The sequence below is a fragment of the Podarcis melisellensis genome, assembly GCF_964234715.1.
Source record: "Podarcis melisellensis genome assembly, chromosome: 3".
Classification (NCBI taxonomy): domain Eukaryota; kingdom Metazoa; phylum Chordata; class Lepidosauria; order Squamata; family Lacertidae; genus Podarcis; species Podarcis melisellensis.
In genome coordinates this window covers 103260631-103314200 of record NC_138530.1, presented here as the reverse complement: position 1 = coordinate 103314200, position 53570 = coordinate 103260631, and the positions used below count along the sequence as shown (strand labels likewise).

At 44.1% G+C, this 53570-nt stretch overlaps 1 protein-coding gene across 1 annotated transcript; it reads right to left on the bottom strand.

Moving 5' to 3' along the window:
- Window positions 1-14249: 14249 nt before the first annotated feature.
- LOC309367263 (uncharacterized protein) lies at window positions 14250-50199 on the bottom strand. The gene is made up of 5 exons (XM_081906677.1): window positions 50102-50199; window positions 41868-41903; window positions 36866-36982; window positions 35681-35778; window positions 14250-14475 (listed from the first exon to the last, which is right to left on the bottom strand). Exons 1-5 carry the CDS (start codon window positions 50138-50140, stop codon window positions 14430-14432), a joined length of 336 nt encoding a protein of 111 aa, XP_081762803.1. The 5' UTR covers window positions 50141-50199; the 3' UTR covers window positions 14250-14429.
- Window positions 50200-53570: the final 3371 nt, after the last annotated feature.

The following is a 53570-nucleotide window of genomic DNA, read 5'->3' as shown; positions in this document are numbered from 1 at the left end:
GTTACCTGGGCAGAAGGCCCTTCCAACTTCAAGTTCCAAGGCGGCATTCACTGTGAGGGAATCCTCTTTGCAGTAGATCCCCAGCTCCTCTGAGGTCTATGAATTTGTGAGTGATGCCGTGCCCTGGGTTTACTATTGAGCAAGGATGGGCTACAATATTCAGACCACATGCACAAGATTAATTGAAAGCTTGGAGCAGGAATGTAGTGGCGAATTCTCTCCAGTCTCTCTGTATTAGGTGTGTGGAACCTGTGCGTCTACAGATGGTGTGAACTCCAGTTCACATTAGCTCTAACCAGTTTGGCCAATGGTTGGTAATGATGGGAGCTCGAGTCCTCAACGTCTGGAGGGCCAGAGGTTCTCCACCCCTGATCTATGTGGCCCCTGGGCATATACAAACTGCATGCTCACAGAATCATACAAGCAGCCAGGGACCATGCTTTCTATACTGTTCCCATCAGCATGTGCAGGCATACAGTCTGCACATGCCCAGGGACTATACAGATGATCAAGCAAATGTGAATAGGTCAAGGTGGGGTTTCTCACTCCCCTCTAACATGCGCATCACACAAGTAAAACTTCTGTTAATTCCGTTAGCCACAATTCCACCGCTAAACCTCCCCCTCTGGAAAAAAAAATCACCGATAAACATCCTAGCAGCCTTTAATGACTCATCACCAAAGTTTTTCTCTTGGCAGGAATGCATACAATCATTAATTCAGCATAAAAACAAGGCTAATCAGTGCAATGACAGTATTTATGTGCTGGATTCATTCTTTGAACAGAGGAAAAAAAGAATAACTTTATCCTGCTTCCCTCACCATTAGAGAGGAGTACCTAATTACGTTGCTTTTCCTCATCAGATTGTTCCGTGAGGAAAAAATCCACAATGCCAGGGCAAAATTAATCTTTCTGCCCCTGCAGGACCTCTTCGAGGGGAGAAAGTAACTCTTACCTCACTAACTCTATGATTCTAGAGTTGTCAGAGATGCCCAGAATACTCCTATGTTAACTATCAACATTAGATTTGTACCCTTCACTTCCACCAACTAGCTTAGAACCACATTCTAGCTTCCCTAGGTCCCCATAGCCACATCATAGTTTCCATTTTTTAGTACTCTTTTATCTTAGAACTATGGACATTGTCGTTCCCCAGTGCCTGGATCCCTTGAATTTATCTTTTGAGGTATGTCAGTGGATCTTGCTTTTCTTGGTCCATTAAAATACAAATGGATTGACCCCAATCCAAAGATCCTCATGCACAGTGCTCAGTGCATACATGCTGCTATGTATGATGTTCAGCACATAGGTGCCCATCAAGTAAGGGCTACACAGCCCACCTGTTTGGGAAAGTGGCAGAGAAAAAAAAAAGGGAAAGTGGCAGGAATCAGGGCTTGGATCGCGTGCCTCTAACATGTGCCACAACATAGGTAAATTGCGTTGTCAAAGTTGACTATGCCAAACATTTATTGGGACAGGGGTGTGGAACTTGTAGTTCTCCCATAGTCATTCGACTTAAACTCCTATAATCCCTTGTGGCCATTGGCCATGGTAGCTGGAGGTGATGGGAATTAAGAACCCCTTGGCCTGAAAGTGGAGATGAGCACCACACCCCATAGTTGAATTTGACTGGACTTAACCGTCCAGGGGTCCTTTACCTTTTACCTCAGGCATAGGCAAACTCGGCCCTCCAGATGTTTTGGGGCTACAACTCCCATCATCCCTAGCTAACAGGACCAGTGGTCAGGGATGATGGGAGCTGAAGTCCCAAAACATCTGGAGGGCCAAGTTTGGCCATGCCTGTTTTACCTTTTACACAATGGTTGAGCTATACAAATCAACAAGTGTACACTCTTTCAGACAAACACTTGCAGATGTGTAGAGACACCATGTACCTGTGCTCAGTATAATGTGTAAAGAAGCTTTATAGTCCATTCTACCACTGCAGGTCTCTGTCGGATCAGAACCTACCTCATTCTGAGACCTATGTAAACCAGGCCTTTGCTGTGAGACATTGAGGGTTGAGTAACAATGTACATGTATGTGAGAACTGCCCTCCTTCGATACCTCCTCACACACACGATCATACAAAATGTTGCACTGGGCCTATTGTGGGAGAACCAACCCAGCAGCTTGAACAATTTGCCTTGGGCCCTGCGGATCAGTTTCAGCAGCATCTGCAATCCCTTCTTTTGTGTATACGATTGTGGGCTCTGGATACACTGGAACAGCGAATACGATTCCGCCAATTAGAGCCATTTGGACACATCTTAAATCTGACAGCACAAACCCCTTTTGTGGCCCTGTCAGCTCATGGCAAAGTTTTCAACAGTGTCTTGAGCCTCAAGCAACAGGTGAGAGGTGGCAGCATTGCTTTTGACAGGGAAGTTGCCGAGTTGCCATCCCACGAAACAGTTAAACCCAGGAAGAAGTCAAAAATGGGAGAAAAATGTACCGTAATCCCAGCTTGATGCAATTACTTTGACATGAATTTAAAATAAAATTAAAGTTAACAGTTTAAACTGATGTTTGAGGGTTTTAAAAAGATTTAGTTTCCCTTGGAAGCCCAGCGTTATTTGATCCAGTATAATCTCAGTGTGCGCTGCTCATAACTTTTCTTCCCCAGTGCCGTAAGCACTAGATTACGCCCATCGGGCTAAGTTACAAACGTCTAAAAAATCATAAAATTATTCAACCTAGATTAAAGCATTCAGAGAATATAGTGTTATTTTAGTCTCCTGCCATATCCTACATTCACTATAAAATGGCTCTGTTGGCATTTGGAGAAAATGTCATAAAGCAAGTATGTAAGGAGGTGTTTTTGGTTTGTTTCAGGGCAAAGCGAGCCAAGTTAACATGGCAACCAAAATGTGTAACAGAAACACTTAAATGTTTTTTTCATAAACTGGAAGCCTTGTAAGTCCATGAGTACATGTTGGCTTCTGGGCAGAGAGTTAAGTGGAGATTATGTGTGCGTGCTCTGCTACTTCATCCCACGTTATATGTATAAAAAATTAACTCTCTGGAGTGGGAAGGAACGTATTTTGGAGGCTGCATTCAAGGAGGCTTACTCACGTTGCATAGCAACCCATTCCCACTTGTGTCATGTGTTGATTTCGGCATTTGTCATGAACTACACTCAGGGAGAAGCCAACTAGATAAAGGAACTCCTCTGATCTCATTGGTGACGCTGTAGAGCAGTGATGGCCAAACCTCAGGTTGGGTGGAGGGCTGATCTGACCCTCGCAATGAATTGAGCAGCCCAGTCCCATCTCATGGGCACTCAGTCATAGGTCGGTTATATTCTGTTTTGTTAATTTAAAAAAAAATGCACAGAGAAGCCCACATTTAAATTGCACATACCCCTTTTGTGTGAAATGTACTTATTTATTTCCCTGTGAAATGTGAATTTTGTATGCACTCTAAAAATGAAATATGTACTTTGGCACGCGATTTTAGGGAACTGAAAAGGCATTGCAAAATCCAGGTAAATGCAAAATCCGACTTTGGTTCCAATCTAGACACGTTCAGCAGAACTGGAATCGGTTGGTTTGCTGCAAAAGGGGAACTGAACAAATTTCTTCCATATCCCTATACAACCCCTTCCCCCAATTTTGTTCCCCACAAGACCCCCACCCCTGTTTTAGTGGTAGTGACAAAACCAAACCTGAGGACTGGGGTGGATAAGGATGCAAACTGCCCCTTTCCTAGTAACCAGATCGACCAAATCAACTCAAATATTTAATAAACAAGAAATTGGAATAGTGAGGTAGGAGAGCTGGAAAAAAAATCACTGCTGGCAACAAATGCACCCCTTTGGGTTCAGATAATACATGGCTAAAAGGTAAAGGTAAAGGGATCCCTGACCATTAGGTCCAGTCGTGACCAACTCTCGGGTTGTGGCGCTCATCTTGCTTTATTGGCCGAGGGTGCCGGCGTATAGCTTCCGGGTCATGTGGCTAGCATGACTAAGCCGCTTCTGGTGAACCAGAGCAGCACACAAAAACGACCGTTTACCTTCCTGCTGGAGTGGTACCTATTTATCTACTTGCACTTGACATGCTTTTGAACTACTAGGTTGGCAGGAGCAGGGACCGAGCAATGGGAGCTCACCCCGTCACAGGGATTCAAACCGCCGACCTTCTGATCGGTTTAACCCACAGCACCACCTGCGTCCCTATAATACATTGCTAGACAAGTCTAAAAAGCCTGGGACACAAATTTTCATGGCCATCTAGGACTACGGTGGCTCATTTACCAGAAGTAATGTATTTAGTGTCAACCCTGGAAGTGTATACTTGATTCTGATCAAACTAAGCCTGAGCTCTCTCACAAACTTGGTGAAATAGCAGCCTAACAAGCAATAAGGAAAATTGAAACATAACTATGCACGTGTGCTAGTGCATGAAGTGGTTAAGTCCACAGAGTTGTTTTGCAAGACTCAAATCACACTCGCTGACTTCTGGTGAGGGAGGAAGTGACGCTTCTTCTCTTTTCTTTCCTCCATCCTTCTTTGCACCGTGTAATCAACAAGGAAGGCTGTGCATGTTTGAAACCATCTTTCTTTATTTTGTACCCAAGAGTATTCTACGTGTGTTCCTGCTGTTGCATGGAATAACACATGACTCAGACCTTTGGATCTTTGTAAGTAAAGCATTTTAAACTTACTCAATAGTGTGTGTGCTATATTCATCGCCAGAGGTGTACTGCTGTTTAACTTTGTAACTGGGGGCTCTCTCCTGTTTGGATCCCGGGCATCCAGCTGGTTCTTTTACTAAGTCCCCACACGTGGGGTCACAGATCTTATTTTCCTTCCACAGAAGGTCCTAGGTTCAATCCCCAGCATTTTCTAGGCAGGGCTGGAAAAGACTTGTTTCCAGGACAGCTGCTGCTAGTCTGTATATTCAATACTATAGCTGGAACAATGATCTAATTCATTATAATGCAGATTCCAGTGGATTATATCAAGTGGTGTCCTTCTTGTGGACTAAAGGCTCTTTGATGCAGTGGAGGCTTCTGTCAGTGGAGGGAGAATCAGCAGAAATTGCCTTCTTCCCTGTTCCACTGATGGAAACCATCATTGGATCAAAGAGCCTTCCACTGGCATGAGGGACACCATTAAGTAAAAAAAACCCAAAACCCCATTGGACTCTCTGTTTACACCATTAGTTTCTATATCCCACATTATTCAATGCTCAAAATAAAATCTAAGTAGATTTCAAAAAATGGAATTATTAACTGACTAAAGAGATATTCTGTCCTTCTGTAAAAGAAATATCCATTCTCTGCTTGGCTTCGAGTAACTAAAAAGGGGGCAATAATGTATCATATCACACCTCGTGGGTTCCAATTTCCCAGAGGCATAGGCTGGCTCCCAACTGGTGGTTAATATAATTATCATTATTCTTTTCAAATATTAGTACGATGTGGTTTTAATATTTTTTTTCATTATTTCAGTTTACAACCATATTGCGTATGTTCTACATTAACATTCCAGAGCTACCCAGTAAAAACAGTTTGGATCGAAGCCCATTTGTTAAAAAAAAAGTAAAAGCAAAAAAAAAAAAAGAAGTTTAGCATTTTTTTTTATTAAAAAGAATTCTAATTATAGTTAACTCTTTATAAATAGTTTCGCAGAAGCTGGGGAAAGTGCTAAGTACTGCTTTCTGAGCCCTGCCTTCTTAATAAGTCACTGTAAGGCTGCACCTAACACATTTCAGCTGCCCAAATCCCTCCCAAATCCAATATATATTTGTAATTTCCCTTTTCTTTGTTCTGGAGGTCTTAGAGGCTCCCAACGCACTTTATAAGAGGAAACATCTCTCGTACTTCTTGATCCTGCTGGCAAATTTCCATAACCTCTATGCCCTCCAGCTGCTCCCTCAGAATCTTGTGTCTTCACCTTCACTAAAAGAACCACAGAGTTTTTCATGCATAGGGCAAAAAGTACCAGGACAATTAGAAGAACACATGTGCTTCAACAAGCAAGCAGTTGGAGAACAAGTGACAAGCCTACAGCGATGTGCGTCTCACCTTATCACTCATGATTTCAATACTCAACTCTCATAGCTTTGGGCTCTGCAAAAAGTATTCATGTTGGCTGCTGTTGCTGATGATGCAAGTTTTGTCTGGAACGCCTCACTCACCTCTGCAACTCATCACTGCTCCCAGGGAGGAGCACAAATAGGTCGACCAATTGTAAAATTAAAGGCTAGGTTACAGAATGAAAAGCACCTCCTCCAGACAACGCAGCCAGCTCCAGCCTCAGCTCCCCACTCATAACTGCAAGGGGAATCCTGCGCTGGCCTAAGTTATTTTGCTTCCTGATGTACAAAACAAAATGGCATTCCCACGTCCCCCAGTTCCAAGTACTGAAGCCAACTGGACTGCACTGAGGGCAGCAGGCTAGCTAGGGGGTGCAGGAAAAGCCATCTAGCCATCTTGTTCTGTTCTCCAGTGCCTCACCAAACACACACACACACACACACACCTTTGACTTTGAGCAGCTGGAGATGAGAGCTGAAGTCAAACAACATCTTGAGGGCCACAGGTTCCCTTTTATCGGAGTAAGTAGCAAGAGTCTCCATACATCAGGGAGTAGGAAAAGGATTTGCAGCTCAAAGTAGAATGGTTTCAAAGACAGATGGTCCTTTGCCGTGAAAATGTCGAGGAGAGGAGAAGCACTCATGGGGAGGCAGGCCCAAACCTTTCCTTACCCTGTTCCCAAAACCCCGTCCCACTTTGAAGTGGCCCTTCTTGTAGTTCCAGCCCAAGAGGTTTTGCTGTCTGAAGCAGAACCAATATGCTTCTCTACCCAACTTTAATAGGTTTTGCTGCAGCCTTCAGGTGCCAGTTTCTGGCTTAATGTTGGTCATCTTAGGTTTCAGCAGGCCCCTTCACCCTGCTGCATGGTAAGGCCATCCAGGACTCTCCCCCCCCCCCGTGAGAACTCACCAGAACTCAGTTCTGGCACCTCTCAGGTGGGTACCATAGAGGGAGGTGTTCGTGGTGAGTTCCAGCACCTCTTTTTCTTGAAAACATAGCATTGAGGCTGGCCTTGTCTTCTCCTCGTGTGGCTCCAAATGTGAGAGCCAGTGTGGTGTAGTGGTTAAGAGAGAGTGACTCATAATCTGGGGAACTGGGTTCGCGTCTCCGCTCCTCCACACGCAGCTTCTGGGTGACCTTGGGCTAGTCATACTTCTCTGAAGTCTCTCAGCCCCACTCACCTCACAGAGTGTTTGTTGTGGGGGAGGAAGGGAAAGGAGAATGTTAGCTGCTTTGAGCCTCCTTAGGGTAGTGATAAAGCGGGATATCAAATCCAAACTCTTCTCTTCTTCTGGTCTCTGGAGCTGTTTTCCCAGTTTCAACAGAGCCACCAAGCTACAGTGACACACGCTATCCCACATAACTTGTCTATGGTCTGTGGTTGCACTGATACTCCTCGCTTTGCAGTTTGTCAGCCTGTATCAGGCTCCTTTGTCATTAGGTCCTTTTGTTTTGCTTTTAAAGAAACACCCACCTTTCCAGCTACAGCTCTCGCTGAACATGAAGCTCGCTCTCAGAGCCAGGTACTTCTGCAATTTTAAGACCTTAGTAAGTAACATCTTAACTAAATTCATATGGAATGTAGCAGCCCCGGCCAGATATATGACATCTTTTAACATGTTCCAGTTGCATGAAATACTAATTAAAGGCACTCATTGTGAACCCACTAAATAGACCCCACTTTGCCTGCTATAGGTGTGGGTTGTAAAACAAACAATTATGTGACAGATGATACATGTTAACACAGGGAGATTCTATAATGACATTTCTGTAATTCTGTAACCTCTTCAAGCCGCCATGTGTTCTGCGTTAAAAATTAGCTGGGGTGCTGATTGGAGAAGTGATGTACTCTTCCCGTTTGTGACTTTTCTGCTAAGAAAGAGAAGTGCCTTCAAGCGCCTCGAGCATGATTTACATCGTACGGTTGATTCAGGCCCTGAAATCATTAAATGCACACTTGAGTTTTAACGGTGACGTGGGCTTCCCATTCCATCGGCGGGTGCCAAACAGCAGCAAAATGCGCAGCTGCCCCCACCGATTATGCCCCTATCCTGCCTCAAGAACTGGGCAATTTGAGGCAGAGAACTGACTGCTTTTCTATTTTGCAAGCCCCTTGTCCCATCTGACTGCTGCTTTCTGGTCTTCCCGCACCGAGATTAAAACATCACGGCAAAACAGGAAATAGACTGTGAAGTGTGTGCCTTTCGCAAAGCGTGTCCTCTCGATTGGAGCCTGATCACTGGATAGGAGTAATTCTCTGGCACTTGAAGAAAACACACAGCTTAATTCAATTATACAGACACCGCGGTCCAGCTCATGAGTTTAATGTTTGAAGCAGGTGTCTTCACTGAGAATACATATGTGCACCAGTGTTTATTGGCGAGCGCATCAGCCAGGCTTATATCCCTCTCCTTTCTCCATTCTTCTCATTCAACACACGCAAGGAAAGCTTGCACCGCTGCTTCTTTCAATAGCCAATTTGAGAAGGGGGGCTGTCTTCTTGTTGTTTTCTTTTGGGGACTTATACTCTGGGACTCCGGGACTGTTTCTCTGCAGAAGGGTTTCTGTGTGTTGAACAACTGCTCAGCTGAGACCCAAATCCAACAGGCAAAAAGTCTCAATTACTACCATTCAGTGGCATAGCGTAAGGGGCCCTCAGAGGGGCTGTGGCCCTTGGGCACAAAATTCTGAAGGCACGCAGGCACCAGCTTCCACAGGGATCCCTATCCTGCCCTGGTGAAGGCAGTGGAGCAGCCCATGCCCACATTGAGTGGGTGCAGAGGGGGGCAAAGGATGACCCCAGCATGACCCCGGGCACTCCTCTCTGTGGGCATCGGTGTAATTCGTCTGCCAAGGGTCACACACCTGGCAGGGCTGCCCCCTGCACAGGCAGGCAGGTGGCACAGTGCAGCCCTGCTTCACTCCAGCAGGGAGCACTCAGGTGGCACCAGTGGCTTGCCCTCCCCAGGCACTGGCAACTCACACGATGCAGCTGCTCCCAATTTGTAGTGGTCAGTCCTGTCCCTGTTATAGACTGTAAAGACTTCCCTTGTTTCTGGTAGCGATTCCCCCACTTCAGAACTGATCCCTCTTACACTGGAGAGAGAGAGAGAGAGAGAGAGAGAGAGAGAGAGAGAGAGAGAGAGAGGACTAAGAGATAGGCTCAAAACACGGTGCTGTCTCTATACACTCTTGGTTGGCAACTCATATTCTCATGGTCTGTGATGTGAGAGCTGAAATGGGGATCAAAGCTGATGCAATGATGACAGAGGGAGCAATCCTATAGCAAGATCTGCCAGGATGGTTAGGATCCAGCGGATCAACGGTTGGGCTGTGAGGTTCCCAGAACAGTCCGGCAATGCTAGCTTAACTCCCTCCTCCTCAGCTCAGCCAGAAATAACCAGTGTATATCCTTCATCCTGGTTCAGGCAGGACCCAGGAAAATGACCTGAGCCCAGTGGGTCTTAAGATGGTCTAAACCCTGAAAAAGGAGTGTTTGAGGGGTGGGACCAGAGAGGGATGACTTAGACTGCAACCTAACTCTGTCCTGCTATATCATGTGACCTGGCAACTTGAGGTAAAAACTCATGCACTATTAAAAAATAATTCTTCTCCCTCTTCCAGGTTTAGGCTCAGCCAGCAGAAGCTCTGCTGCCCAACAGAGTTGGGATCTGGTGTAACTCTAGAGTAGTTTCACTTACACCAGCTTGCTTTACACCAGCTTCCTGTGTATAGGATTCCTCCCGAAACCAAAAACATTTGTTCACAATTCTGAGAAGATGAGACCACTTCTAATTCAAACTTTAATTAATTAGTAGCTAAGTATCCAATAAAAGGGATGCGGGTGGCGCTGTGGGTTAAACCACAGAGCCTAGGGCTTGCCGATCAGAAGGTGGTTCGAATCCCCGCGATGGGGTGAGCTCCTGTTGCTCGGTCCCTGCTCCTGCCAACCTAGCAGTTCGAAAGCACGTCAAAGTGCAAGTAGATAAATAGGTACCACTCCAGTGAGAAGGTAAACAGCTTTTCCGTGCACTGCTCTGGTTCGCCAGAAGCAGCTTAGTCATGCTGGCCACATGACCCGGAAGCTGTACATGCTGGCCACATGACCCGGCCAGTAAAGCGAGATAAGTGCTGCAACCCCAGAGTCGGCCACGACTGGACCTAATGGTCAGGGGTCCCTTTACCTAAATATCCAATTGCAAGGGGGAATGATTTGCTCGTAGGAGTCAAGGAGAAGGAAGAAAAGTTGCTACATGTTAGGAGCTTCAGAATTTTGCAACGGTTGAAAATCACATGCCTGGCATTTCAATAATATGAAAAAGGAATACAGTTCTCTGGGTGTCTAATGGTACATGCCCACAATTGTTCATTTCCTGCTCTATGTGGCCAGACAACATTTTGCACATCCCAGCTTGAATCCACTTTTTTTTTTTTAATCTGTTTATGTTTTCGTAGTTCATTTGCAGGGCAAGGACTAGAAAAGAAGAAAGTTTTGCAAGGGAGGGATTTTTTCTTTTTATGGTGGTGTGAACCGAGTGGTATTCGGCTGCTAATTAGCCATTCGAGGTCAAAGGTTCGGGAGCCACCTGTGGAAAGAGTATCCTTTTCGGGATAAAATGGGCATTGGACGAGAGGTGTGTTGAAGTTAATGTTTGTGGGAAGGCTAAAAATAAAAGGGACCATTGCCTGTGAGACATTTGCTTCCTACAGCATGTCAGTAGCCAATCGGCAGCCAGGTGGCTTTTGGCCACAAAGAGGTAAAAGGGCATTGGTCAACTGTATGGAACTTGGCCTTCCTTATGGTTACTGGAGAATTTATTTATAGACTAGGTAACTGAAATTGAAAGGAATTCACCTCTCAGAGTTTTGTTTCCTCTTAAAGTGCAGAGGGCAGGCTAATAAAAAGTACCTGCCATTCAGAAGGGGAAAGGCAAAGGTAAACATTTATCCCTTTTCTGGGTCCACATTCAACAGAGCTGGACACCGAGCCCCATCCATAAATCTCTCACTTCTGTTTTCGAACCTGACATATAAAAAACATGTTGACGACAGCAGAGCAAGTAGCCAACTTACAGAAAAGTGCTTTTACCCTGACCAAGAGTTGAAAGGGTTGTGGAGAATTGCACACTAACAAATAGCAATGTAGGAACTGGGGGCATAGCTGTCAACTTTTCCCTTTTCTTGCAAGGAATCCTATTCGGAATAAGGGGATTTCCCTTAAAAAAAGGGAAACATTGACAGCTATGACTGGGGGTGTGCAGCAGAGTTGAATGAATCCCAAAACAAGTGGCTGCTTCAGACAGATTTAGGATTGGTCTCAGCTAGAAATGCGGAAGACATTCAATCCAGTTCTCAATTAAAGATAAATCTATCAAATTCTCACTTTTTTGAAACAATATAAGAACCAAAACATAGCCATCCTTTCAAATTTGCACTTCTCCAAATGTTGCAAGTGTACAAAAATGTATATACTGGGGTTAAAATGTGCATAAAATGCACGTATTGGTGAAATTAATGTTCAAATATCATTATATTAAGGGAGATTGCAAAAATGTGTATAAGTCAAAACTATATACAGAGGTACCTCAGGTTACATACGCTTCAGGTTACAGACTCCGCTAACCCAGAAATAGTGCTTCAGGTTAAGAACTTTGCTTCAGGATGAAAACAGAAATTGTGCAGTGGCGGCGCAGCGGCAGCAGGAGGCCCCATTAGCTAAAGTGGTGCTTCAGGTTAAGAACAGTTTCAGGTTAAGAACAGACCTCCAGAACGAATTAGGTTCTTAACCCGAAGTACCACTGTATGTATATGAGAAAATTTGCATCAAAACGCTGCTGTATTTTCATGAGGATTTTTTTTTTTAATTGTGAATTGTGCAAATGTGAAGCACTGAATTTAGACTTGAAAAACGAGAAACTTAGAGAACAAAAATGGACAAATGTGTCCCCTTGTCCTGTTTCCTGCTGTTAGACTACATTTCCCAGCAGGCAGTGCTTTGGGTTCTGCGGCTTATAGGACTACTGTATCCCAGAACAAAACAATCAGGCAGCAACTGTCATGCAATGATCCATCTTCCATTTCCTGCTAATCTCCTTGATTTTCTGAACTTCCTGAGAACAAAGCTGGGCATTGCCAGATGAACCATCCGTCTCATTTCTTCTTCTTCATTTTTACACTTAGAGAACGCCTGAACTTTTGCTTCCTTGACTTGGTGGCTCAGCCTGACAAAACCTGACAAACTCTGGGCTTTACCCACCGCTATTGTAAACCAATGTAGCAACCGTACCAACGTATTTATACTAGCTGAGAACCTGACTCTTCCCAGCCTGGCTGCACAGTGTTGCTGTAAGGGATCTTTTGACCCTTCCCCTTGATTTCTTTCCTCCAAAGCACAGTGGAAGAATAGGTAAATTACACCTCCGCTGCCCTGGCAGCACAAATAGCCCGAGGGCTTCTAATATTCTGCCGTTGCATGGTAGGCCCCTTCTGCAAGCCTCTGGGGTTGCTCTGACAATGATCCCAATATATTTTGTTTCAAATGAAAATAAACTTTATTGCAACTTTCTGAAGCAGCAGGACCCAGGAGCCTATATTAGAGAAGCCTAGTGGGCAGCTGTGTAATCATTAGCAATACCACCGAGACCAGGACCTAGGATCAGTTTGGAAGGCTCCTCAGCCCAGCTGGGAGTATTATTTACTATGCCACCATCACAAGACCAACAAGTTAGCATAAGAAAAGCATGTCAGGAGGAGTGATGGTAAAACTAAACCAGCCAAAGCTGCAGTAGAAACTTTTTTTGATGGGGGAGCTCTTAATTAAAAGTTCTGTTATCAAGCATTGCAGCTGCGGAGAACGTCCAACTCATTCATACTCTTAAAGAGTCATTGGGAGAAATTGTGCTTATAGAGGAAGAAGGAGGGAATTCCTCACCCACACAAACCTTAGATTAACCTTTAGTTTAAAGAGTGGCTCATATAGACTTGAAGTTGGAGGAATATTTTTTTCCAGGGACTGTCCAACGACCCCAAAACAAACTTCTTCCCAATCATAGCTCAGTGGTAGAGAATGTGCTTTGCTTGCAGATGGTCTCATGTTCAATCTCTGGAATCTACAATTTAGCCCTCCATGTAATGTGGGGTCACATGCACTCTAATAATAATAATAATAATAATAATAATAATAATAATAATATCTATTTTGGTCCTCTAGGACTTCATGTTCCATTTGGGGCAGGAGGGGAGGCGGGGAGAGCATGGATGTGGAGGTCAGGCCTTGGTGGCTTTCTTCTACCGTGAGGCTAGGCCAGTTCAGGCTGGAGAAACCTGCCCACTGAGCCATTCCTTGCCTACAGGCCAGCCACACATTCACCCCATTTGGCAGGCCAGCTGGAGGCAGAGGCAGAGGCAGGAGGCAGGCAAGAGGTGAGACTGAAACATCTTGCTGGTGCTTTGGAGATGCAGCTTCACCCGTCATACAGCCATGCAGGAACCTCTTGTGATATGTCTGCACCCAGCACTTGTCGTCATGCCTCTCCTCCTGGGCTGTGAAACCTCCACCGCTGGGCTCCATTGGAGCAGCACTGATTCTGCCAGGCGAGCGGTAGGCATCACTGTTTTCCCCACTGAACTGGTCCCAGGGCTAACTTGGTGATGGTCTGGGAGGTGTTGGGGGTCATGCTTCTCCTGCCTTGCCCTGGGTGCTGGCAACCCATGCTATGCCACTGTCAGGAAGGGACACTCAGATGAGGTTACAGCTAGATATGGAGCCACTGATGTATAGCACTCAAGAGTCACCAGCTCAATATACTCAGCTACTTTTCATTATTTGTAGTGGGCAGCAATCTTTAGGGTTTTTTTTTTGAGAGAGATGCATGCTAAAAGAAAAATGAGGCAAGCACCACTGCCAAGAATAATAGAATAAAGGAGACTGTATTATCGTTCTCCCAGTCTGACCAGTCAGCTATGAGCTCTTTGTAAAACCTACACCTCTGTAATTGTTAGGCTGCCAGAGACACATATGGAAACACCTTTTGGGTTAATGAATATTAATTATTGTAGCAAAGTTGGAGGTAAATACTATACACTAACCTTGGCCCAGAAGATGAAGACTCTCCATCATAGTCAGGAGCCCTGCCAGAGACACTCAGAGTGAAGCCACTAGGGACCACAGAGCTCAGCGTATTTGATGGCAGTGGCTAAGGAAAATGGAGATAAAATCTTGATGGAGTCCCACAGTCTTGCCAATCCACTAGGCATGTTAAGCCACCACCCAAAACTTTGGTCGTGGAGGACAATTTCTTTTTTAAGAACTTGGAGGTAGCTGTGTGTAACTGCCTTGGCGATGACAAGTGGTTCAGGTGAAATAATACCCTTGTTGCCCTTGTTCAAAAATCCAGACAGTCCCTTTTCCCTGTTGCCAGTTGAGTCTTCCTTCAAAAGGGAAATGAGGAGTCACACATCAAAATTCCTTTGCTAGAGAGCATCTCATTGCATACCAAGATGTACCAGTGATTGCTGTTTCTTGTATATTTCAGTTCTGAAAACCAAAGTGCTTAACATTTTACCATATGAATAAGCACTTACTCATAGTTAACTATCGAGTGGCTGGTCTTTAAATGTTTAGATACTACCCTTCATCGAAAGACCACAGGGCAGCTTACAACACAGAACCTAATGAACAATGGATGTCAATATATAACATAAGAAGAATATATAAAATGCATTTTTCATGTTTTCTATGGACTGGGTCCCTGAGAAGAGACTTCTGCCCAAGTAATAATTTTTCTTGCTGCAGAATCCGCATGGATTCATAAAGTTCCATCCGTTAAATATGTGTGTTTGTGTGTATTTATACATATATAAGATGTGTTATATAATGCCATTTTTATTGCCATCTGCCTTGAATCAGTCCCCTGTGGGGGAATGACAGCTACCGCCACTAATTCAATTACGTGCAGCACCACCATGTTGGCTGAAACACGCCCTGTTGACTGAAATGTGTTTTTATTTTATTTCTTTTGCTCGGGATCTATAAGGCTGTGGGCTTAAGCGAGTAAAACTGTGACTGGGGCGAGCCTTCCCCGAATAATAATAAATAATAATAATGAAAGAATGCTCAGTGGGTATGTTTACATTATAAAGAAAATTTAAAATTAACACCTTGGAGAAAGCACCTCTGAACCCTGGACAAATGTTGCAATAGAGGTCCAAGGTAGAAAAAACAGGCGAAGGTTAATCCAAACACCAAACCAAATAGAGAAGAATTACAACTGCCTAATAGACTGTTTTCTTGTTTCAACATCTGGAAAGATGTGGGAGGCAAACTTCATTGTTTTTGTACACATTCCTGATGCCTAATTTCACCCACACCTGTATATTTTTAAACCTTTGTCTTGTTCCCATAAAGCCAACTCAGTTGTGCTTAGGTACCAAGGTCTGGATGCCAAAGAATATTAAAAGCTGCAAATTTGCCCATTAATGTGAAATGGCGCCCCATCCCAGAAATCCCAAGGAACTCTCATTACTGTTGCATCTCTTCAAGTAACCAGAAAGTGAAGCATCATGCTTCTGCATTTGTAAGAACTCGATAGTTTAGTGTGGCAGTGCCTAGACTTTGAAACTCCCTGCTTATTGAGATCAAGCAGGCGCCTTCAATGTACTAATTTTGGCACCTGCTAGGAACATTCCGAGCACAATTCAAAGTGTTGGTGCTGACCCTTAAAGCCCTAAACAGCCTCGGTCCTGTATAGCTGAAGAAGCGTTTTCACCCCCATCGTTCAGCCCGGACACTGAGATCCAGCGCCGAGGGCCTTCTGGCGGTTCCCTCATTGTGAGAAGTAAGGTTACAGGGAACCAGGCAGAGGGCCTTCTCGGTAGTGGCGCCTGCCCTGTGGAACGCCCTCCCAGCAGATGTCAACGCATTAAACAACTATTTTACTTTTAAAAGACAACTGAAGGCAGCCCTCTTTAGGGAAGTTTTTAATGTCTGATGCTGTATTGTTTTTAATATTCAGCTGGAAGCAGCCCAGAGTGGCTGGGGAAACCCAGCCAGATGGGCAGGGTATAAATAATAATAATAATAATAATAATAATAATAATAATAATAATAATAATTATTATTATTATTCCTGTTTAGACAAGGCTACCTAGGTGCTTAGAAAGTTGAGGTACTTTTAATCTGTTTTAGTAGTTTAACTTTTATATCTTTTAAAGTAGGCTTGTAATTTTCTCTGGATTTTACTGTTTTATGTAAACTGTTTTGAGATTTCTCGCAATCAAGCTGTATATAAATTTCATTAAGTAAATAAGTAAAGGACATAACCGGCGGAGTATGAATCATAGCCATGGCTTATTTGGCATATGTGTAGATATTCTCTCTGGTAGAGAGCTTTTCCAGTATGAAGCCTGGGAACGAGAGGTGGTAGCAGAATTTTCAGCAGAATTTGGGCCCTCTGACCTACTCGCAAAGAGGACACTGATTTGCATAACATGTGCACCCACATGAATTGTATCATATGCAAATTTGCATCCTCTTTTACAGGCAGAATTCAAACCATCCTGAGCGATGGGCTGCTTCTATAATGGCCTGCCATTGTCTCTAAAGCACTGAGAGTCAGAGGGGAGGCCAAAGTGAGGCCTCCAGAGATTGATGGACTCCCAGCTCCCATCTTCCTCAGGCAGCAAAGCCAATGGTCATGGCTGAAGGGAGTTGTAGTCCTGAATTCAACCAAAGCTCCTGGCGGAATCTTAACCACTTCCCATTACCATCTTGTATTTTCCTGATTCTTTATGGATATCTGGACCATAAAGAAGGCTGATCACCGAAGAATTGATGCTTTTGAATTATGGTGCTGGAGGAGACTCTTTAGAGTCCCATGGACTGCAAGAAGATCAAACCTATCCATTCTTAAGGAAATCAGCCCTGAGTGCTCACTGGAAGGACAGACCCTGAAGCTGAGGCTCCAATACTTTGGCCACCTCATGAGAAGAGAAGATTCCCTGGAAAAGACCCTGATGTTGGGAAAGATGGAAGGCACAAGGAGAAGGGGACGACAGAGGACGAGATGGTTGGACAGTGTTCTTGAAGCTACCAGCATTAGTTTGATCTAACTGCAGGAGGCAGTAGAAGACAGGAGTGCCTGGCGTGCTCTGGTCCATGGGGTCACGAAGAGTCGGACACGACTAAATGACTAAACAACAACATTTTCCTGATTCCTAATCAGAAAAATCATTTAAAACTGCCTTTATCATTTAAAACTGCCTTCTCTAGCTTCAGAAAAGCAAAGTCTTATTAACCGATTCCTGTTGTGCTTGCTGAATGTTGCCTCCTCTGATCACAAGCGCATTGTGGCCTTCCTTTGTTTCTGAACCATCGAATACATCAGCCTCTTTCAAGTTGTCTCTCCACACTGAAAACCTTTTCTCTGCCAGTCTCCTGAAAGCACGGTCTCCAGTTCTCACATTATTCAGCTGCCATTTTCTAATACATTAGATCACCCAGGCTATGCCAGAGCTCTCATTTCCGTGGCGATTGCTTCCTTTCGTATCGTAGAACGACTTTTCCCAGACTATGAAGTATGTTCTGAGTTTCAGGTCCAAATAAAGGCAAAATCCCACAGTGAGGCACACTGGAAAAACGGCCAAGTTTTATCTGGTTTTATGTCAAAATCATGTGAAAATGTGGCACGTAAATCTGCCAGGTTTTACACAATGCTGGGCCCAGGTTCACTCAGAAAGGAGGAGGTTCTAGTGAACCTTTAGATAAACCTGGTCTCAGCTTGTCAGACAAGGAGACAATCAGGTCTCGCATGATGTCGACATACATTAAATACAGGCCACATTGTCCCATTCATATTAACTATTCCTTGTTTGCTTGAAGTACAACTTCCAAGCTCCCATCCCCCCCCCCTATAGTGTTTGGCTACACTATGGGCAACCTCTTCCTTATTTATTCTGTGGAGCCAAGACCTGCTGGAATCTGTTCATCAAACAACTCTAAATCTTGCTAAAACCAGCCTTGTTACATTTTCACTTTCTCATAGCCACCCCCCACCTCACTCCAGTTGCATAGAAAAATCTGACATTTGTTGAATCAAAAATTCTCGGAACTTGTCCTAAAAAACGATTCACAGAAAAATGCTTCTCCTGAACAGTTCAGATTGAATGCTCTCCTGGGTATCTTTTATTTGTCTGAAAAACACTCAGCACACCAGTCTAGGCATGCGCTAGTAGCCCCATGTCAGAGAAATCCATCATTTCAATTGTAAACTCCTAGAGGCAGGGGCCTCTCTTATATCAAGTATATTTCAGAGAGTTTGTGCTCAGTCCCTCCTCAGCCACTGGGCCTCAGTGGCTGGACCACACCCCTGGCACTCAGAAGTGATGAGGCAAATTCCACAGCGTGACTTCTCCATCAACTGGTTAAATATCCATTTCCAGCTGGGTGAACTGGAGGCAAGCTTCTTGGGTGAAAAGAGCCTGTGACATACACCCCCCAACATTTCTCCAGTGAAAATAGGGATGTCCTACTATAGTAAAGGTAAAGGTACCCCTGCCCGTACAGGCCAGTCTTGCCAGACTCTGGGGTTGTGCGCCCATCTCACTCAAGAGGCCAGGGGCCAGCGCTGTCCGAAGACACTTCCGGGTCACGTGGCCAGCGTGACATCGCTGCTCTGGTGAGCCAGAGCTGCACACGGAAACGCCGTTTACCTTCCCGCTAGAAAGCGGTCCCTATTTATCTACTTGCACCCGAGGGTGCTTTCGAACTGCTAGGTTGGCAGGTGCTGGGACCGAGCAGCGGGAGCGCACCCCGCCGCGGGGATTCGAACCGCCGACCTTTCGATCGGCAAGCCCTAGGCGCTGAGGCTTTAACCCACAGCGCCACCCACGTCCCATTGTCCTACTATACCCTCCAACATTTCTCTGATAGAAATAGGGATGTCCTAAGGAAAAGTGGGACATTCCAGGATCAAATCAGAAATAGGAATGGCTTCTGTAAACCCAGGGCTGTCCCTGGAAAATGTGGGATGTAAAACTGCAGCCAAGTACAGTCATACCTTGGTTTACAGATGCTTCAGGTTGAGTTTTATTGGGTTACGGACTGCCGAAACCTGGAAGCACCAGAACGGGTTACTTCCGGGTTTTGGAGGCTACGTATGCACAGAAGCGCTGAATCACAACCTGCAAGTGTGCAGACACACCACTGTGGGTTGCGAACGCTGCGGGTTGTGAACGTGCATCCCACACGGATCACATTCGCAACCCGAGTGTCCACTGTACAACATTCCTACAGTGGACATGTTAGGGGATGTTTTGTACCACTCAGGAGAAGACTTCCTGTTTCCTCCTGAGCTGGGGCAAACTTCCACTACATGTGACTTGAAGAGGTTGTGGTCTGTTGAACTAGCATGGAGGAGCACACGGCCTCCATATTCTGATCAGTGTGTGTTCTCCATTTTGTATGTTGCTGTGTGTTTCGAGAAGTGGCTGCTTAGTCGCAGTCACTTGGGACTAACTTCTTTATGGAATAGTTCTAGTTGTTATGTAACCTAAGCCTGCCTTCAGGGATAGGTCTGTAAACCTGAATGAATCGGTGAGTAAACTACTTTTATATTAACGTTAGTCAGATTCTTGTGTTTATTCTTTTTAAGAGGGATTAGAAGGGATTTTACCAGGAAGGAATCGTTAATAGTAAGACTCAGATGAGTCAGCACCAAGATGATCACTGCATAATTTAAAAAGGGGGATGTTTGGAACTCTGCTAGAATATGGAATTTGCTAGCGCAATTTAGGAAGGATATCATTAAATAATGTATCCTCTCCTGCCTCCCTAATCATCCCCACGGAAAATAGGGACACTCGGAGGGTCTGCTGTGATCCTTAGTCCTAGTGAAATCTGACCAGGGAGACCTTAACCTGGTGCTAGTGCTGGAGCAGATCTCCCTGCTCAGATGCCACTCACTTTTCTAGAGATTAGTTATGCTGTCACATGCACTATAGGGCTGTTTGGAGTCTAGCTTTCCCCCCTGTATTTAGAGCCTGGCTCAAGCCATTTTGATACCTGAAGCAGAGCACCAAATTGGAGAGCACCCTGCTGCTGCCCCCTGAATTGCCAACAGCTGGAAAGAAAGTCGGGGGGTGCCTGCTGCCCAGTCAGACACTCCATGCAAGTACCCAACTGGACCGACTGAAAGCTGAAGCAGCTGACCTAGAAGTTGGGACCCTGAGTCTCAAGAGATTTGGCCAAGTGGGGCTTAGGGAAGGCCTACAGGAGGTCTCTCCCCATACATTCTGGCCTCAATTTGGGGGCAGCTGCAATCACGGAGCTCCAGTAGAATGCTGCTCAGCAACTTCAGATTTCACCTGTGAACATTGCCCATGCTGTCTGTGACTGTTGGGATTTGTCATCCAACAACATCTAGAGGACTTCACATTTGCTACACCTGCTCTAACCATTAAACAACATTGTAGTTCACACAGAGTTGTTACAGAAGACTTTGTGTGGCAAGGCATCCCTCCTGCCCTTCGGACCTCCCCAATACCAAGAATAAGAGGCATGCCAACAAATATTTGGGTGAAATCAAGCCACAACTTGACTTCAGATGTAAGATGTTTGGCATAGGCATTGGGTAGACCCCACCCTTCTGGCCTGCCTGCCTGCTGGAAGAACTTACATTCTGGGGTCAACCAGAAATGAGAGAGTCCCTGACCTACATCAAGGAGTAAGTCCCCCACTGGATTACACCTGGGGAGTGCTGTGGTCCCTCACCCACACATAGGTGTCCAGATAGAAGTATGTCCCCTGGATTCATTTAATGGGATACCCCATTTTGGAGGGGCCAGGCAGAGGCTACTACCTCCCCTCTGTCCAAGACTACATATCCTGGCATGTGGGGGAACTCTGACCCACAATCGCACCCACCAGAGAGGGTAAGCAGACTTTTAAAACAATAGACCAGGCATAGGCGAACCTGGCCCTCCAGATGTTTTGGGACTACAACTCCCATCATCCCTAGCTAACAGGACCAGTGGTCAGGGATGATGGGAGTTGTAGTCCCAAAACATCTGGAGGGCCGGATTTGCCTATGCCTGCAATAGACATACAGATCTGTACTGAGCACATTTCAGAATTGTCCTTGTACTTTACAGGATGATAGGAAGACCTAGCTAAGTCTGGTCATCTTTCTAGGCTCCTGCTCTTAGCTCTCCCTCTGTGAAACGCTGAAGCAATGTGGGAAGTTTTCTGCACAGTAGGTAAACCCTCCGAGAGCCATATTAAGGAAGGAGGCTTGACAGCATCTCATTACATCCAAGTAGAATCAGGGCCCCAAAGAGTGGTTTTTACCTCTCAACGTTTCTTGTATAACTTTAGCCGCTTGCAATCAGAAAGGCCGAAGACTCTGAGAAAGTTCCGATTGATGACGGATTATTTAAACTATGCTGTGAAACACTTTCAGCTTTAAAATGTTCTATGCCCTGAAGGATTTCATGAAGAATGGCTGCATTCCACAGCAGGAACAGTGTTTGGAATGCTTTTCCTTGACTCAGTCTGCAGACAATGATGATAAATTGAATGCATTTACTCCGTATGCGCACATGCATGTGTGCAAAGTTTTTTCTCTTCTCTCTTTTTTTTTGGACAGGTGTTTTTATTTGCTTTCTTTCGTACTGAAAAAGAAAAGAAAAGAAAAGAAAAGCCTCGCTTGTTTTCTACCAGGAACATGAAGATTGATTCCTTCCATATTATTGCCTCTAGGAAACCGAGCAGAGGATATAAAAACACCACAAATCAACGCACATTGCATGCCAGCAGAAACGCTCTCAAGCGTTCCGTGTTGGCTGCATTGGAGACGCCATGTTAAACTATAGTTCCGCATTATGCATGTGGGCATTTAGCATCCTGAGAACAAGGCTGTACTCTCAGTCATTTTGTCTTCCCTCCACTGGTGGCACCAGGAAAAAAATAAGTTCTGAGGGAAGGCACAAAAGGGGCAAAGTATGTGTCAAGGTGAGGGATGCGGGTGGCGCTGTGGGTTAAACCACAGAGCCTAGGACTTGCCTATCAGAAGGTCGGCGGTTCGAATCCCCACAACGGGGTGAGCTCCCATTGCTCAGTCCCAGCTCCTGCCAACCTAGCAGTTCGAAAGCACATCAAAGTGCAAGTAGATAAATAGGTACTACTCCGGCGGTAAGGTAAACGGCGTTTCCATGCGCTGCTCTGGTTCGCCAGAAGTGGCTTAGTCATGCTGGCCACATGACCCGGAAGCTGTACGCTGGCTCCCTCGGCCAATAAAGCGAGATGAGCGCTGCAACCCCAGAGTCTGCCACGACTGGACCTAATGGTCAGGGGTCCCTTTACCTTTACGTGCCAAGGTGGGCGAGCTGTGCCATACACATTAAGATATACGAAAGAAAAATAGCAGTATATGACAGGGATCCAGCAACGGGGGAACCTCCTTGTTTTGGAGATGCCTGCTTCCCTGCCCTCCTTCTTGCCCCTACCACGATTGCCTCTCCTCCACTGGCATGGTCATGATATTGACAGTTTCTGCTTATATTTTTGATTCACCACAGTGTAGCATCTGAACCTTCAAGTGTGGTTAATCAGTAACGTTTTGCTTAAAAGCCAGCTTTCTGAACCCATGGGTTCAAGTTATCTCATTTTAGCAAACCGTAGTTAAGACTAGGGCTGTGTGTGATTCGGCTCAGGACTAGATTTGGTGATGTGCATTGGGGGGCAATTTAGTTTGGATTGATTCAGACCTGGCTTATACCCTGAACCAAAATCAAATATTTGGAAATCTGAATTTTCATTCCTTCCATTGACTTGCATAACTTTCATCCCCTTACATAGGTACATGGACTATGAGGACATGGTAGCTAGCCCCTTAAGAGACAATTAACTTTGCTGAATTTCAGACAGGTAGATTCAGGGTTTTGTGTGCTAGCCATCTTAAAATTTGCTCTTCAAAAAGTAAAATGGCCATAATTTTCTTGTTCCATCACATGCATTTATGTGTATGCAAGTTTGGAGATTTGGTAGCTGTCTCCAGAAGGGATTTAGCCTAACGAATTGCAGACAGGTAAGTCAAGGGCTTTTTGTGGTAGCCTCTTTTAAACCCACCCCAATATTTTTTTTTAAAGACCCTATAGTGTGTTGTGCACCACAATTGCTATCTAGATGCTTCATGCTAGTGCCAAGCATTATCATTTATACATTTGCTGTTCATGTACTATTTATGCATTGACTGTGTACAATATACTCACAAGACACAAACACCCACACAGCAAAGTACTCATGAAGACAGACTCCACTCCAGCTCCCTTTCCCTCATTGCTCCCTCCTTACATAGTGTTGTTTTGCACTTTGGAGACAGGCTGTCTGGTTTTCTTAGAGAGCGCTTTGAGCTCCAGTTCAGCCCCAAGTGCTCTGGATTGATTAGGAGTCGTCCAATGCACTTCAGACCGACTCAGAGATGGGCTTTGGGCCAGGACTACTTTGGACTGAATTGGCCCAGTTCACTTTGGAACTCAGGATTTGCTCAAAGCGGTTGCACAGGCCTACTTAAGACTAACTCTTTATTGGGTTTGGGTCTCTTAGACAGGGGACTCAGCTATACAGCTGCAAATATAACGTTTTATGTGCATTATACCAAAGTGACACTAGATGGGGGTGGTGAGCTAATGGCAAATTGCATATATATTTCAAAACGTTTTTAAAAAGCATTTTCACAGTGGTTATTAAAAAAAATAATGTGTGTATAGATTCAGCCAGAGCATACTCAGTACATCAATAAACTATGACTTCCAAGATTTATTTTAAAGGAAGCAGTGGAAATTAAACTGGTTTAAGTTTGATAGAGAGGAGGGAGGGAACAGCATATACAGTCAAACCGAGGCAATTGCAAGCAGCTCCACACAGCTTCAAGGAGGTCTTGGTTGTGCCTGCCCTCTTAAGTCCTTCTCCCCTCCTCTCAGGCTTCCCCTCAGCTTCTACCTCTGCCTCCTCAACCAGCTGTCCCTCCTCCTTTGCTTCTTCCTCAGCCTCCTCTCCTTCTTCAGTTCCCTTATCCTAATTGTCATCACACTGTAGTTCACAGAGCTAGCACCATCTGCCAGCAGCCACATGAATTACACTGTGATGACAATCATGCACAAATATATATTAGAATGAAATAGCTTGTGCTGGAAAAAAAAAAGAGGAACAGGAAGGTGTAACAGGAAAGTATAGTTTGGCTTCAGTTTCAAAAGTGAGAGGTGCTTTCTTGTCTCTAAAATAATCCGTAGAGGAGCCAAGTTTGGAAAAACTCATTGATCAGCTTTCCTAAGTAAACTACCTTGCGTATCGGCAGCTATTATGAGTCCAAAATGACTGGAAATGTGTGTGTTCATTAGATGTGTGTTCATTCCTTTCCTTTAAATCACATCAAGTATATTTAGTTCAACTTTGGGTCACTTATGTCTCCCCTTTGGCCAGAAATTCCAGATGTCATAACGATCTGAAATGTAATTTGGGAATGATAGCAGCAGGACAGAACCAAATAAGAGATCGCAAGTACTGCACAAACCCCTGAACCCCAGCCAAGCCAATAAATCCAGGGATTGTGCAGGTTGTATTGACATTGCATATTCCAACTGGAATCTCCAAGCTGATTGGTTGGTGGTCACAAAAATGATCATAAATAACACAGTCCTGCACAGCACGAGTAGCCAAGGAATGACGTTAAAATGTTAATCTTTCTCCTGCCCCCTCCCTATTTTCTCCAAGGCCAGCATCATTTACATGCCAAACACCATAAAAAGGATATACTACTGGAAACCAGAACAGCTAGAAAGTGATCACCAGAGATTTGTGCTCCCGCAATCAAATTTTAGTAAACTTGCTTGAAAAAGTTAACAAGCTGCAGCTGAGCAAGGCCCAAACTGAAGCCTAGAGGGGTCCTCCTAACAAAATAATAATTTTAGATGTCCCTGTCAGTCTGGTTTGACTGCTAGGCTTACTCTCTTGCAAAGGGGTCCCTCAGATCTGAGACCAAAATTTAACATACGTATGCAGTCCACAACCATGAATTGTACCACTTAAGAATACAGTGTGGAAGATTCACACCTTTGAATAGTCCTTCACATTAAACACCAGTCAATCAATGTACCCAGAAAAGCAGCACAAGTAAAAGCTAGGTTTTGGTTCCTGAAACACTAGCTTTCTGTGAGGTTTTGATGTTGTTACTATAAAGTTTACATGTTATTAACAACAATAAGACTTTTATTATTTATATGACACCCATCGGACTGGATTGCCCCAGCTACTCTGGGCAGCTCCCAACAAAATATTAAAAACACAATAGAACACCAGCCATTAAAAGGGCTGCCTTCAGATGTCCTCTAAAACTCAAATAGTTGTTTATCTGTTTGACATCTGATGGGAGGGTGTTCCACTGGGTGGGCGCCACTACCAAGAAGGCCCTCTGCCTGATCCCTGTAGCTTCATATCTCACAGTGAGGGAACCACCAAAAGGCCCTCAGAGCTGGACCTCAGTGCCTGTGCTGGACGATGGAGGTGGAGACGCTCCTTCAGGTATACAGAACCGAGGCTGTTTAGGGCTTTAAATGTCAACGCTATGTTCTGTTTAAGGCCTTGGTCTTAACCTATAATGTCCCATTTGGCTTAGGTCATACAAGCTCCCACAGTAACTGAGATTTAGATAAAAGAAACATGCTTAGACTTCCTTCACCACAGGAGGACAGATTTACATGGTCTTTATGGAAGTGGCGCCCGCACTGTAGAACGCCCTCCCATCAGATGTGAAGGAAATAAACAATTACAGTGGACACTTGGGTGGTGAGCGCGATCTGTATGGGATGCACATTTGCAACCCGCACTGTTCGCAACCTGCAGTGGTGTGTCTGCGCATGCGCGGGTTGTGATTTGGCGTTTCTGCACATGAGCGACCCCTGAAACCCAGAAGTAACCCGTTCCGGTACTTCCAGGTTTTGGCGGGTCCATAACCCGAATAAACACAATCTGAAGCATCTGTAACCCCTAGGTATGACTGTATCTGACTTTTAGAAGACATCTGAAGGCAGCCCTGTTTAAGGAAGTTTTTAATGTTTGATCGCTGCATTATTATTATTATTATTATTATTATTATTATTATTATTATTATTATTATTATTATTATGTTGGGAGCCGCCCAGAGTGGCTGGGGAAACCCAGCCAGATGGGTGGGGTATTATTATTATTAATAATAATAAGAAGAAGTGTCCCTTGTGCTTTGGAGTTCAAAGCAGACCTAAACCAAAACCCACCTCTTCCTATTCTTTTTGGAAGAAATGGAAAACCAGATAACCAGATAACCAATTAGGGACATGGCTACTTCCACAGCCTGCACCTTTACCTCTGAATTCCAAGAACTGGGAACAAACAATCAGGGACACCTGCCATGGCTCATCCTGTGTGTAAAGTTCCTTGGGCAATCTGACTGATGGTTGCTGGAAACAGAATATGGATTAGGTGGATCTTGCTCTGCAAGGAAAAATTCTTATGTTTTTTGTATCATTATTTAGACAAGCTTTTAAATGCACACGTCTGGTTTTGTTCTTTTAGAATACTTTGTTCTATTGTTTCGCTTTATTGCCTGTTCTGCACTTTGCTTTTATGATCACCTCCTAGAGTGCTTTGGCAAATTGGTGGGCTAGACACTGTGAAAATAAACAAATGAATTATTCCTTTCTTCAGAACAATTTCTGTTGGGGAAGTGGGCGGGGAAAGCTTTAGTAGGTCAGCTAATGAGTTAATGAATGTATTATTAATAATAATAATGATCTGAATAGGTGACAGAGCAAGGAACTGCTGTCTTGAATTTGCAGCACTGAATGACTTCATAATGTTGGGCAGTGATGAGGGCCATCTACCAACAGCAGCCCTGGTGGGGTGGATTCCAGTAGAACGAAGGAGCCAAGGAACTTCTCCAGCTGGCTTCTACCCTCTGACTTGATCCACAGGGCTTTCTTCCATCGTGGGAAGGGATCTGATGAATGGTTATATTTTTATAGAATCGTAGAAGTTTAGAGTTGGAAGGGACCACAAGAACCATCTACTCCAAACCCCTGCAAATGCAGGAATCTTGCCTAACATGGGCTTTGAACCCACAACCCTGAGATTAAGTGAATCCTGTTCTATTGATTGAACTATCCCAATATAACAACAACAACAACAACAACAACAACAACAACAACAACAACAACAACGCTTTTATTATTTGCCCCACCCAACTGACTGGGTTGCCCCAGATACTCTGGGCAGCTTCCAGCATATACAGGACATAATAAAATATCAAACATTAAAAACGTCCCTATACAGGGCTTCTAAGGTAAAGGACCCCTGGATGGTTAAGTCTAGTCTAAGATGACTACGGGGTTGTGGTGCTCATCTCGCTTTCAGGCCAAGGGACAGACAGCTTTCTGGGTCATGTGGCCAGCATGACTAAACCGCTTCTGGTGCAACAGAACACCGTGATGGAAACCAGAGCACATGGAAATGCTGTTTACCTTCCCGCCACAGTGGTACCTATTTATCTACTTGCACTGATATGCTTTCAAACTGCTCGGTTGGCAGGAGCTGGGACAGAGCAACAGGAACTCGCCCTGTTGTGTGAATTCGAACTGCCAACAGGGCTTCTAAATGATGTCTTATAAAGACTATAGTTACTTATTTCATTGACATCTGATGGCAGGGTGTTCCACAGGATGGGTACCACTACCGAGAAGGCCCTCTGCCTGGTTCCCTGTAGCTTTACTTATCACAGTGAGGGAACCGCCAGAAGGCCCTCAGAGCCGGACCTCAATGTCCAGGCTGAACATTGCGGGTAGAGACGCTCCTTCAAGTACAGTGGTACCTTGGGTTACAGATGTTTCAGGTTACAAATGCTTCAGGTTACAGACTCCGCTAACCCAGAAATAGTATCTTGGGTTAAGTACTTTGCTTCAGGATGAGAACAGAAATTGTGTGGTTGCGGTGCAGTGGCAGCGGGAGGCCCCATTAGCTAAAGTGGTACCTCAGGTTAAGAACAGTTTCAGGTTAAGAACGGACCTCCAGAACGAATTACCGGTAAGTTCTTAACCCAAGGTACCACTGTATACAGGGCCAAGGCTGTTTAGGGCTTTAAAGGTCAGCAACAATACTATGAATTGTGCTCAGAAACATACTGGGAGCCAATGTAGGTCCTTCAGGACTGGTGTTATATGGTCCTGACAGCTGCTCCCAGTCACCAGTCTAGCTGCTGCATTCCGTTTAGTTGTAGTTTCCCAGTCATCTTCAAAGGCAACCCCACATGATTTTACCCCTGTATCTTTATGTACGGTGGAAGCTGTCTTGGAAGGATTTGTACACTGAAAGGCGGGGTACAAATAATTGCAATGATTAAACAAATAGCAGCAGATCAAACTCTTTTGCACACCTTCATCTCTTTCGGAGCTAGCCTTTCTTTGCACATTTGATCCCAGGCATTGGAGTCAGGGAAAGTGGATACCTTCCACAATTCAAATCACCCACTGCTCACTGAAGCAGTGATACTTGTTCCACTGCAAAATGACACATTTAGCAGCCCCAATAGGAGTTAAAAACCAGATTGGAGTCTCACAGGTGAGATCACCTTGATGACTAAAACATAAACTGAGGAGGCTAGTGTGGTCTCCCCCCCCCCCCAACCATTTCACAGCATAAAGTTCCCATTACACAGAATTGCCATACCTCTGGAATTTTCCTGGACATGTCCTGGATTTCAATGGCAAAATTAGCGTCTGGTGGGAATTTTGAAAAATTGTCAAAATGTCCAGGTTTTTGCCAACAGAAGAAGGAAGTATGTGTTTGACTCCTTGCCTATTTTGGTGAATTCCCCCAAATAGCTCAACGATTATGATGCTGATTTTCCCCCAAAAGCTCAACCACTATGATGTTGATGTTTACTTCTTGAAATACGGCAACCCTGCATTAGATCACTGTGTAATAGGATTAACAGGGGATAGCCCAGTTCACAAGGTATGGTGTGAGTTCAACACCAAGAGGGAGAAATTTCACAAGTAGGGTAACTGTGTCATCATCAGCAGATTGCTTGAGTTTTCTTAAACTAAGGCCCAATTTCATTTTACTCCAGAGCATACTGTATCGCTAGAAGCTTCTGTTATTTGAAGGGCTCATACTTCCATGGTAGAGCAAGTGCATTATTTTGAAAAGAAATAATCCAGATTTTGTACTAGAAAGGCCTCTGACTCAGACCTGAGGGCTGCTACAAGTTGTCATTTAATTCTGTGTTTGAGTCCTGCCTGAAGGTTTCCCATAGTCTTCTGGTTGGTGACTGTAAGAACAGGATGCTGGACTACATAGTCCATTGGCCTGATCCAGCAAGCTCTTCTTACTTTCTTATGTACTTTAATGGCAAAGATTGACTTTTGCTCTGAGCTGGAAAATGCATCGTGTTTTGAGGCAGTGAAGCTTGTGGGTAGCTAGGAAGACAATGGGTCCAGTTGACAGTCTGGGGAAGATACCTAGAACTGGGATCAATTAGAGTTCCCTCTGTCTGAGGCATACAGACAGAGATGGGGAGTTGATCTGGGTCTGGAGTTTGGGACAAGCAAGAGGGGCAGAAAAATGCTTGCAAGACCACAGATAGATCAGTAGGTGAAAGGAAAGTATTCAGTTTCCACTCTAACTGATGCCTCAGGGGTTGCCAAAATGGCAGCCTCCAAATATTGTGGACTACAACTCCCATCTTCCCTGTCCAGGCTGTATAGCAGCTGTGAAAGTGGCAAATTCCATGCTTGAGACTGAAAACAAAAACTGCCAATATCATGATGCTGTTATACAAATCTATGGCGCAACCACCCTTGAAATACTGTGTGCGATTCTGGTTGCCTTACCTCTTCTCCCACTTGCTTGCATAGAACTGCACTGCTGATACATTTAATTTAGTGCAGAATGATTTAATGGGCAAACATCACTCTCACCGTTTGAGAGAAAACTGCCAGCTTTACCTTAACTCGTCTAATTTTATTTTGCCCCTCTAGTATATACTTTTCGGTGTGGGGTAATGATGGACTTTCCCCCTCCCTCATGGATTTTAGATATTCTATACCAAGTCTTGGGCTAAAATGAGTTTTCACAGCTGGGTTATAAACCAAATCAATGGAAATGTTGACACAGCATTAGGTATATCAGTCTAAGCAGGTGTCCCTTTAACTGCCCTCATAAAAGAAACACCTCCTGACAGAACTCAAACTGCTTTTCAAGGATTGCGCTGTAAGGAGGAAGCAGATTGAAGCACTTCATTAGCAATTTGCTATGATCCTGTCAAATTGAAGACAAGTTCTTCCATGTCCTGTCAATTACGACTTGATCAGGAGCCACCGTGCTTAACCATGCATAGAAACTGCGGCAGTGTGTTCTCTGGTTTAATAAAGAAAATATTGCTAAAACCAAGAATAGCCCAACTAAACACAATATTATGGAAGTGGCAATCACAGGGAGAGGAAGCTTGCAGGATTGCCACTCGCCTTTCTTTTGGTCAGATAGCATTTGGTAGAGATCATGCTCCAGATCATGAAGTTAATAATACCTTTATTGTCAATGTACAACCTGTGTAGAGGGACGCGGGTGGCGCTGTGGTCTAAACCACAGAGTCTAGGGCTTGCCAATCAGAAGGCTGGTGGTTCGAATCCCCGCGACGGGGTGAGCTCCCATTGCTCGGTCCCTGCTCCTGCCAACCTAGCAGTTCGAAAGCACGTCAAAGTGCAAGTAGATAAATAGGTACCGCTCCAGCAAGAAGGTAAACGGCATTTCCGTGCGCTGCTCTGGTTCACCAGAAGCAGCTTAGTCATGCTGGCCACATGACCCGGAAGCTGTATGCCGGCTCCCTCGGCCAATAAAGCGAGATGAGTGCCGCAACCCCAGAGTAGTCCGTGACTGAACCTAACAGTCAGTGGTCCCTTTACCTTTACAACCTGTGTACAATGAAATTAAATGAGCCCCCCCAAACACTCAATCTCATTGCACACTGTGTGCTTATCGCACAACACACCACCTCGCAAGTCAGTTGCGCTATGTTATTTTCTGTTCAACAGCCTAACAGCCCACAGATAGCAGCTATTTTTTAGCCTGTTGGTACGGCTGATTATACTTCTATATCACCTGCCCAAGGGTAGAAGATTAAAAAGGTGATGGCTGGGGTGTGAGTCATCCCTGAGAATTTTTCTCGCTCTCCTAAGGCAATGATCCCTTATCCCTTGCGATGTCATCTAGTGGATTCAAGGGACAGCCCATGATATCATTATTCGGTATTCACCACCCTATGTAGATCTGCACTAGATGACTTGCTTACATTTCTGTGGACACTGAAAAGCACTGTGTTTAAGAGGATGCAGAGTGACATATGACAATCCTATCTCTGATTGTGTATTCATACCTGCAAGTCACAATTTGCTGCTGTGATCACGAATTGATGAGCAAAATTTGTGAATTAGCCCTTATAGCTATATCCAGCTCTCCCCCCCCCCCCGGGTACGCACAGTGCTTTTTTTCTGGGGGGGACGGGGTATGCAGGGGTATGTATACTCCTAAACATTTTGTGAACCTAGGTTTGCCCTCATTGAGGGGCAGTATTTCGATATGAGTAGGAAAATGAGAGTACCTCTAAACATTTTTTTAGAAATACAGTGGTACCTCAGGTTAAGTACTTAATTTGTTCCGGAGGTCTGTTCCTAACCTGAAACTGTTCTTAACCTGAAGCACCACTTTAGCTAATGGGGCCTCCTGCTGCCACCGCACTGCCGGAGCATGATTTCTGTTCTCATCCTGAAGCAAAGTTCTTAACCTGAAACATTATTTCTGGGATAGTGGAGTCTGTAACCTGAAGCGTATGTAACCTGAAGCGTATGTAACCTGAAGCGTATGTAACCTGAGGTACCACTGTAAAGCACTGGGTATACGCAGTACCACCACCTCTTTTTGTTGTTGTTAAAAAGTGTGGCCCTTACTGTAACAACTTCATGGTGAGTACTGGCTGCTATTTTTCTAGAAAAAAACCACTGGCTATATCCCAGAAGATAAGTTCTACCAGATAGCTACTTGTGACCAACTGTAGACATATTCTTAAGGGACAAATTGCTTATGAACATCAGAACAGTCTTATTGGCCACGAAGTCCCTCACTTGTGTGGTTCCAAGAGTACTTTTGGATTATACAAAATAAACGTCTACAACAGTGTATTGGAGTAGTTTAAAGTCTGCTTAGAGCAGGGGTTGTCAACCTGGTTCCTACCATACACTAGTGGGCGTTTCAGGATTCTATGGCACAAGCTGAATCCTCCTTCCATCGAGTACTGGTGGGCTGTAAGGAAATTTTACCATCAAGAAAGATGCATTAGTGGGCGGTAGGCATAAAAATGTAGACCACCCCTGGTTTAGAGAATCTATGGCAGCGATAAGCAACAGGGTGTCCTTCTGATGTTGTGGACAACAAACCCATCAGCCTCAGCAAGCATGGCCAATGGTCTTGGATGATATGACTTGTACTTCACAACACCACATTGGCCTTTTCTTGATTTATAGCAATTCCTGGGCAAGGATCTGGCAACTTAATGAGACTGCAAGACATCTGCCAACCCAATTTGTCCATACATATTCTCATACAAAGGGTTGGGGGAGAGCTAACTTTTTAAGGAAATACACATTTAAGGTTGCTTTTGTTCTCTGCTGTCTATGGTGCTACTTAGTTTTCCCTCTGGGGATTTTAGCAGATTGGCATATATTTGTATGCGGGGTCTCCCTTCCCCTGCCCCAGTAAGATCCCACACACATTCCAGAAAAGATGTTGGCATCGTTTCATAGCTAAAAATATTATTTATATTATCTTACTGCAAATATAAATATATTAAACACCACTTGACATTCACATTTGTTATTGTCTTGACATCACAAAACCCAAAGGGAAGCCAGTTATATTTCCCTTGTAGTGTTGCCAGGCATTGATCTGTCTTTGATTTCCCGTCTGCATTCAATATGTCCAAACATTTAAGCCTTCTAGGGGCTGACTAGATAGCGGAGTGTACATCACCTGCTCTAACTGTTCTGGAATGGCAGAAGCCAAAAGCACCAAAAGACCAACCAACAAACAAATAAAATGCTTGTAACCAGTCTTAGCATGGCCTCTGCAGAGGCTGAAACTCAGGTTTGATCCTTTTTAACATACCATTTGAAATACATCCAAGTTTCACATATGTGCAGGGCTCTTAAGATACTGTGTGTGTGTGTGTGTGTGTGTGTGTGTGTGTGCAGTCAGCAAAATGCACACGATTGCCTGATTTTTGGCTAGTAAAAAGCAGTCTCAGCCCTCTGGCCACATCAACATGAATCTGTACATCTGTACTGTCAGTAATGCTTCACCATGCACCTCACTCGCTTCTTACAAACACATGAATTTCACTTGCACAAGAAAACCAGTAGCGAGTGGCCTGGAGCTCACAATATGTTAGTCTAACGTATTTGGATTTAAAAGCCACTGCTGGGGTAAGCTTCACAAACAAAATAGCACGTTAGTGGTGTGGCTTGAGTGAATCCAACGGGCTGGATCAGACACTTTGTTCCAAGTCTAGCTCAAAGCCTTCTAGGCCACAGCTGGCTCCCAAGGGAGGTTTTGGTAGTCCTCAAGACCCTCCAAAAATGTCTTAAAAACCATGGGTTTTTGTGTTTTTTTTTTAAAAAACAACAACATTCTTCCTATGAATCTCCATCTGTGATGCTATGATGCCAAAGGTTTTTTGCACATCCACTAAAACCATCCAAAAATTTCTATCAAATAAAAATGTTTTAAAATTAAATTTACTATTTAATGTTTTGTTTTACTGACTGCTACTATAGGTATTCCACTGCAATGCCAAAAGTATGTTTTCATGGCCCCAAGCTGCCCAAAATTTGTCTTTTAAAATATTATTATTATTATTATTATTATTATTATTATTATTATTATTATTATTAAAACTAAAAATTACTGACCCCTCTTGTAGGTCCCCTGCTGTGATGTCAAACGTTTTCTGATCCTCAAAGACCTTCCACAATGTGCCATTTCACAAAGATTGTTGGCCACACTCATTCTTACATTTCACTAGAGATCGACTTCTGAAATCTACTCAGGTCAGTTGGGAGATGATCTGAAATCTTCTGGGGAAAACACAGAATATTTCTCTGAGCAAATCTGAGGGCTTGAAAAAATGGCTCCCTGCCTTTCTTTGTCAGCTCTTGCGATGTAAGAAGAAGACTACAATGGTTGGTAAATTAGGCACACAAAAATTCTACTGACTTGGTCAACAGGAAATATTGCAAGTATACAAACTTGAAGAGGTGCATGTTTATAACACTACGCTTTCTGCTCCTCAAAGCCCATCAGCATGGGCAGAGGGAGAAAAGGGAGCAGGCTGGTGGGGAGGAGGTGTCAGAAACTGAAGAGGCAACTGGGTTCAGTGAGCAGGAAGAGTCTGTGGCAGAGAGCAGTCCAGACTCAGAGGCAGGAGAAGAGGGGGACCAGGAGACAGAGATGAGACAGGCTGTGGAAGAATCCAGGGAGTCTCCCCCTCCTGCTGCAACCAACTCACCTCCCAGAAAACACAAAGGAATAAAGAGGGTGGAGCAACAAGAGGCAAGACAATGGAGTCTTGGGCTGCTAGGGAAGGATCCTTCGAGAGCATGGGAAGGCAGGGACCTTCGGTCCTCGCAACTGCTTCATTGGGGCAAGGCCTTCTGGGAAGAGTTGTTGTGATCAGTAGGCCTGTGCTGTTTTGGTTTCTTTGACTAAAGAGTTAACTTCACTGACACGGGTGTTTTTTTAATTGCTGACCTACTCCTATACTGGCAGAAAAACCTCCTGTTTTGCAGTTGGACCTAGCTAGGTGTATCTGTTGCTGGTTCAAAAGCCCTTTGCAGGCTAGCAGTGCGAGGGTCGGGGGGAGACAATTCTTAAGCCAGAGGGCTACATTCATTCATTGATAATCTCCTTGGGAAATGGAAATGGATGTGTCAATGGTGGGGAGGACCAGAGGCAAAAGTGTACAGAGCAATGGAGATGACTCTTACAGTAGGCTACATGCAAAAACAAGAGGTTTCTTCACACATCCATCTGCACACACAGCCTCTATTCAACCATGTGAAAGGCATTTTCAAGGGACACTGAGAGAGGTCTTAGGACTGGATGTGCAAAGCTGAGTTCTTTGACTGCCCTATTTTGTGGAGCAGGCAGTTCATCATCCCAAACCCAAAGGATGGGGAGACGTCTAACATTGATAAGGAGGATAATTACACTAGGCCTGCTACTCCCCACTCTCACCCCCCCTCCCAGCCTATTGGCAGCCTCCATCAGTGTTGATTCATTACAAGGGCTGGGATCTGCAAGCCATTTGCTAACACTGCAAGCTGCTACTACAACAAGCACCTGCAGTTGCAGTTTGCACGTCGCTGGGGGGTTTGAAGTCAACCCACCCACACTCCTCTGGGGGAATAATCCGGGACAAGCTGCAGGTGCTATGGATATTTTCATTTAATATCCTTTCTTGCAATTCAGCACATTCGGCGATCCACGTGGTAAGCTGTTACTTACATTTCTCCCAGTAGGATTGTGACCAGATGCCGAAAGGAAGGCTGACCACGGAAAGATAGTGCTTCTTCTTCGCTCTGGAGCTTGGGGCCTTTGGAGAGCTGCAAAACAAATCTGTTTTCTCAGAGTGAAAATATGCGGAGCTCAAAAGAAGGGAAAAAAAAGAAAAAGAAAAGGCATTTTGTTGACACAAAGTAATGATAAATATTTCCAGAAATTGCATGTTCCGCATCTATTATGGAGTGCTTTCTTTCAGTGGATGGGAATCCTCTGAGACATCCAGGGAAAACTCGTGATTGTGCCAAGAAATTAGTATCACAGCTTTGCTTAATGGGGAGGTCAAGAAAGTCCAGGATAGCAGCTCGTGTTTTGCAAGATTCTGGCTTGTGCGTACTCAGGAGTCTAATATATGTTGAAACTCTGGTGACAGGTGGATGGGTAAGCTGCTTAAAGCAGGAATGCCCACATACATAGACCTAGGGTTGCGGTGAGACTAGTACGCATTAGGTGACCATTGGCCAGATCGGATGGGCTGGTAGAAAATTTATGGAGGGCCCCAGGCTGCTGTAGGGACACTATTGGACTATGACTCAAACACACACACATACAGCACATAGAGAATATACAGTGGTACCTTGGTTCTCGAACGGCTTAGTTGTCGAACAAATCGGCTCCTGAACACCACAAACCCAGAAGTGACTGTTCTGGTTTGTGAACATTTTTTGGAAGCTGAACATCCGGCGTGGCTTCCGCTTGAGTGCAGGAAGCTCCTGCAGCCAATCGGAACCCACACCTTGGTTTTCAAGCGGTTTCGGGAGTTGAATGGACTCCCAGAACGGATTAAGTTCGAGAACCAAGTTACCACTGTATTGTGCTGTGTTCTCCCATGAGTATTATTGTATCCCGAACCAACTTACTGTGAATTCCATTATTAAAAGGTAACTGTCTACAGGTTTTGGTCCTCAATCTGGAGGGAGGTTTAACTCACCCCCTCTCTAATGGCATTCCATAATATGGTCAAAACTTCTGCTTTATAAATACTTTTGGGCAGTTAGAGGCTTTAATTGCTATGGTTAAATTATTTGTGACACTAGTTTGCATCTCCCCACTGCCACACTCTTTTAAGTGCTTGTGGCTACTTATTGTTGCAACCCAACTGTTTTCAAAATTGTCACTGTTTTAACTTACACTGTTATAAAGCAAGCAAGCAAGCAAGCAACAAGCAAGCGAATAGGCTTCATCTATGTGTTCCATTTCACTCTTTGGCAAGAGACTTATGTATGGTGGTGACTCTTGTCCCTGAACCTGTAAAGTTAAGAGATTAGCTGAACACATGGAAAAGGAGGGAGGGGAGTAAGAACTGGAGAGCCTTGACCACTGGATTTCCCAAGGGTGCCGCTACTCCTGGAACACCTGAGCTAAATAACTTTGTGTTAAGTCAATACGGTCTGCCATATCCCAACATTTCTCATTTCCTACTTGTGGTGAGCTGTTGCTGCAAAAAGCAGGGAGAGAGGAAAGGAACATGTGACTACCTTGGTTCAAGGCCATTTAAGGGTTGCCTTTTTTGAGGATATACTTGATGTAAAAAAAAAAAAAAGTTAGAAAACCAGATGCAGTTAATATGTGTAACAGAAGTGATAGACGACACATGGAATATAGACACTCTGGATAAATGCTAGTTTAAGCCTGGGCAAGGAAGAGGGCAGTGATGGGGAATCTCAGGCTGACCTCCAAGTTTACTCCAACCCCAACAACAGAAGCTGTTTAGATCCCACCTGCTGCTGTGCCTGCAGCCGCCATGATGAAGGGAATGGCAAGGACATGGGACTGATGGTTCTTTCACCCACCCAACATCTCTCATCTGTACCTTTGCACATTGCCATGGGCTGAGTATGCAGATGAGATGCAGGTGGTGCTGTGGTCTAAACCACTGAGCCTCTTGGGCTTGCCGATCAGAAGGTTGGCGGTTCAAATCCCTACAACAGGATGAGCTCCCATTGCTCTGTTTCAGCTCCTGCTAACCTAGCAGTTTGAAAGCAGACCAGTGCAAATAGATAAATAGGTATTGCTGCAGCGGGAAGGTAAATGGCATTTCTTTGTGCTCTGGTTTCTGTCACAATGTTCCGTTGTGCCAAAAGTGGTTTAGTCATGCTGACCACATGACCCGGAAAGCTGTCTGTGGACAAACACTGGCTCCCTTGGCCTGAAAGTGAGATGAGCACCACAACCCCATAGTCACCTTTGACTGGACTTAACCGTCCAGGGGTCCTTTACCTTTTACCTAATGCAGTTGAGAGAGAAACTTGATTCTGTTCATATTTAAGGGTAAAGCTATCCTACCAGGCCCCAGAAAGAGGCCTGCCCCAAAGCCTGCTGGTCTAGCCTATCACCGGCAGTCAGTCAGCCAAACCCTAACCCCTTCACTGGATCACTGCAGAGCCCGTGGACTGGCTGCAAAACCCACCATTTATGGTAAATGGACTTCCTGAAACAATACACAAATGAAAAAAGCCACCCTTCAAAACCAGCATGTATCCAAATTTTGTCAGGAGGATTTTAAAATCTATCACAAAATGATGTGGAGAACTGAAGAGTGGGAAAAGAGACGTCAAGAGAAATCAACCTTGACAGATTCACCCATCCTTACCTGAGTACAAGCTTGGCTTAGGCTCACCCTGAGTTTTTGGCATGTGAAGAAACTACCTTCTTGACCACTGGCCCCGATTACTAGAGTTCTTTTTCTGCTCATGTTGCATTTCGGTTTCCTGTGTTGGGTGCACACTCTTTTTCATCACTGCACTCGAACGGCTTCCTAACATTGACATCTAAGGGTGTACAACAGCTTCTAAGGATGTCCTTGTCAATCCTCTAAAACCCTACCCTTTCCCCTCAGAGGACTTTTGAAAAACACACCTGCTTCATCAATTACCCCAACCACAAGAACCACATGAAGCCCTCTGCTTACTGTGTTGCGTTAATTGTTGCCACTGGACTGATTTTCCAGGGTATGGATTATGTAGTTAAAGAATTTGTTGTCTTTTGTTATGGGCCACCTTACAAATCTCACACTGTCCTAGTGAGTTGCACCAAACACATCACTTTGGTATCTGAAGCCCTCAGATCATGATGTAAATCCGACAGGCAGTCTAAACACAGCCTCCAGTTCTTGCAGGTTTGCTTTGCCCTCCCTTATTCAGGGACAACAGTACAAGGGAAAGAGTAAATATTCTCCTCAGAGTCTAGGCCTCCTGAAGTTGTCATTATATAATTTAGGGAGCCCACTGTCCAATTCATATGCTACCTTGTTGACTTGGCTGCTGCTACAAATGTGCTCTCATTTTGTGTTTTTATGTTTTGAATTGTCCTGTGATCTTCGGATAAAGGAAGGTATACAAACGTAAATGTTGCAAATAATAGTAATAATACCCCAATACCTCAATTTAGGGTGGGGAAAAACCTTTTCATTTTTGCTAGTCGGAAATACATGTGGATCCACTGCAACTCAACCAGAGATCAACTAGTAGATCCCAATGTCCTTTCTGGCCACTTCTTCTACAGCAGCCTTTCTCAACCTGTGGGTCCCCAGATGTTGTTGAACTACAACTCCCATCACCCCTAGCTAGCAAGGCCACAGCTCAGGGATGATGGGAGTTGTAGTCCAACAACATTTGGGGACCCACAGGTTGTGAACCACTGTTCTACAGTGTCACATGTTTCTTTGTGGTAGGTAGCAAAGGGATAAAAACTAGTCTTCTGCTAGCAGATTTTGTTGGACTCCAACTCCCATCAGCCCAAGCTAGATGACCAACAATCAGGGAAGCTGAGAGTTGTAGTCCAACAACTTCCGGGGTGCCATTTTTTTCTGACCATCTGTGTTTACATTTCCTTTCACATTGGGTGGCACAGCCACTGATTATACACGAGCTAATAATGTAAGCAGGTCCTCAGCCTAGAACCACCAAAGCTTTGTTGACTCATTATTTGAGATAGGTTATCCCATTAAGCAAGCATTCCATGGTGGTCCAATCTGGAGGCACTTTTGTAATATATGACAAAAACAAATACAGTGCTGAATCGAAACTTGGTAACAATGAGCTCCTTCCCCAAGGGTGAAGACAGACGAAATAAAAAACAAACAACCAGGCCACCATATGTTTTCAGAGTCCCAAGCCCGTCTGCAGAACAGAACTCTCCTTCCTTGGAGGTTTTTAAGCAGAGGTTGGATGGCCATCTGTCATGGATGCTTTAGCTGAAATTCCAGCATGACAGGGGGTTGGGCGATACGACCTCAGGGTCCCTTCCAACTGTAAAGTTAAAGGTAAAGGGACCCCTGACCATTAGGTCCAGTCATAGCCGACTCTGGGGTTGCAGCGCTCATCTCGCTTTATTGGCTGAGGGAGCCGGCATACAGCTTCCGGGTCATGTGGCCAGCATGACTAAGCCACTTCTGGCAAAACCAGAGCAGTGCACAGAAACACCGTTTACCTTCATGAGCGGTACCTATTTATCTACTTGCACTTGGACGTGCTTTCAAACTGTTAGGTTGGCAGGAGCAGAGACTGAGCAATGGGAGCTCACCCCGTCGCGGGGATTTGAACCCCTGACCTTTTGATCGGCAAGTCCTAGGCTCTGTGGTTTAACCCACAGAGCCACCCACGTCCCTCTTCCAAATGTACAAGTCCATTATTCTATGACTTGCATAACAGCCCATCAACCTTGACCCTGCCAACTCATTCTCTGCCTAGATATTCCTGCCCACTCCTCTTCTGGCTGTGGGAAGATGCCTACCAATGGGTGCCTAGAATGCTATTTCCAATCTAGCCACCTGACTGCAGGGCACTTGGGTAAATTTATTGAGCTGGTGGAGCAGGAAGTGAAAACAGTGGGAGCAAATTAGAGAGCAGACAATGGTTGGGAGGATAGGAGGGCAAGATTATTTAAGTCAGGGATCAGCAAGGTTTGCCTTTCCTGGGCTGTTTCACTCCAGTGGACTGGATCATGGACCACTCCATGGGCTGGATCACGGGTGCGCGCCCTCGATTTCTGGCGTCTGCACAGATGCGATTTCCGGCACCATGAAAGCAAGTCCCTGTGCCGGTTTAGTGCAGCATGCGAGGACTCGCTGAGCGGGCGGCTCAGTTCTGGGGCGGCTCGTGGGCCGGTTAAATGACCCTCGTGGGCCGCTTGTGGCCCATGGGCCTTAGGTTGCCGACCCCTGATTTAAGTCATTGTTTGATTGGCTGGTAAGCTTGTTTATCAACCCAACTGTGGAATGAGTCCTTTGTTTGGTTACCTCCAAGGAGTTAATGGCAGTATACATGGTTTTCCCCACTTTGCATCTTATCCTCACAACAACCCTGTGATTAGGTTAAGTGGAGAGATACTGACTGACCCAGGGTTGCCTAGTAAGTATCATGGGCTGAGTGCAGATTTGAATCTCTGTCTCCCCAGTCCTAGTCACTCTAACCACTATCCTATGTTGACAGACACTCTCTCTCTTTGTTTTGTTTGCACAGAGCAGAGATCAGCATTGGAAAGTGTCCAAAATAATTGAAGGAGCGTTATCTTCTCTGGTCGTTTCAATTTGTGTTGCCTCAGGGACTCCCATCATGCCTGGCTTATATATCAAGCTGGTGTATTTATGGTCCTTAGGACAAAACCAAAGGTACAGAAGCTGTATGAGGATTCTTAACCCTTTTCTTGCCTGCTCCTTCAAAAATTCCCACATCAGATGCGTTCCCCTTCCTGTAGGGTTCTAGATTTATGCTTGTGATATTTGTGAGACATGGAACCCCAGGAAATGGTTCTATTTTTCAGGGCAAACAGCAGAAAGTGGGAAAGATACATGTTGCTTCAAGGATCAAGTAACATAGTTGAGGTGCAAGATAATGTGATGCTGTGGAATTTATTAAAGGGTACGAAATGAAAATGACAAGTTTAAAAATGTGCCCAGGGAGGCATAATTCCTGAGGATTAGAAAGTGGCAAATACAACTCCATTAGTTTTAAAAAGGTCAAGAGATTAAAGACCAGGAAACTGGAGATCATTGCATTTCACATCTGTTGGAGGGAAAGCTTTGGAAATTGTAACGCATATGAAGGCTCAGAACACCTGGAAAAGCATTTTAGTTAAGTTTAACCAGCACAGAATCAAGCAGTTTATATTTAAGAATCTATAAATGCCTGACCTGCTGCATTTCCTTGAAGATTTCACAGTCATCACCCTAGGAGAGAAAATGAAAACTTGGAAAAGAGAACAAAGACTTTTGCAAAGCAAAACAGGACATTTCCACCCAAAGAAGATTCCACTTGAAAGTGCTCCTTTATACCGTGGAGTGTTTTTAAGCCAATTGGCATACTTTGGTCTTAAGAAAGACATTGTTGATTCTCATCGAAGAAGGGCTGTTGGGACTATCTGACACATTGTACAGCAAGGGTCACCAAATTTACACTCAAACGGCAACTACAGACAAGACTTCCTCAGAAGTCGAGGCCACTTCCAGATTTTGAGGCACCCAAAATAAATTGTTTAAGTGACACAAAAACAAAATAAGGAACAAAAAAAAAGTGAGTTTATATAATCAGCTAGTTTGAGAGACCGTGTTCATCATGGTCTAATTTTGGGCCATCAGCACCAATGTATTCTTACTAAGATTTGTAACTTTTCAATATGTCAAATTAGTTTGCCTGTTTTCTCAAGTGATGTGTAAAATTTTTCAGAGACACCATTGATGGAATCTTTTGAGGAATCATAGAATCATAGAATCATAGAGTTGGAAGAGACCACAAGGGCCATCGAGTCCAACCCCCTGCCAAGCAGGAAACACCATCAGAGCACTCCTGACATATGGTTGTCAAGCCTCTGCTTAAAGACCTTCAAAGAAGGAGACTCCACCACACTCCTTGGCAGCAAATTCCACTGTTGAACAGCTCTTACTGTCAGGAAGTTCTTCCTAATGTTTAGGTGGAATCTTCTTTCTTGTAGTTTGGAGTTGGTGTTTATAAGTGGTCCATGTTTCAGTAGCGTACAGTAAAGTTGGTAGTGAAGTAGCATAGTAAACAATAGCTTTGTAAAAAGATACGGTACACCTGAGCAGGCAGATCGAGTTGTTATGTCTGGTGTGGTTGATGGAAGAATATTCTACTTAATTGAATGTATAGCTCTCCCCATATGTAAGGCTCTGGGCAGGATTGTATCCAATGTTCCCTCTGCTTAGTTCCACTGCTGCAATGGAACGTCTGTTTCCCTCAACGCATCCCCCACATCTGTTCCAGAGGTCTCCTAACCTTCTGGAGATGATTTTGAAGGTGTGCAAGGGTCTGGAAGGGACAGGAGAGGAAGAGGAAGTTCCGCTGCATGCACAGAAATCTGTTGCGCCAGTGGAGCTGAAGCCCTGGATACCACGTAATTTGTCATAAACCAAAATACAGCCAACTACTACAATATAATAACTGCCTTTAGGGAACACTGAGGGTTCTCTCCTGAGTTGATGTGATCTTTTCCACATTGCTGGTGCCTAGGAGTGCCTGGACAAATTCCCACTCTTTTCCTGTTACTGAGTTTGCACTGTCAGTTTGCTAAAATGAGGCTTGGCTTCTTCACTTTCAAGAAAGTGCACTTGTTGCTGTTCTTGGACAAGAGCCAGGAGAATCTAGAAAGTTCCCTGCTGTAGTACACTGGAGCAAACATAATATTCCCTCTCTCGCATAGTCACATGCGCACACTTCCCCTCATTCTGCTCCTCCATGATATATGACACCTGGTTTATCTCTGTTGAGCCCTACTCAACAAAGAAATACATAGAACTATTTGGTGAGGTTGAGATGATCTTCAAGCACTGTCTGTTCTTGCTTCTTCTGAGACCAATGGGAATGAACTAAAGATGAATCACCACACTGGGTGAGTCCCCAGATCTTTTTGCCAGATCACCTCCATCTGTCAAAGGAAGTGGGTAATTTCTTGCAACCCCACAGTTGCTATAAAAAAATAAGAAGCACACATTTTATGTTACAGAAAACAGTAAAAAATAAATAAAAAACTAGCTAGACAGTCCTAAAAGGTAAAGGGACCCCTGACCATTAGGTCCAGTCATGGCCGACTCTGGAGTTGCGGCGCTCATCTCGCTTTATTGGCCGAGGGAGCTGGCGCACAGCTTCCGAGTCATGTGGCCAGCATGACTAAGCCACTTCTGGCGAACCAGAGCAGTGCACGGAAACACCATTTACCTTCCCGCTGGAGCGGAACCTATTTATCTGCTTGCACTTTGACGTGCTTTCAAACTGCTAGGTTGGCAGGAGCAGGGACTGAGCAACGGGAACTCACCCCATCGCGGGGATTTGAACCGCCGACCTTCTGATCGGCAAGCCCAAGAGGCTCAGTGGTTTAGACCACAGCGCCACCCGTGTCTTAGTGGTACACTATTGCTAAGAGGCAGTTCTAGTGGTACACTATTGCTAAGGAGCAACTACAGGAAAAAAAAGATCAGATGTTTGAAGACTTGGACTATTATATTTCCTAAAGCCATTCTGCAAAATTCCAGGTGAATATAAGCAGGAGCGCCTAAACATAACTTTACTGATCGACATGTTGAATAAACAATTAATGAACATTTGATAATACAGGTATTACAACTTTTATTTAAGATACATTAGAGATGCTAAAAATATGAGGAAACTGGGCAATGAAACAGTAGACAAAAGGTGGAATCAGCCAAAGCCTCACTCATTTTTCCAAGGCTGGCATTAAAAAAATACATGTGTAGTTCAAACACTTGCAGCCGCAGAAGGATGCAACTCAAATGAGTGTTTGCTAATTCTGGCAAGTAAGAAAAAGAAGTTCCATGGATAAATAATATCCAGACGTTTCACTGGTTGTCTTCAAATTTGTAAGGACCATAATCTTTGGGTTTTCTTTAAAAGAGTGCTATTAAAAATAAAACACTAGTCAAGAGAAGAAATCTAAGAAAGTGAAAAATAGAACTGTACCCTTAACTAAAATGTCCCACTGGGGGATATGGGTAAGTGCTGTTTGGGGTTTATTTTTTTAACTTGATGGTGCTTAAAATTGACTGATTGGGATTCAGGAAGCTAGTTGGCATCCTTAGAAGCTGGAAGTCATTAGGTGCCTGAATTGTTCTGTAAAAAAAAAATCCCAGACTGTAGATCTTCCCTAAGATTTCCATATGATGGTAGGAAACCAGGAGCTGATTTGTAAAAATTGTTTGCAAGTAACACCACTGTCCTGACCAGTGTGCAAATATAAAAAGAGAGCAAAGGAAATTCATTGTCATCTTAGAACCAGGGAAGATCAATAATATTTTTGTTAACATTCAGGCTTTGATGCGAGAGAGAATTTCATGAGAGGGCCAAACAGGGACAGCCATAGTTGAAAGTGAATGCATTTGGTCCATGATCGGTTCTCTTCCAAAGGTTGAACCCAGATTCTCAGAATATGAGCGTCTACTATTAACCTGTCCACGTGCAGCTCTTATCACCAATAGAGCCACAAATCTTGGTGAAACTGAAGTTAGGAGACACTGTCAGGAATCCTCAGTATGGAGAACATGATTCATTCTTTTTGACAGTTCTTTAAGTCCCTGCAGTAAATTTTACACTGATTTTTATTTGATCCTCTCCTTGTCCAATAATAAATCTATGCCCATTCACACACTTAAAACTGAGGATTATTTACTTCCTTCCAGATCAAGAGACATAAAATTCCACATCTATTACATATTTATCACAGATGTTTCCCCCCCCCCCAAAGGACAAACCAGGTGCTAAACATATTTTATTCCAATGGGTAATTTTTGAAATTATTGCAATCAATGAACTAACAATAATGGTGGCCAATGATTAAGCCAACTTATTATTACCTATTACGTTTAATCATTGACAGCAAGTCAATTTGACCTAATTAGAGAAATCATCCTTAAGTAGCATAGAGCAGATGGCAGACATTCATTCGCTCCTCCGCTTGTAATGTTGTATAACAAAGTCAGAGATGAAATTTGGGTGAGGCAGACAAGAAACGTGGCTAAGCAAAACACTCTTGACTGCACAGTATAACTTACATACGATCACCTAAATCTCAAGGTATAGAAGTATTTACAAGGCAACAGAGGCAAGCTAAGATTCTTTCCAGTTGCTTTCAACCCAGTTTCTGTTTAATGGTTGAAACAAATAAGAGGGCATAGCTGCACTAAATCCTAACTTTAAGTGTTAGCTATCTCAGGACTAGGGACGCAGGTGGCGCTGTGGATTAAACCACAGAGCCTAGGACTTGCCGATCAGAAGGTTCAAATCCCTGTGACGGGGTGAGCTCCCATTGCTCGGTCCCTGCTCCTGCCAACCTAGCAGTTCGAAAGCACGTCAAAGTGCAAGTAGATAAATAGGTACCGCTCCAGCGGGAAGGTAAACGGCATTTCCATGCGCTGCTCTGGTTCGCCAGAAGTGGCTTAGTCATGCTGGCCACATGACCGGGAAGCTGTACGCCGACTCCCTCGGCCAATAAAGCGCCTAATGGACCTAATGGTCAGGGGTCCCTTTACCTTATATCTCAGGACTGGCTAACACTATCAGTAACTCTGATATAACCATCCCTTAAGTCAGTTCTTCAGGTGCATCTATCTACACTTAAATGCATATGCACAAATATACATACCCATTTGATTGAGAAATCACATTTCCACATCAGTTTGTGATTTATTTTTATATAAAAACCCTAGCAAAAATTGATCAGCATTTTAGTATGCAGTTTCAAAATACACATTATTGTATCCATTTTTGGGGGGGTCTTTTGCCAAGCAATTTTCCTAAATGTAACCCATTTTTGTATATGATTTCACGTTATGCAATATATATATATATATCTTGCATGGAAAAATCTGGAGATGCTGGGAGACTATCATGAGAATGTGGCATGGAATACATTTTTACTTGGTAATAGATTTCAGAGGAAAAAAGACAGATATATTACATCAGTTATGAGAGAAGTCCTTGTAGACAAATCATGGCTTTCCATTCAACATACCTGAGAGTAGTGGTCTGATACCATTATTATTATTATTATTATTATTAATATTATTATTATTAATCTCATTTATTTTAAATATATATTTTTATACCGCCTTTCTGAAAAATGTCAAGGCATTTTATAACAAGTCAAATATAAGAGCAGCAATATCATATAGGTAAAAGGTAAAGGTAAAGGTCAGTACAAAACAGCATTTACCTTGTTGGGTACCAATCAATTGGTGCCACTATTTGGGGATGGTGCATTAAGGTAAAGGACCCCTGGACAGTTAAATCCAGTCAAAGGTGACTATGGGTTTGGGCGCTCATCTTTCTTTCAGTCCAAGGGAGCCGGCGTTTGTCCACAGACAGTTTTCTGGGTCATGTGGCCAGCATGACTAAACTACTTCTGGTGCAACAGAACACCGTGACAGAAACCAGAGGGCACAGAAACACCGTTTACCTTCCTGCCACAGCACTACCTATTTATCTACTTGCACTGGCATGCTTTCGAATTGCTAGGTTGGCAGGAGCTGGGAGCGAGCAACAGGAGCTCACCCCATCACAGGGATTTGAACAACTGACCTTCTGATTAGCAAGCCCAAGAGGCTCAGTGGTTTAGACCACAGCGCCACCCGCGTCCCTCTAGCAATAGCAAATAATATCAACGCTGCTAGAAAATCTGAAAGGCCATTTAAAAAGGTGTCTAGAAACCTTTCCCCAAATCAGTAAGATTGGAGACTGATTGTGGATCCAAAGGGAAGGCATTCTGCAATCTGAGAGTAACACCAAAAAAGACCTTGTCATGCATGCCCAACAAGTGGGCTGGCTCCAGATTTATGTCCTTCTTACAGCAGTCCCATTCAGACCAGTGGGACGTGCTAGTTTTTATTAATGCAAGTACAGGTGATTTCAGGGGTTCTACTCTAAGCATAGGGGCGCTGGTGGTGCTGTGGGTTAAACCACAGAGCCTAGGACATGCCGATCAGAAGGTCGCCAGTTCAAATCCCCATGACGGGGCAAGCTCCCGTTGCTCGGTCCCTACTCCTGCCAACCTAGCAGTTCGAAAGCACGTCACAGTGCAAGTAGATAAACTGGTACCACTCCAGCGGGAAGGTAAACGGCGTTTTCGTGTGCTGCTCTGGTTCGCCAGAAGCGGCTTAGTCATGCTGGCCACATGACCCAGAAGCTGTACGCCAGCTTCCTCTGCCAATAAAGCGAGATGAACACCGTAACCCTAGAGTCGGCCACGACTGGACCTAATGGTCAGGGGTCCCTTTACCTTTACCTTTACTCTAAGCATGACTAAGTCTGAATTCAACTTCTTCTTCAGATGCATATTAATATATCCTAGCCTACTGTTTAGGATACTGTATATACCTTCCCAAAACAAGTTATAAGATAGGTTGTTACTTGCCTAAGTGCACTTTGTAACTGACAATTTATCCCCAAGCACAAAATACAGCAATCCCAAGTCTGCCATGATATCCAGCTGTGCAGTGCATTAACTTTGATGTATGTGTACAATGCACTATGTCAGTTATCTTTCCATGTTAAAACTACAATAATAAACAGTTGCTCCAGAAGCAAAATCTCCTCTCAGCAACTCTAAGGGAAGTCTGGCAATGGAATAAGCTGCAAAAGAAGAACTTGGCACCTCTTCTTAGTGAAGTTTCAAGTGTATTCTTAGAACAGCTTCTTACCACCACCACCTCGACATGTATGAGCCTTATATGTCACTAGCAGCATGGCCTTCCTTTTGACTACATTTCCCACAGTCCACTAGTGTTCCCTGCCCGCCCGCGCTCAGCTTCCACTTGCCTTCTCTTGCTGCTCTGCCTACATTGCTATTTCCCAAGCATTCCCTCAACTCCTTTATATCGGTAGCTATTTTTACAAGACTTCCATTACTCTTAATCATCTGAGCTTTCCTGCTTCCCTGTTAAAATAGAGATTGGAAAAAGTAATGAGGAAAGAAAGAAAGAAAGAAAGAAAGAAAGAAAGAAAGAAAGAAAGAAAGAAAGAAAGAAAGAAAGAGGAGTTTGCTATTTGCGCATCAATGTCCCCAAGACACCCCAAATAAAACACAATGACACTTGAATTTTGTTTAAGGTTTTTGGCATAATTTTGGCCACAACTTTTTAATTAAAATTACAGCAATGTGAGTGGTTGCTTAGGCATTGGTTGCGACTATCTGACCCCGCACAGAGACAGTCTGACATTCGCACCCCCCGTGAAGTCAGAAAGGGTAAGTCACCCAGGGAGAGAGATGGGACTGGGAACCATGCCTCACCTCTCCCCAGCTGCTCCCAGGGGCTCACCTTGAGTCCTGTTTCTGGGGAAAAGGCAGGATATAAATAGTGCTTTTGTCCCGGGGGGGGGGGGGGCGACGCAGGGGTACGCATAGCCCTAAAAATTTTGTGAATCTAAAGTTTGGCCTCATTGAGGGGCAGTATTTCAATATGTGTAGGAAAATAAGAGTACCCCTAAACTTTTTTTTAGAAAAAGCACTGCATATAAATAATAATAATAACCAATGCTTCCCCCCCCTTTTTAAGGGTGCCAGAACTCACCATGAAGTTACAGTCATACCTTGGATCCCGAATGCCCTGGAACTCAGACGCTTTGACTCCCAAACTCCGCAAACCCAGAAGTGATTGTTCTAGTTTGTGAACGTTATGTTGGAACCCGAATGAGGGGGTTTCCATGGAATCTGATTGGCTGCAGAAGCTTCCTGCAGCCAATCAGAAGCCGTGATTTGGTTTGCGAACGTTTTGGAAGTCGAATGGACTTCTGGAATGGATTCCGTTCGACTTCCAAGGTATGACTATTTTACAGTGAGTGCCACACTTTTAATGGGGTGTGTGTGCCTTGAGTACCTCCCCCCCCCAAAAAAAGCACTGATGATAATAATAATAATAATACAATAAGCCTAAATAAGACAAGGACACTGAGGCCACAGTCTGGAACCAAAGTTATATCCCATGTAAGTTCAGCAACAGCAGTGGGATTTTTCCCCCTTCTGGGAAAGAGAGTGCCTTGCTGTTGCCAAAGGGAAATCTCTGGGATTAAATGCCATCCTAACGGTGGGATGGATATAACTGACTAAGCAGTACAGGCTGGTAGACATAAGTTGTCCTAAAACCACCTGTGGTGTCTAGGAAGTAGACTTCTTAGTCACCTACGCAGTCTGGAAGGCAACCATCTAGTGTGGGCAGGAAGCAGTTTTCTCTTTGCTGATTTCAATATGAATGGAAAATCTTTTTGGAACACAAGTGCACATCCTCACTTAGGGAACCCTGTGATCTTTTATGCAACCATAGCATTGCTTAATACATGGCCCTTTTCATTTGCTTTCCTGTTGATTTTCCCTCCCTCCCTGTTCAAAAAGCATTTAAATTATACCTACTGTGTGCGTGTACTTAGGTTTTCTTCCAAGCTCCTTCATAAACCTCAGTTTAGGAGTCCTTTAGAAGAATTCCAGAGGTACTATGAGCCCTAAACATTGCTTTCAGCAGGAGAATTAAGCATTAAATATTATTACTATTTATTAAATTTATATACCACCCTTTATCAAAAGATCGCAGGGCAGTGCACAAGATTAAAAACACATTACAGAACATCAGTAATCAAAAGCATAATAAAAAAACATACTGACGGACAGACAAATAGTTAATAATATTCAATCAATTATTAGTAATCAGTGGGATGCCAAATTATTTTAACATAGATCACATCCATTGTAGTTATCAACTGTGGTAGGAAATCTCAAAAGACATAGAGTTTAAGTGAAATGGCAGGACAAATCTGGGAATGGCTAGATTTCAGAAATATACTGAGATGGGTTCAAGGTAAATTAGTTGCACTTTGTTTCCACTTAAATCAATGTGAAAGGTTAGCCATAACCAAATGAAGTCCCATTAAACTGGAAGGGAATTAAGCTCAGCTAACAGGCTGCAATGCCACACACCCATATCGGGAAGGAAGTCCCACTGAACTCAATGGGGAACACTTACTTCTATATGACTTCACTATTAGTCTGGATCCAAACCAGAAGTGCCCAGGGCATTTCTGAGACAGTTAAAAATTTGGAAGAGGGAATAAAGTTGCACTTAAGCAAAATACCAGTAGTAGGGCTGTCACACAGTAGTGATGTATGGAAGTGAGAGCTGGACCATAAAGAAGGCTGATCGCCGAAGAATTGATGCTTTTGAATTATGGTGCTGGAGGAGACTCTTGAGAGTCCCATGGACTGCAAAAAGATCAAACCGATCCATTCTTAAAGAAATCAACCCTGAGTGCTCACTGGAAGGACAGATCGTGAAGCTGAGGCTCCAATACTCTGACCACCTCATGAAAAGAGAAGGCTCCCTGGAAAAGACCCTGATGTTGGGAAAGGTGGAGGGCACAAGGAGAAGGGGACGACAGAGAACGAGATGGTTGGACAGTGTTCTCGAAGCTACCAGCATGAGTTTGACCAAACGGGAGGCAGTGGAAGACAGGAGTGCCTGGCATGCTCTGGTCCATGGGGTCACGAAGAGTCGGACATGACTAAATGACTAAACAACAACAACAACAACAACAGGGCTGTCACACTGTAAAGTATGTTTCAGGTGTTCTTTAATCAGTCTGTTAATTGATTAATCAATTAGATTTAAATGCATTTTCATATCACTAAATCCTTAATAGAGAAAATATAACTTACAATTATATTCAATAAACGAAAGTTATGTTAATCATTTTTGAAGAAAAAGGCCACCTTTAAGGTTGAGCGTTTCATTTCTTGTAATAGAAAACCACTAGAATCAAATCAAACTAAAAAATAAAGACATTTGCCTTTGACTCATAGACCTCCAGATGTTCTTGAATCCCAACTCCCTTAAATTTTGACTACTGGTCATGTTGATTGTGGCTGGTGGCAGCATTTATCTTGTTGATGGACCTATCTCTACATTGGCAGACCTACCTTCTGATCATCACTATATTTCCTCCTATTTACACTATGTTAGTTCTTCATTCACTAGCTTTTATAAACGTACCTGGTCTGTGTGCAATGTCATGTCACCATTCATAAAATTGTCCATTTCTGCTTCTGGTACTGACTTATTTGAATAGCTTTTCTATCAGTAGGCTACACCACATCTTCCATGTTTGTTCTGCCCACTTCTTTGAAAGTTACTGGGTCTTTCCATTTTTTGTTCAACGAAAAATATTGCTGCTGCCAGAAAAATATCCACCGTTTCCCACTTTAACTTGCAGATGAATGGAGCTGAGCCAGAGCTTACTGGAGTCAATAGCGAGGTGGTTTTTTTCCTACTGACTTCAATGGACATTGGATTGGGCTCGTAAAAGCTAACCGGCCATAACATTCTGCGGTGATTGCTGCAGATGTTGTTCTTATTCTCTTTCAATCCCCAAATATTCTCATGAGGAGGCTGCTGTTTAACGTTGGAGAAGCCATCGCATAATCCCTCTTCCCACCAGAGGAACATCCCCATTGCCAACATATGGCATGCAGGTGGTACTCAAGGCTTCTCCACGTCTTTCCTCCAACTGCAAAATCCTTTGAAGGCCTGCGCTGGCAAGACCGATTCATCATTGGGCACAACTGAAAATGGAAACTTGAATCAGAATTCTTAACCACCGGCCAGGCATCAAACCAGAGTCTTTTTGGCAGAAAGGAACTAAGTGGGTGAACAAAATATTTTCTCTCCACTGAACCATCCCGAATCATCACACTGAGGGACAGAGGCTAAGCCTAGCTTGTTTTATCGACTCACCAGTTTGTGACATAGCTAAATCAGACCATTTGTGATATTTTAGCCCAGGAGTGGGGAAGCTCAGGCCTGGAGGCCAGGCCTTTCCATTTGGCTTTAGGTCCCTTTATGGACCACTGCCCTCTCCAGTCATACCCTGAGGCCTTTCTTCGTGTGTCTCCTCTACGAGAGGTCCAGAGGGTGGCAACATGAGAACAAGCCTTCTCTGCAGTGGCTCCCCGTCTGTGGGATGCTCTCCCCAGGGAAGTTCGCCTGGCACCTTCATTACACACCTTTAGGCACCAAGCAAAAACGTTTCCTTTTAACCAGGCCTTTGATCAATCTGATTGGCATCCTATGCCCTTTTAAAATGTGTTTTTTGGGGAGAGGGCTATTGGGTGGTTGTTTTTATTTTTATTATGTATTTTATATTATTATATTATGATCTTATCCTGTGAACTGCCCTGAAATCTGTGGGTATAGGGAGGTATACAAATTTAATTAATAATAACAACAATAATAATAATTCTAGATGGTTGTAACTTGCCCTGGGACCTGCTAGTGAAGGAGGTTATTAAAATGAATAAACACGCAATGGGTGATTTCTGGTTTTCCACTGTTCAGCAATACAGGACGACAGTGTAAAGAAGGAGAGGGCTGCTGTGGAGCTGCAATGAATCACTTTGTGAATTGTCAAAGACACGGGGCCCTTTCCATAGCCTTTTGGTGTGTGGCAGTTGCAACAGAGAGGCAGAGAGGTAGATCAGATAGCTAAGTAGGTGCAGGAACAATGAAAGCTTGAATATAAAGGGATAAATTCCATTTTACATACTTGTAAAAAGCTGAACATGAATTAAAAGCCAATTTAGTGTCAGTTGAGAGCAGTGTCAGTTGAGTGCTGGTGGTTGCTAGGTTGCGGAGGTCCTTGTGACACGCCCTTCATTGTGACACCTCCCTCTGCTGGCTCCTTGGTCCCCAGGGCTCTAGAGGCATAGAGATCTCCTTTAGTTTGATCATTCAGTGAGTGAGAGAGAAAGTGGATGGAGATGTAAGTAGACTTTCTCATCAGCATCTGCATTCTGTGCTGATAATGCTCCATGGCAGTCTTAGGGAACATTTAAA

Bases quoted from the DNA above. Each gene is read 5' to 3' on its own strand.
- LOC309367263 (XM_081906677.1), bottom strand. From the start codon at position 50,140: ATGAAGGAGCTTGGAAGAAAACCTAAGTACACGCACACA. The intron at 36,983-41,867 runs GTCAGGCATTTA...TTAACTTTACAG, and splicing joins TCTTCAAGGAAATGCAGCAG to GTTCAGGGACAAGAGTCACC. The intron at 35,779-36,865 runs GTAAGTTAAAAC...TTTGTTTTGCAG, and splicing joins CTTGCTTGCTTTATAACAGT to CTCTCCAAAGGCCCCAAGCT.